This window comes from Mus musculus, chromosome 7 (assembly GCF_000001635.26).
Source record: "Mus musculus strain C57BL/6J chromosome 7, GRCm38.p6 C57BL/6J".
NCBI lineage: Eukaryota > Metazoa > Chordata > Mammalia > Rodentia > Muridae > Mus > Mus musculus.
In genome coordinates this window covers 25,796,513-25,868,284 of record NC_000073.6, presented here as the reverse complement: position 1 = coordinate 25,868,284, position 71,772 = coordinate 25,796,513, and the positions used below count along the sequence as shown (strand labels likewise).

Below are 71,772 nucleotides of genomic sequence, written 5' to 3'. Positions count from 1 at the left end.
CCCTTTTTTGTTTTATTAGTAGCTCTGGGATCAGCATCTGTCTTAGGGTGCCCCGATCCGTGCCACATCCTTACCTGTCATGGGAGTGAAGAACTCACTTTCACCATCCTGTCTTAGGTTGGTATGCACACATGAGGGTCTTACCTGTCATTGATTACTGATCCAGCATGTTGAGCCAACATTGGGGGGATGTTCCTGCCTCCAAGGCTGCCATAGCCTGCATTAAGGCTCGTTTATCAGCCCTGTGCTGCCTTTGCATAAGTGCCACCCATCAAAGCATTTCTCCACACACAACAGTCAGCAGGAGCACTCAAAAGGCCATCCCTCCCCAATTTTTTAAGAATCCCACAGTTCCCTGGATGATCTCCAGCCATTGCTTTGCAGTTGCAATCTCCACAAGGGTGTTGTTCATGGCAACAATCGATGCTCACAATTCCTTCATCTTTGTGTCGAGATCATGACTCCAATTTCCTAGCCACATCACACCAATTGCACACAACAGAATTGCAGCTCTGGAAAAATTCTAATACTGAACAGAGGTTACACACATTCCTGCCATATGAGTAATGCAGGAAGCAAATACTAACTGCTCCAAAATATTCATCTGTTCCCGCAACCAATCCACTCTTTGGTTAAACATAAGGATACTGGCTTTCAAATTTGTCTTCCAGTGGAGCCAAAGCCCCGATTTCCTCTTTTCAGTCCCCTTGAAGGGAAGCTAGCATGGTGACTAGGCAAAAGCAAAATTTGAGCAATTCTATCTTCAGGGGAAATGGCAGACACCCCTCTGGTGGTGGAAACCATGATCTTATTTTTGTGAACAACTTATTACTTTCAAAACACAGAAGTACCTAAAGAAAAACATTTTATTCAAATTTGGCTATATTCTGTTCTATACCCCCATACCACACTGCCTTCTGTTCCCTGCCTGTTCACTAAATGTCTTTTCCATATCTTTTCAATGCTTATAGACATAAATTTGTAACATATTTACAAAGAGCATACATATGCATACCTAAGAACTCTAAGTGTTTTTATCTTACGCAAAACAATGGTCCCTTTCATAGTGTTGTTTTCCTTCTAATACTATTGGCTAGTCCTCCCATCCACTATATAAGACCATCTTTTCTCTTTTTCTTTCATTTAAAGCATTCTCCTTTAATGGCTCAAGTTTCTACTACTGAGTTGTCAGGAGCTTTCCTGCAGGTTGCAATGTTTTATCTTTGTCCTCAAAAAGTACCTAACCTTAACTCTTACTGCCTTTATCAGAGTTTAAACTCGTGTTCAAGATTTTATAAAGGCAGCCTGGACCCCATAAGTTGAAACTGACTCCTTCAATCTTTGTACAACCTTCTACTCCAGGGGTTCATGATATTGTTGCCCCTGTTGGTCCTGAAATACTAGGAAGACCCCCGCAATGGCGGGCACATTTTCCAGACTTGCATGAAGACTATGCTTTCCCCTTTTGTCTCCCTCATCTTTATAGAGGGGAGGAGAAGGCAACGGAGGGGCTGACGGTTCGGGCGGCCTACCGTGCCTCAAACTCCAGCAGGACATCCGACTACAATGTCACTGTCGATATTAGTCCCATTGCTGTCACTAGTAGACCCTTCAGAGCTAGATTCCTTCTTCTCTTTCTTATCTTTGGTTTGTTGTCTAAGCTGTTTAGGTTTTCAGTGGCTAGTCTGAGAAGCAATCTCCTTAGCCTCCTCAAATGTCGCTGCTCCTTCCTCTATTTCAGCATTGTGCTTTCCACTAGCGTCCCTCAAGCATGCCCTGACCAAGTTCCAGATGGCTAACATTTTTACTTTCATTTATTTATTTCATTTCATTATTTTAATTTTCATTTCATCTCTATACCTGAGAACCTTAGTGCTTCGTCCCTTTTCCCGGGAACCTTACCTTCGTCTCTATACCTGAGATCCTTAATGCTTCATCCCTTTTTTCCTAGGAACCTTACAGGCCTGTGCTTTCTTTAAATACCGTTGCTTACCAAAATTTCCTTACCACTGCTTACCAAAATTTCCTTACCACTGTTTACTAAAGTTTCCTTACTGCTGTTTACTAAAGTTTCCTTAGGCCTGTACTTTCTTTACTTACTATTGCCAACTGACGTGACCGTACTGGCTACCACTTGTCCCGGTCAGAGACAGAGACCCACAGAGACAAGAACTACACACACATCAAGGCAGGGTCACGCAGCAACTTCTTTACTTCGGGCTTTTTCTCTTACAGCTCTCTTCGCCAGCAGCTTCTTCCCCTAGCTCCTCTTGCAGCAAGCACTATTCTCCTATACTTGTGGCAACTGACCTCATCTAGCTCCACCCTACCTCATCCAATCAAAATTCACACACGTTCCAGGCACGAGCTCAGGTCGGTCACCGATAGGCTGACAGGTCGGGATCATGAGGAACAGTCCAGCCTGGCAGGCAGCCCACGCATACAGCCTCACTATGCATGCTCAGGAAAGGCAGTAAACATGTGAGGTTCATGGGGCTTCGAGGCAGTAAACATGTGGGGTTCACGGGGCTTGGCAATGGGCCAGGGCGCCATCTAGGCCCATGTGACCACACCTGCCTCTCTCTCTCTCTCTCTCTCTCTCTCTCTCTCTCTCTCTCCCTCTCTCTCTCTCTCTCCCTCTCCCTCCTTCCCTCTCTCTTCCTCTCCCTCTCCCTCCCCCTCCCCCTCCCCCTCCCTCTCTCCCTCTCCCTCTCCCTCTCCCTCTCCCTCTCCCTCTCCCTCTCCCTCTCCCTCTCCCTCTCCCTCTCCCTCTCCCTCTCCCTCTTCCCTTTGGGGGCGTTGAAACAGAGTCTCACTATGTAGCTCTGGCTTACCTGGAACTCACTATATAAACCAAGCTAATCTTAAATCTATGGTGATCCTCCTGCCTCTGCCTCCAAAATGCTGGGATTTCTAGGATGAATCACAGCACACCTGACCCAGTCTTTGATATTTTTAACAACAGTCATACCTAAAATGGCCTTGCTGTGGCACCATGAGTCCTTGCTACCTAGACATTTGCCAAAGCACTGTACAAACCAACTCCCATTTCATGAAGAAACACTAAGGCATTTGTACAATGTCACCAGCAAGCAAGGGTCAGAAGTAAAGCTGTGTCACACAGGAATGGTAGACAGGACACCACCCTTACTCTGACACTCTCAGGAATTCTTGGGAACCATAGGAGGAGAAGGACCTGGCTCCTGTAAGGCCCCTGTGCAAGCTGTGATTTACAAAAACACAGCAGGAGTGTAGAGGAGGAAGCAGTCTTGGCGGCTTGCAGCCGGCCTCTACTCTGCTTTGTTTTTGTAGACTCCTCAGGCTGAAAGTGCCTAAGGGATTCGGAAACTCTGATAACGTCTACCTCCTCCAGTCAATCCGCAGCTGATAGGCCCCAGATTGCCACCCCCACCTACTCACCCCATCCCACCACATCCCACCCCATCCTCTCACTCAGTGCATCTCAGGATCTGCCCCTGTGTCCAACCCTGGCCCACAGGCTAATAACCCCCCCACCCCCCCTCACACAGTAACCCATAAAACAAAAAGATAAAAGGTGGGCAGAGTGCTCTTTTCTCAGGTCTTGGGATATCTTAGGGATGTGAGCCTGGCTACAGATGACATTCATGATCTAAGATGATGTCATTCACCCAGGTTAGTACAATAAAGCTGAAGTTCCAGCTAAGAGGAATTAATTTCCAAAATGATACTGTATTACTGAACACGAATCTTTGGATGATCATGTTTTAGTTGTTTGTTTGTTTGTTTGTTTGTTTGTTTGTTTGTTTTCCAGGATCTAATAAAGCAAATATTAAGTACCTACATTTTTAATCCAGCAAGAGGAAACTCTCAGAGTGTTTCTCACTTTTAAGCTACTTCATTTCTCCCTGAATATATGTGTAAAATTAAATACCATCCACCTCAAAAATGTCTGAAAAGCTCAGATTAAGGCAATCTCCTTGAGATAACTGCTGTCTGTAAGAGCAATAATAAAATATACAGACATTATCTTTCTAGGCCAGAACTAACTGAGGGTGATAGAGTCGGAATTTTGGTGGATTTTTGCTAGAAAAAAATATTATTTAATAAACTCTTCTGTAACATCTTTAAAAAAAAAAAGGTGGGCAGACTTGGGAGGAAGAAGGAATTCAGTGGTACGGAGAAAAAGCTAAGAAATAAAGAATATTATATTGTGTATGCATATACATACAGATGAAACTTTTTAAATAATGAAATAAATAACTTTTGCAACTTGATAGTGTTGTCTTGGAGTGTGAACTTTATACAAAACAGCATCATTTTGCAACGTCAAAGGGTTGGACTTGAGCCTAGCAAAATGGCTCACTGGGTGCTTGCTGCCAAGCCTGATGACCTACATTTGATTCCCAAGACCCGTTTAGTACAAGAAGAGAACTGATTCCCACTAATTATCCTCTCACCTCAACACATGCTCTACAATTAATAAATAAAATATAATTTTAAAGTTGTGTTTATTTTATGTGTATGAGTTTTTGCCTACATGTATATATGTGTACCACAAGAGAGTCTGGTGACCTGAGAGGACAGAAAGGGTTATCAGATCCCTAGAAACTGCAATTAAGGACAATTGTCAACCACCACATGGGTACTGAGAACCAAACCTGGAGCCTCTGGAGCAGTGATTCTCAACCTTCCTAATGCTGCAACCCTTTAACACAGTTCCTCGAGTTGTGGTGACCCTCCCCCCAACTGTAAAATTATTTCATTGCTACTGCATAACTGTAATTTTGCTACTGTTATGAATCATTATGAAAATATGTGTGCTTTTTGATGGTCTTAGGGGATCACTGTGAAAGGGACCTTCGGTTCAAACCTAGGACAAGCAGCTGAGGTGCCTATTTAACACCAAAGCAGACATGACCCCCATTTTCTCCCAGTATTCCTCAGTCCCTACCTGCTACAAGGTGTGGCTGGCATATCCCACCCTCTGCCCTGTGTGCCCCCCACCCCAGCCTTGACCTGGCTGAACAAGTCTCCGGACACTGGAGCCAGGCATCTGGCTCTGCTACATTTACATCTTCCTTCCAGAGAACTGAGAACTGCTTCTCACACTGAGATGCTGAAGTCAACTCAATCCAGCTGAAACAAGCAGAACCCAGCTGAAACAAAGGGATGGGTCCTTGGGGTTTCCCATATAAATTCAGTGCCATATAAAATCATTAAAGATTGAGCCTGAATCAGAGAACGTTGTCTTGGCTGGTTATTTCTCTCGCTGTCCTTCCCATCAATCCCCAGCTTTACCTTTCAGGAACCCTATAACCATGGCTGCAGGCGGCTACAGCCCTGAACTTTCCAGTCCAGCTTCTGGGCTTCCCTTTCTCCAGAGGCTCTTCCCTCTGGACATTTCGGCATCGCCGCCACCACCACCCAACCCCTACACTTCTCTCTTCCTGCTGAAAGGACAACATAAACTCCATTTGTCTACAGGACCAGGCCTGAGTTCAAAGAAAGGCCAGACGGCACCAGCTCCAAGAACAGACAGAAGATAAATCCCAGAAACTAGGAGTAGACCATAAAATCTAGAACAAGATCTTAAAGCCCCTTCCCAAGGAACAGCCTGGGGATAACCACAAAAATGGAAATATCTATCTCAGAACGGGCCATCTGTGCTGGGCAGCCCTATCTCATCCTATGGTTAAACATTCACGACAGAAGAATGCAGACTACTGACCTCCTATGACCCCCACCCCAGCACCCACCAATGAAATTTCAGATTACCTAATCCTTCTAGAAAGTTCAACCAGTTCCCTATGAGAAGGGCTGTGAGCCTTTGTCTGAGGTCACCATTTTGGAGAATGGCTGACCCCTGCATGTTGGATGTTTCTGGAGAATAAACACTCTTTGTCTTTACATACTATCTGAGTCTGGGGTCTTCCTTCAGTGGTTTTTCTGATCCTTACACTTTGAGTCCCAACCACCACCATCTGCATGACAATTTCCATGGCATCATTCCTTGGAACTGGTAACCCCACCCAGTAACTGCCCTCCAAAAAAGCTATTTTTTTTTTTACCTTTTTTTAATGTGCATTGTTGTTTTGCCTGCAAGTATGTCAGGGTGAGGGCATCAGATCTTAGAGTTACAGACAATTGTGAGCTGCCATATGGGTGCTCGTAGTTGAACCCAGGTCTTCTAGAGAGCATTCAGTGCTCTTAACCACTGAGCCATAGCTCCAACCCCATGAGCCATCTTTCCAGCACCCTCTTTTTTAGTTTTAATTGATCTTGGATTGGTTTATTGCATTGGTTAGACCCCAAAAGGGCCTCAACCTACAAGCTAGACCAACTGTTGATGAACTGTGGGACCTTGGACAAGCATCCTAAACTCTCTGCTCCTGTTTCCTTATTTATAACCTAGGACTGCACTCTGTGCACAAGGATGTCTGTTGTCTGTTTTTTTTTTTGTAGTGAGGGACTTTCCTTGCTTTCCTCGGTCCCTGGCATTAAAGGGCAGGAATGGGGGCTGGGCTAGAGAGATGGCTCAGTGGTTAAGAGAACCTGTTCCATGGACCTGGGTTGGGCTGCCAGCACCCACACAGAGCTCACAACCAGCTGTAACTCCAGTTCCAGGGGATCTACCACCCTCTTCTGACCTTTGCAGGAAACAGGCATGCATGTGGTCCACAAAGATTCAGGCAAATACACAGATTCATACATATAAGACAAAAATAAATGAATATTTAAAGAGCATGATGAGATTCAGGGACTGCTCAAGGAAGACCCAGGTGGGACTAAGAGCCTCAAGATGACCTCTTCTTGGTCCAGCTGCTTACCTTGAGAGTTAAGGAGGAACCCAAGAAGGGATGTGGACTAGTGACACACACCTCTGATCCTATCATTTAAAAGGCAGAGGCAAACAGATCCCTGTGAGTTCCAGACCATCTTGATCTGCATTTGGAATTCCAGGCTAGACAAGGCTCCATAATAAAACCCTATCTCAAAAAAAAAAAAAAAAAAAAAAAAAAATTAAGGAGAAGAAAAGAAGGAGCAAAAGCAAAGACCAGAGCCAGGCATGGTGGTACACATCTAGACCGGCTTGGTCTACATAAAAGTTTCAGAATACCCAGGGCTACATAGAAAGATCCTGTCTGAAAGAGAGAGAGAGAGAGAGAGAGAGAGAGAGAGAAGGGTGGGAGGGAGGGAGGGAGGGAGGGAGGGGGAGGGAGGGAGGGAGGGAGGGAGGGGGGAGGGAGGGAGGGAGGGAGGGAAGGAAGGAAGGAAGGAAGGAAGGAAGGAAGGAAGGAAGGAAGGAAGGAAGGAAGGAAGGAAGGAAGGAAGGAAGGAAGGAAGGAAGGACTATGTTGTATGGCTGGATAGAGATGAAAGAGGAAAAGCTTTGTTTTGTTTTGTTTTGTTTTGTTTTCACTTGACTTTTTTTTTTTTTTAACCAAAATGCTCATCAGGGAAATTATGGAAATTTAATCAAAAGAAGTTCCTAGAAAAATCTCTGAGGGCTAGAGAATTCCCCAGGGGCTGGGACATGGCTCAGTGGTAGAGCAGCTGCCTAGAATCTCCCAGTGAGAGGCTGGGGTGTGGCTCAGCGGTAGAGCCCCTGCCTATAATCTTCCAGTGAGGGGCTGTAGTGCAGCCCAGATTTAGACCACTTGCCTAGAATACATAAAGCCATAGGTTTCATCTCCATTACTGCACAAAAGACCACAAGACCACATGTTGTTGCTGTAACCAAGTAACTCTACTCACATCGTCCTGGTGGTGGCAGCAGAGGTGCTCTTTGCTACCCACCCCAATGTTCAGGGTTCCCGAATGAAAGACAGACAGACACACACACACACACACACACACACACACACACACACACACACACACACACACACACAGCTTTTTAATATGCCTTAAACAGCTCAATGTCTGGGTCACTTCCAAAACTTCACAGTTTCCCCTCCGATATCCCTGACTCATTAAAACCTATATTCCATCTTGGCTGCCCCGGACCTAGACCTGCAGCCCTCTCTGGCTGAGTTCTCCAGCACCTATAGGACAGCCATGCTCTCTGTCTCCTACCTCTCAGGTGTGGCCTCTACTCCTTTCCTGGCTTGGTATCCATCTCCCTTCCTGCTCCTTCCTCAGTTCCTTGCCCAAGAATCCCAAAGTCCCGCTTCTGTCTCCCTGGCAAGCCATTGGCTGCCGGCAACTCCATCCACCAATCAAAACCAAGTGGGGGCAGGGTCCCTCAGGGTCTTACATGCAGACTTGCAGTTTTGGGAGACCAAATCCACAACAACATGCCTTTGAATGCGCTGCCGAGGAGTTACCTATGGCCTTGAGGAATCAGGAATTTAAGTAAAGCAGCATCCTAGTCAGGTTTGGGCTTTGGAGAAAATCACTTCAGCTTGGAGAATGCATTCGAAAAGACAAGGCAGAGTATGGGTGGTACGGGAGTGGAATGAGGCTAGCAGAGCTCCTGAGTTCAAGCTAACTGTGGTAACAAGAGACCCCAAAGCTTCAAGGCTTAAAGAAACTGAAGCTTATTTCTTATTTAAATTTCATTTGGATGATCTGATGGGTCTCCCCTGGTTGTGACCACGGATATAAAATCACTTTGTCCCAGAAGTGATATATACCACTCCTTTTGCTGAGGATGAAATCACTCAGTCCATCAATATGCAAGAAAGAGGGTTTGAGAGGGCTGTGTAACTGGGCAGACATTGCCCCGTAACAGCTCTAAATTATAGAAGGCAGACTTCAAGGTTTTGTTCCTTAGCCTATTGACCATGCCAGGGTTCCTGGTCATAGATATTCAATATCCACTACTTACTAACTCAGCAAATACTTTCACTGTGCCTCTCGAATGCACAAAGTATGACCCTAGTACTTGGAACTTGGTCAAAACCTGATCAGAAAAAAAATCCCTGCCGTGGTGAGCTATGGACATCTGGGAAGAATATTGATAAACCCAGACGCTTGGTGTGGTGATGTACACCCGTCCTCCCAGGACCCTTGAGGTGGAAGCAGAAGGACCAGGAGTCGAAGGGCATCCTAGACTACATATCACATTAGAGGCCTGCATGAGATACATTGAGACGCTATCTCAAAAAATAATAATAATACATCCAAGGAAAAAGATAATTCAAAACCTGGTATTTTCCTTTCAGTTACAGAGAGCTGTGGGTTTATTATAGTGCTTTTATTTTTACCCACCCTTAAAAGGGGTGGATGTTGTGGTTTGGATGAGAATGGCCCTGTGATGGTTTGTATATGTTCAGAATTTGGTACCAGGGACGGGGTTGTTGCTGTGATTGGCCTGACCATGCTTTTGTTTAGAAGAATGTGGATCTGGGGATTTTGGATTTGGAAGGCAACGGAATACTTTAAATGGGGCTTGAAGGGTCATCCTAATAGGAATGTGGAAGACTTTGTCATTTGAACTGTTCAGACATGGTCCAAGAGGTTTCAGTGGAGAGGAATTTCAGTATGTGGCATAAAGACTGTTTTGTGGTATTTTGGTGAAGAATGTGGCTGCTTTTTGCATTTGTCTGAAGAGTCTACCTGAGGCTAAGGTGAAGAGATTTATATTAATTGCATTGACAAAGGAAGTCTCAAAAAAAGCCCAGCAGAGACTTTGTTCTCTAGTTAAGTCTCATGAAGAGCATTTTGAACAAGTATAGCAAGCTTAGAAAGTAGAAATATAAAATATATGGTTCAAGTATTAAAGAGGAATCGGGAAGTGAAATGGAGCTAAATCCTGTGTTCAATGATACTAAATTGAATTCAGGGAGTGGTGACCTTGGGGCAAGATCCCACGCAGCTAAATTAGGTTGTACATATTCATTCATGCATGTGGGTGTCGTCTCTCAGAAATTCAGAAAAAAAAATTTTTTGCATTTATTTGGCAAGGGAAGTCTGTACACCATAGGTGCATGTGCAGAGGTCCAAAGACAACTTCTAGGGGGTCAGTTCTCTCCCTGCACCATTTAAGTTCAGGGGATTGAACTTCTGTGCTCCAGCTTGGCAGCAAACACCTCTTCCACTGAGCCCTTTCACTGCCCTGCCACCGTGTTTGTGAGATAGGGTCTTTCATTGGTCTGAAGCTTCACTGTTAGGCTGGCAAGCAAGTCACAGAGATTGACTTGTCCTGCTCCCAGGTGCTGAAATTATAAGCGCGTGAGACCACACTGGGTACTCATGGATAGCCATGTCAATTCTGGATCCTTGGGCTTCCAAGGCAAGCATCTTACCGCCTTGCGTCCTAGTGCTACTGTGACACGAGGTCTCACTATGTACCCAGGCTGGCCTTGAACTTGTGATCCTTCTGCTTTAGCCTTCCAGCTGCCAGGTTTCCAAGCTTTAGGCTCCTTGAATTCTTCCATTTCAGTTCAGGGAAAAGAATGATATAGAAGGCCTGCGTTTATTCAAATTCCTCAAGCAAAAAGAAACTTAAACCTGGAGTGTGCAGCACAATCTAAAAAGGTGAGGGATTTGATCTGGCGTCATAGTGATTGCAGGCCTATAGAATCATAGGCTCCTTGAGGGAGGGGGTATGGGTCAGTGGTCAAGAGCACTGGCTGTTGTTCCTGAGGTCTCAGGTTCAATTCCCAACATCGTCATGGTGACTCACAATTATCTGTAACTCTGATGCCGTCTTCTGGTCTCTCAGGCAAGTACTCACATTCTAAATAAATAAATCTTAAAGGAAGTTAGTTTCCTGGGTTTAAACCTCAAAGGTGTAACTTTTGACAGGTTGCTTTCTTCTCCCTAAGCCTAAGCCCCTTATAATATGCAGACACTGTCACTGCATCCACCTCACTGTGTTACGTGAGACGTGGCAGTATTGTGGGCCTAATCCATAATAGCCTATCAAAAATATGAGTTTTATCTTCTTAATAGTTTAGTATTGATAAGTTGCTATTTGTAGTAAGTCGTGTTGCTGAAGTTTAGATCTGAGATGTCTGGCCAAAGACTTGTGTCTGTTAAAAGCTTGGTCCTCAAGGTGGTGCCATTGAGAAGTACTAGGGCCTTTGGAAGATAAGCCACAGAGGAAGGTCTTTATATCTTTGGGAATCCTTTCCCTTCACAAGTCAATAAACTCGGGTACTTTCTTTTATTTGCCTGTGTATGTGGTGCGCATGCCTCTGGGTTTTCACATGTGTGAATATACCTGTTGTAGGGGTCACATAGGGACTCTCACTGAACTTAGAGGTCACTGTTTCAACTGCTTCTGGCCAGCCTGCTCTCCCCAAGGCTCTTCTGTCTCTACCTCCCAGGAACTGGGGTTACAGGTAGGAAGCCACACCCACTGGCTTCTTTCTGTGAGTTCCAGGATGTGAACTCACACCGGCCCACTGAACAGTCCCCCCAGCCTTCAGGTGTTTTCTTACAATGATGGAAATGGAACTGACACACATGTATTGAATTATTGACTTACAACATCCCACTGAATCCTCATGATGGCGTGTTATTTACACAGAAACATCCTCGGTCAAATGTGGCGCTGAGAGGACTGTAAGTTCTAGCCAGCCTAGGCAGCATAGTCAAGAATTGCCCTCATGCCTGAACATGCATACATATTTTTTAAAAATAGAAGGCAGAAGAAGAGGAGTTACAGAACCAGCAACCATGTGATCACAGGCCTGTAGTCCCAGTATTCCAGAGGCTAAGGAAGAAGGGTCAGGACTTCGAGGCCAATTGGGATACAGCACAGTGGTAAAGGACTAGCCTGGCAAGTAAGACTGGGTTCCACACACGTTACTCTAAAAATAACAATTTAAAAATAAAATTAATGATAACAACAACAATTCCGTTTATAAAAAGGCCCCAAATGTAAAGTGGTGTCTTTGGGATTACTGTTGCTGTGGCGAAACATCATGACCAAAGCAACTTGGAAAGGAATGGGTTTATTTGGTTTACACTTTCATGTCTCTGTTCATCATCAAAGGAAGGCAGGACAGGAACACACATAGAGCAGGAACCTAAAGGCAGGAGCTGATGCAGAGGCCGTGGAGGAGTGCTACTTATTGGCTTGCTCCCCATGACTTGCTCAGCCAGCTTTCTTATAGAATTCAGGACCACCAGCCTAGGGGTGTCCCCATCCACAATGGGATGGACCCTCCCCCAGCAATCACTAATTTAGGAAATACCCCACATCTGGATCTTATGAGAGCTTTTTTTTTTTAAGATTTATGTATTTATTTATTTATTCATATGAGTACACTGTAGCTGTACTGATAGTTGTGAGCCATCATGTGGTTGCTGGGAGTTGCTCAGGACCTCTGCTGTAGTCTCCCCTCCCCCAGCCTGAAACCTGCTTGCTCAGGGGTGGAGCTTCCCCCTCAATCATTCTGCCACGCCCACTGCTGGAACCTGCCGCTTTGCTACTGGACCCCGAGATTATTTGGCGGAAATTGGGCCCCCCTTCCCCTGCTTCATAACTGCGTGTGGAACAGTAAAATTGAGCTTTGATCAGAATGCCTGTCTTAGCTGCATTTCTTTCTCTCGCCACCTAGCCCCTCTTCTCTTCCAGGTTTCCAAAATGCCTTTCCAGGCTAGAACCCAGGCTGTGATCTGCTGGCCGGATACAACACTCTGCTAGCTCCAGTCGACACCCCATCCCCAACCCCTGCCCTCTCCAGCTTAAAGATGTATTCATTATTATATCTAAGTACATTGTATCTGTCTTCAGACACACCTGAAGGGATCGTCAGATCTCATTACGGGTGGTTGCTGGGATTTGAACAGGACCTTCGGAAGAGCAGTCAGTGCTCCTAATCCCTGAACCATCTCTCCAGCCCCAAGAGCATTTTCTTAATTGAGGTCCCCTTCTTCCCGACAACTCTTGCCTGTGTCACGCTGACATAAAACTATCCAGCACAAGTGGTGTAGCCACTTAGCCAGAGTCCTACAAATTGTACTTGCTGGAATTGGGACACCACCTCAAAGCTTAAGGTCTATCTCAAAACTGGCTTCTTGTATTCTCCAAGCTTTCTGGGGTGGCTGCACCCTCTCGTGGCTGGTCAGGGAATGGCAGGACCAGGCTGGAGCAGCCACTCCATACACCAGAAGTACCTGTTCGATGGGAGGTGGAAGTGATGGTCTAAGGGCTCTGCCTCCATTACGTCCCAGCTGGGTGAGGTGGAATCCTCGTAGCTAGGCTTCAAACCACTGTTAGAGCGCTGGAGGAGAAGGAGGAAGAGAGGTCTTTGGCCCCGAGTGTCAAGCAGCAGAGGTAAGTACCAAACAAATACTGCTCCCCTGTCCATGTTATTGAGTGTACAGTGATTCTAGAGGCTTTTTTCTTCTTTGTCCCTTCTAGGACGTGGCAGCCATCCTACAAACCGAGGGCCGTAAGCTCTCGAGACCATCCGTGCCTGCCTGCTCCGGTTAGTTTGGGGAGAGAGAAAAAAAAAAAATGGCCAAAGCCAACCGCCCAGAAAATGTCATCACTGGTGAGCTTGGTAAAGAACTCAAACAGAAAACCCTTACAGCCCTGTTTATGAAATACGGGCAAGTAGTGGATTCCATTCTGAGAAAAGATCGTGACACCAACAAATCACGAAGGTGCCATCATGGCGCGGCCTTTGAAACCCTGCAGGTGTTACGGGTGCGGCTGCAGCCGGAAATGTACATGGGAAGCTCTCCATCTCGAGCAAGAGAAAGCCAGCAGAGTGGAACAGGCCACCAAAGCAGCATTCGCGGGTGATAGACTTGGACCGCCTCCTCCTCCTGCTCCCAGATGCACCGGCCCTCCCGGAGGTGGAAGAAGAGGAAGAGGTAGAAGTAGAGGAAATAGGCGGCTTCCCACACATGTGGCTGATAGCAGCTCCTCCGTAAAATATTAAGATGAGTTCTTCCAAGGGGGCAGTTTCCAGTAAAAAGAGCCACCACCGTGAGGTTGGGGTTGTCCTTCTAAGAGATCAGTGCCCTTTATATCACACTGGAAGAGGTAGTTATGGAAGCACGCCACCACTATATTTACCGAGAGTTTTGTTTGTTGCCATTGACAGTAGTCTACCGAAGACTTCTAGTCAGTGATCATCCAAGTTCTAGTGATACAAGAGATTATACACTACCACCAAAAGGTTAAATAAACTGTGGTTCTTCATCGTCTGGGCCTGTGTGGTGATGACTGCCCATCAAGAGGTTATAGTGATAAATATGGACACGTTTGAAGTAGTGACTATTTAGATCATCTCAGGTTGAGTTTACAACAGAAGTTCTATGAGACCAGTGTTCCACCTGCACAAAAGGCCCCACTCTCGAGTTCTAATGGAAGCAGTCACGGTGGTAATAATTGCATCTCGTGTGATAGATGGGAAGGCCAAACATCTTAAGTTGTCAAAATTGCCTTGGAATACAAGAACTCGGGCTTCCCCCTTGTTTGGAAAGGAGATGTGTGAAACCCCGGCTTAAAACATTTCTCCCTGAAAGGTAGAACCCCTAAAACATTTCCCCAAGCTTGTTTTCCCTGATCTTTAAAAATACAGCTAGAAAGAAGATCTTTGTTCTCTATAGCCAGCAAAAAGCCTTTTTGTTTCTATATTTTACAACCAGAGATGCCTGCCTTCCTGTGCCAAGGACACGGAGATAAAAATTCAGAAAGAGCTCACTCCCCACTCCTGCCTTGTAAATTTCACCAAAGACACCCAGAATAGAAGAACTCTCCTCCCAACTCCTCCCAACTCCTCCCAACTCTTCCCAACTCCTCCCAACTCTTCCCAACTCCTCCCAACTCCTCCCAATTCCTCCCAATTCCTCAGCTGGCTGTTAAAAGCCCCCTACTGTCACCGCTCAGGGTCGAACTCCCCTACCCTGCAAGGCATGAGGGGTTCGTCCTCAGCTAGCTGATAATAAAACCTCTTGCAGTTTGCATCAGGTGTGGTTTTCTCTTGGGACATTGGGGTGTTGGCCAGCTCATCCCGGGACTTGAGAGGAGGCCCAGCATCTGGAGTCTTACAGATGCCCTCCGTGTGATCCCTACAGCAGTGCAAACCACGGAGCACGGAGATGTGGTAACAATGGAGGAAGCCAATCTGATAGATGGGGAGGCAGAATCACATCCTAGAAATCCATAAAACTTTGGACTAGAATCACGAAATGTACAAGATATAAATGATTCATAACTACCTAAGGATTAATGGAAGAAGTTCTGTTGACTTTTTGAGTTTTCCAGTTAGGTTCTCCATAGCTTTTATGTTTTGGGGAGGGGGAGGGGAGTAAGCTGTTTAATTTTGATAGTAGAATTATTCTAGCAGGAAAATGTTAAGTGTGTTAAGTCCTGACTTGGACCAATATAAGTTTCCAAGTAAAATCATTCCTAAAAACTATTTCCAGTCTGACTTTTTTCCCAGTAGTCAATTCTACAATCTTATATGTGCTTCCCTCCATCTAGAAGCCCATTGGTCTCTAACAAGAATTGAATTGTTCTGCTGTTCAAACAAGCTAGCTCTTAGAGGATAGCTAGAATAGACCATGTTTAGGACTTAAGGGGTCAGAGAGCAAAATTCAGTTCTTGGGTTCCAATAAATAGGAAATTGCCATTTACCCCATAAACCCATATTCCCCACTCACTCCTCTTGTCATTTTCTTTAAATTCTGCAAAAAAAGAATCTCCCTTACCCCTCCCATCATAAGACCATTAAAAAATACAGAATGCAAGTAAGTATTTTGTCAAAGCAAGAAAAAAAAATAGTCCACTTGCACCACAATACACAATGCAAAATCTTGGACTGGAGTAATGCCCCAGTGGCTACTCTTCAGAGAAGCAGAGTTTGAATCCAGAACACACATAGCCATTCAAGCTGGTCTGTAATTCAGTGCCCTCTTCTGGCCTCTGAGGTAGTCAGGTACATTAAGTGCTACACAAACTTACATACAGGGAAAGTGTTAATACACATAAAGTTATTAAATAAAAAAGACAAGCTGATGTTTAAAAATAATGTAAAATCTTGTAACACATAGTAACTAGTTACCTATTCTGAATCGCCTGAGAAGGTGAGGCTCCATGGGACTCTGAGTTATTTGATACTGAGAAGCTGATGTTATAATAGGCCCTACCCCTTTACCAGGCCGCCCTCACTACATGCCCTCTTGTTTTGTTCTAGTTTGGTTTGGTTTGGCTTTTAGATAGGATCTTGCAGTGTAGGCCAAGCAGAGCTCATACTCATTGATGCCATGCATGCCTCAGCCTCTCAAATGCTGGGATTACAGATAGTGCCAACACACTGCATTTACTGATCCTGGGAATCAAAGTCAGGGTTTGTGCATGCCAGCCAAGCACTCTACCAAGCCCCTTTGCCTAATTTTGGTTTATGTCACTGGTGGAAATGGGTTTAGCTGGAACCCCAAGAAACAACGGTGACAGTGAGTGGCCCACAGACTGATGGATGGAAAGGCAGCAGAACCACAAAGCAGCTAGCAGCATTGACAGCTGCAGAAGAGTAGAAGCCATGGTACTCGTGACAGAACAAACAGCAGAGGGGTGGTGGACAGGCAGCAGAGACAGTGGCAAAGGAAACAGCAACAGCAAAGGCAGTGTTGTTCAGCTGAGCAGCTAAACAACTGAGGGGAGAGCAGGGCAGAAACAAGAAGCATGAGAAGGCGGCTCACTGGGTAAAGACACTTGCCACCAAGCCTGCTGACCTAAGTCTGTCCCCAGGACCTGGTACATGGGAAGGTAAGAACTGATTCCTGCAAGGTGTCTTCTGACCCCCACTTCTGTGTGTGGCATACGAAAACTCCCTAGCCCATTCCTCACCACACACACACACACACACACACACACACACACACACACACACACACAATAGTAAAGTGGAGGCAGAATGCTAAGGCTTAAAGGATAGAATGTTATAAATAATTGGACAAGAGAAATTGAAGGTCCTGGTTGCAAACTTCCAGGAAACTATCAAGACTCAAGGACCAAGGGTCTCAGACAACCTAGGCCTGAGCACTTCCTGAGCCTGAGTGAGAACCAGATACTAGAGGGCTGCTGCTAGCTGTTGTCCATCCAAGATGGATACAACTCAAATCAGAGTAAGAATTGGAAGGGTATCTCCCTTCTTATCCATGATTTACACTGTAGAACAAAGGGACCTGGCTAGCTGTTCAATGATGGTAACATCACTCTTGTTATCCCAGATTAACAGCCTGTCTTTTTTGTTTTCTTTCTTTTTTCTCTTTCTCTTTCTCTTTCTCTTTCTTTCTTTCTTTCTTTCTTCCTTCCTTCCTTCCTTCCTTCTTTCTTCCTTCCTTCCTTTCTTTCTTTCTTTCTTTCTTTCTTTCTTTCTTTCTTTCTCTCATAAACTTTTCCCCCCTGCATTTAAAATGAGGTAACAGAAGATCCTGATATACCCGAGTGTGTAGTATTTTTGTCCTGTATTCAATAAGTGCCCTTTCAAATGCAAATCAAAACAACCCTGAGATTCCACCTCACACCAGTCAGAATGGCTAAGACCAAAAATTCAGGTGACAGCAGATGCTGGCGAGGATGTGGAGAAAGAGGAACACTCCTCCATTGTTGGTGGGATTGCAAGCTTGTACAACCACTCTGGAAATCAGTCTGGCGGGTCCTCAAAAATTGAACATAGTATTACCAGAGGATCCTGCAATACATTTCCTGGCCATATATCCAGAAGATGTTCCAACTGGTAAGAAGGACACATGCTCCACTATGTTCATAGCAGCCTTATTTATAATAGCCAGAAGCTGGAAAGAACCCAGATGCCCCTCAACAGAGGAATGGATACAGAAAATGTGGTACATTTACACAATGGAGTACTACTCAGCTATTAAAAAGAATGAATTTATGAAATTCCTAGGCAAATGGATGGACCTGGAGGGCATCATCCTGAGTGAGGTAACCCAATCACAAAAGAACTCACATGATATGTACTCACTGATAAGTGGATATTAGCCCAGATACTTAGAATACCCAAGATATAAGATACAATTTGGGAAACTCATGAAACTTAAGAAGAACGAAGACCAAAGTGTGGACACTTTGCCCCTTCTTAGAATTGGGAACAAAACACCCATGGAAGGAGTTACAGAGACAAAGTTTGGAGCTGAGACAAAAGGATGGACCATCTAGAGACTGCTATATCCGGGGATCCATCCCATAATCAGCCTCCAAACGCTGACACCATTGCATACACTAGCAAGATTTTGCTGAAAGGACCCTGATATAGCAGTCTCTTGTGAGACTATGCCGAGGCCTAGCAAACACAGAAGTGGATGCTCACAGTTAGCTATTGGATGGATCACAGGGCCCCCAATGGAGGAGCTAGAGAAAATACCCAAGGAGTTAAAGGGATCTGCAACCCTATAGGTGGAACAACATTATGAACTAAACAGTACCCCCTGAAGCTTGTGTCTTTAGCTGCATATGTAGGAGAAGATGGCCTAGTCGGCCATCAGTGGAAAGAGAGGCCCATTGTTTGCACAAACTTTATATGCCTCAGTACAGGGGAACGCCAGGGCCAAGAAGTGGGAGTGGGTGGGTAGGGGAGTGTGGGGGAGGGTATGAGGGACTTTTGGGATAGCACTGGAAATGTAAACGAAGAAAATACCTAAAAAAATTTTTTTAAAAAAGAAGTTGTACAGCAAGAAGGAATACCCATACATTTCAGACTCCAGTCTTCTATAAATTCCATCATTGCCTGTGCCTATTGTTTAATAATAAAATAAAATGAAATACAGAGCCTGATGCTTGACTATTCAGGGCAGAAGCTATGAAACAGTAACTGCATTTGCTAAAATATCCTGAGGCTTCAAGAGCTTCAAAACTGGCTTTCAGCATTCCCACTGATGTCTGCTTAGGATAAATTAGCAAGAAGCTTACATAATAAAAACGTGCCACAAAATTGTAAATTTTGAATTTAATCTCAGGAGACTGGGAGGAATTATCAATATGGAGACTGCCCATGGACCTTAGAAATGCTACTATATTAGTCACGTCTTCTCCCTTAGGTAAGCTGTTTAAAGGAAGAACTTTTTATTTCAGTTCAGTTTCAGCCTTTAGGTTGCCATGAATCGGGGCATAAATGGAGAGCAGGCATGGCAGGGCAAAGCTACTCATCTCATGATGGTCAGAAAACAGAGAAAGAAGAGGACACCAAAAAGACACAGCTTTCAAAACACACCCTGACCTAAGTCTCCAATAGGTCCCACCTGTTGCCTACCATCACGTCCTAATAATGACATTAGAACTGAGACCATCAATGGATTAATCTACTAAGTAGGTCACAACCTTCATGATCCCATCCCTTTCCCAAAACTCAGTTCTGAGCATTGCATCGACACAAAGCTGTCCATACATGATTATGGGGAGGAAACATTATACCCAAACCATACTGATCATGTAGGACAGATTTTCACTGTGTATCCTAAAGTTTTTTAAAATTTAATAAAAGTCGATATCAAACATTAAAAAAAAAAAAAGTGCCCTTTCCTACTCTGCTGTTCAGAGTCAATTCTTTTTTTTTCCCCTTCCCCCCTCCCCTTTTTTTTAAAATTTCATTTTTGGCTTTTCTTGACATTTTGGCTTTTCTGTGTGGACCTGGCTATCCTGGAACTCACTCCGTAGACCAGGCTAGCCTCGAACTCACAGAAATCCACCTACCCCTGTCTCCCGAGTACTCGGATTAAAGGCATGTGCCACCAGCGCCTGGTCAGTTTCTTGAATCAATCAGCCAGTTTCACCACACTGTACTGTATCGGAGCTTCGCATTGATTTAAGCAGCTGCATCGACTGCCTGAGCCTCCGTCTATCTTGAAAGGGAGAATCTAAAGCACATTCTCCTCGGGACTTCTTTTAAAAGATCTGTTTTCTTTTTAATTATTTGTATGCACGGGGAACTGTGCAAATGAGTGTGGGTGCCCATAGAGCCAGGAAGGCATGGAGCCTGGAGGGGTTGTTACAGGCAGTTGTGAGTACCCTTGTGTGGGTGCTCGGCACTAAACTCAGTCCTCTGCAAAAGCAGTATGCATTCTTAACACCCGAACCACCTCTCCACCCCTCCTCGGGACTTTTGAGAATTGAGTGAGAGGTGTAGTTCTCTCCCCTTAGTCGTCCTCTCACAGACGCGAATTTTACTCTCTCCCAGTCATCTACGAACTAACAGCGCCACCTGGTGGTGTGGAGGCTCTTATCTTTGGCGGGGTTACAGGGAACTAGACTTAAAAAGGAGTATACAGAGAAGGTTTCTCACTGGAAGAGAGAGACCTGAGGAATATTTAGTCTTGTCTGTGGGTGTCATGGATTTTCAAAAAACGTGGTTCTGTCTGAGCACCGTTATATCTGTGGAACGCTATATGTAAAAGGACAGGGAAGGTCTGGGGTTACTGGAATCTAGCCTGAAGTCAGAAAGTATTCAGTCTCTCTGGGCAGTATCAAGGATTGGTCTAGCCCCTACTTGGGTACCTGTGTAGTTGGGATGATGTTTAGGAATGTAAATGGATGAAAATATTCAACTTGCTGCTTTACAGACAAGAGCCTAAATTAATCTAGTTTTTTTTTTTTTCGTTTGTGTGTTTGGTTGGTTTGGTTTGGGGTTTTTTGTTCATTTTGTTTTTTATTTTTTGTGGTTTGTGGGGGTTGTTTTCTTTTTCTGTTTTGTTTTGGTTTTTTTTGTTGTTGTTGTTGTTTTTGCTTTTCAAGACAGGGTCTCTCTGTAGAGCCTTGGCTGTCCTGAAACTTGCTAGGTAGATTAGGGTGGCCTCAAACTCATAGAGATCTGCCTGCCTCTGCCTCCCTAGCCCTGGTATTAAAGGCATGTGCCACCACCACCACCACCCAGCTTTTGAATCTACCTTTAAAAAAAAATAAAAGTCCTCAGTAAATATATAGCAATAACATAATGTTATTCTGAATACTATATATAAATGTAAAATGAGCATAGATATAGATAGTTACAAATACAAGCAAATTATATAGATGATATCTGTAACATACGAATAATCTAGGTATATATGAGAGATAAGAGATTGTAAAGACATAAATGGCATATCGATTATTCAGATAGACAGATAGCAGGCTGGCAGAATGGGCCAAGTGCTCACCTAGCATCCACTAACTGAGTTTAATTCCCAGCTCCGCACAACTGAGCATTAACTGAGCGTGGTGGCACACACCTGTAACGGCAACACTTGGGAAGTGAAGGCAAGAGGACCAGGAGGTCACGGTTATCCTTGGAGTGTGTGTGTCTGTGCTTGTAGGTGTGTGTATGTGAGTATGTGTGAGAGTGTGTCTGTGTGTGTGAGTGTGCCTAGGTGTGTGTGTCTGAGTGGGTGAGTGGGTGAGTGGGTGCGAGTGTGCCTCTGTGTGTGTGTGTGTGTGTGTGTGTGTGTGTGTGTGTGTGTGTGTGTGTGTAAAATACACATGATAGGGATGTGAAATAGATATAGATCTTACTGGCATGGTGAAGTATGCATGTGATTCCAACATTTGGAATTTTTGCAGTTTCAAAACCTCACCTCAAGAAAAAGAAAATTTAGGTCAAGCATGACACCACATGGCTTTTAATCTCAGCACTCAGTAAACAGAGACAGGAGGATTGCCACAAATGGGAGCCAGTCTGGTGTAAGTTAAAGGCCAGCCAGAATAACAAGGAGATCCGTCCTTTAAAAAAAGAAAAAAAAAATAGATGCAGATAACACAGAGAAGACAAATGCCACCCCATATGATGTAGATATCTTAGAGAACCAAAGTCTTTCTGGATGTGGTGGTTCTATTGTATCAGCACGGGGGAGCTAAAGCAAGAGGATGGTCACTCCCTAGACTACATAGTGCAACTTGCAAAAAGGACTAAACCTGCAGATTAGGGAACCTGGTGTACAGTTTACCCAGTTTATATAGAAAAGACTCCCAGTTTATATAGAAAAGACTAAAGAAACCTGGCACAGATAGATCAGAGGATAAACTAAAGTACCTAACTTGGACCCTGGCAACCCGAGACTGATCAGAGAGTAAAGGTACCTAACGCCATCCCTGGCAGCCTAAGTTCAATCACTGGGTCACACATGGTGGAAGAAGAGGAGCAATTTCTGCAAGTTATCCTCTACCTTCCATATGTGTGTGATATACAATGCAAGCGTGTGTAATATACAATGCACGCGTGTGTGCACACATACACACGAATGTATGCACACATATGTAAGTAATTTAGCTTTATTTATTATAATAGAAATGGTGATTGAACACAGGGTTTCAAGCTTGTTGGGCACAAACCCTAACAGTGAGTACTGGCTCCAGCCTTTTATTTTAAGGCAAATAGCCCAGGTAGCCTTGAACCTGAGGTCCTCCTGCCTCGGCCTCCCAAGTAGCTAGGATTCTAAGCCTCTGCCACCAGACTTGGCTTCCTTTCATTTATGAACACTCAAAGCAACATTTACATCCTGTGCTGGTTAGGTTTCTGTCACTGCGCTAAGCATGATAACCAAAACAACATGCTGCAAGGGTTTATTTCAGCTTACACGGTACAGCCTGTCACTGAGGGAAGCCAGAGCAGGAACTCGAGGCAGGAACCTGGAGGCAGGTCCTGAAGAACCAGGGAACATTGCTTACTGGCCTACTTTCCAAGGCTTCTCAGCTTGCTTTTTATACATTTGCCTAAGGGTGACCACACCCAGGTGAAAGTTAATCAAGAAAATGACCCCACAGACTTACATATAGTCCAGTTAAGGTCCCTCTTCCCAAATGACTTTTGTGTCAAGCCAACAAGAACGAACCACCACGGGCTGTGTAATGCCTACACTTGGGAGGTGGAGGCTGGAGGATCAGGAATTCAAGGTCAGCCCCTGCTTCATAGCAAGGTGGAGGCTGGCTTGCTACAGGAGATGGTGGCACTCAAGAGGCAGAGGAGGGTGGACATAACTTAGAACCCATTGTCATTTACATAGTTTCAGTACAGCCGGGACAACATAAGTGATACCCCCATCTCAAAAAAAATAAAGTAGGCTCCTTAACACCTAATAAAAAGATTTATGGAGTTCTTTTGAGTGTCGTTGACAGGCTTGGCCACAGAGCTTTACCACTGTTAGAATCTAAGAATAAAACATTAACAAGTGCTTCAAATGTTAAACAAATGAAAACCATGGAAGTTGTTAACTTAAGGAAAAATACGCCTTGGGAGAAATGAAATGTAATCACTGGTAACCATGGCCCAGGTGAGGACTCTCTTAAATAAATGTAACAGTGTAAACACTCGATATTAGTTAGAAACAGAGATAAGCCACGCTGAGGGAGGGTGGAAGGAGGAGTGCCAAGGGACTGTCCTCCAGGCCTGCCAGGATTTGGTTCCTGGAGGAATGCTATGGAAGGCTGAGACTCTAAGCCTCCTGTCCTGGTAACTGAGACTGGCCCCTGTGCCCATTGCCTTTTTCATTGCTGGGACATAAACAGCCAGCAAAAGCAACGTGAGGAAGAAAGTCCTCTTGCTCGAACGCACTTCAGGGTACAATTCATCCACAGTTCAGGGTACAGGTCGTCGTCATGATGGAGAAGCAGTGGTGCCAGAAGTATAAGGTGGCTGGTCACTCTGTGTCCCCAGGTAGGAAGCACGAAGGGAGGTGGATGCTGGTGTTTGGCTCATTTCCTTGTTTCAGTTCAATCCAGGACCTCAGGCCATGAGGAAATGCTTCTTGCATTCAGTCATGACTCCCCACTTTTCTAGAAACGCCCTCACACACATGTAAGAACTTGTTTCCTACGTAATACTAAGTCCAGTGAAGCTGATAACATTAACCCTAAGAACGACCCTCCCCGCTGCCTGGAATCTGCAGCCCAGTTCCTGTCAGTGGCAAAGGAGTGTTTGCAGACGTAAGATGAGGAGGTCCTCCTAGAGCAGTGGTTCTCAACATTCCAAACACTAAGACCCTTTACTCCAGCTCCTCATGCTGTGGTGACCCCAACCATAAAATTACTTTCAATGCCACTTCATAATTTTGCTACTGTTACGGATTGTGATGTGAATATCTGTTTTCTCGTGGCCTTAGGCGATGCCTGTGAAAGGGTCATTTGACAATACACACACGCACGCACAAACACACACACACACACACACACACACACACACACGTACGTACGTACGCACACGTGTATTCACACGCTCCAAGGGGCCTCTATCCACAGGTTGAGAACTGCTGCCATAGACTTTTCCTGGTAGTCAAATCTGACCACAAGGTTCTAATACCAGGGAGGCCAAAGCCAGAAACTGATGTGATTTTTATCCAGGAGCCAACAGCAGGAAATCAGCATCCTTCAGATGTCTGTAGAGGCAAAGAGAAGAGCAGCCCCTCGAGCCCGCAGGAGGAATCAGCCCTGCTGACACCCCACTCGGCCTTCTGTGATACAGATCATACTAGCCTCCAGATCCGTAAGAGAACAAACTGGTGTTGACATAGGCTTCAGAAGTTGGAGCCATTTGTTACAGTGGCCAGAGGGGAAAAAATAAACTGGCATAGGGAGTCCCTCCAAAGAGGAAGGAGGCAGGGTGCTGTATGAATGTCCCTAGGGTGGGGAAGGTCATAAAAGAAACATCTGCCTATGACAGCAATGACAGCTTAATAGACTGTTCATGAAAGTCTGGCTCTCCAGGCCTGGTGAGATAGCTCAGTCATTAAGAGCACTTGGCTCTGATATTCCAGAGGACCTGATTCAATTACCAGGGCCCATATGGCAGTTCACAGTAAATCCCCAGGGATCAGACGCCCTCTTCTGGTATCCTTGGAACCAGGCACTCGTGTATACAGACTTACATGCAAGCAAAACATCCATACACTCAATTTTTTTTATTTTTTATTAATTTATTTATATTACATCTCAATGGATGCTTCCCCTCCCTCCTCCCAGTACCTCCCATCCTCCTGTCCTCCCTTTCTCCTCAGAAAAGGGGGAGGCATCCCATGGATATCAGCCTACCTTGGCATATCAAGTTGCAGTAGGATGAGATACACCTTCGGTTGTGGCTAGGCAAGGCAGCCCAGTTAGGGGGAAGGGATCCAAAGGCAGGCCACGGAGTCAGATAAAGCCCCAGCTCCTGCTGTTAGGATTCCCACAGGAAAACTGACCTGCATACCTGTTACACATGTGCAGAGGACCTAAGTCCATCCCAGATATGCTCTCTCTTTCTGTAGGCCCTTATGGGCCCAGGTTAGTTGACTCTGTAGGTTTTCTTGTGGCTTCTTCAATCCTTCCTTCTCCTCTTTCATAGGCTTCCCCAAGTTCTGCCTGGCTGTGGGTCTCTACAGTGGTTTCCATTGGTTGTTGGGTAAAGCCTCCAGGATTGACTGCCAAGGTCCAGCCTAGGCTTGGAGAAGGGTTCTGAGGAAGGGCGCCTGGGAAGCAGAGAAACAAACCACTTGAAGTCAAATGGTGGGTCAGAGCTGGCAGCCTGTGTTCTATTCGAGAGCTTTCCAGGCTGCTGTTCTGCTTTCTTGCTCTCTGATCTGCTTTCTTTGGAGATCTCCAGAAGGCTCTCTCTGTCTGTGTGTCTGTCTGTCTGTCTGTCTGTCTCTCTCTCTCTCTCTCTCTCTCTCTCTCTCTCTCTCTCTCTCTCTCTCTCTGTGTGTGTGTGTGTGTGTGTATTCTCAAGACAGTTCTCCAAGCAGGGTCTCTCTTGCTAGTCTAAAAAATTCTCTGGATAACTCATCTGTTGCAGATCATAATTCCAGTCTTTTATTTTTCCACATCAATCCAGTCATTAACTTCAGGTTCCCTTTTGATTATACTATGAATCAGCATCCCAAGACCCCAGCCCCTTAACTCTTAGGAGACAACAAGCACACATTTTCTTTTAACATTGTAAAAAAATTCAGGCCGACCTTGAACTCAGGAATCTGTCTACCTTTATAAGGGGAAAAAAAAAACCACTTAGCTGGGTGGGATCTCCTTCGGCCACCACTGGCTAAATCTCTTTATCTGCTTCCTTAGAGTCTTTCTGAAAAGTTAGCTTACTGTGCAGCTGTCTCTGTCCCTTTAGATTAGTGAAGCCCCTTAGACCATTCATATTGCATCCTTATATTTTTGCATAATTGAGAAATTATGGTTTTTTTATAGTTACTGTTTGCTTTACCCAGAGCCCAGAGCTGGGTACCAGGCTCACTACAGGGATTCACTAGGTAACTGTTAAATGGGTATCATTCATTTCTTTCTTCGTTTATTTATTTATTTATTTATTTATTTATTTATTTATTTATTTATTTTTATTAGACTTTTTCTATATATACATTTTAAATGTTATCCCAAAAGTTCCCTATACCCTCCCTCTTCCCTGCTCCCCTACCCACCCACTCCTACTTCTTGGCCCTGGCATTCCCCTGTACTGGGGCATATAAAGTTTGCAATACCAAGGGGCCTCTCTTCCCTGTGATGGCCGACTAGTCCATCTTCTGATACATATGCAGCTAGAGATACGAGTTCTGGGGGTACTGATTAGTTAATATTGTTGTTCCACCTATAGGGTTGCAGACCCCTTCAGCTCCTTGGGTGCTTTCTCTAGCTCCTCCATTGGGGGCCCTGTATCCATCCAATAGATGACTGTGAGCATCCACTTCTGTATTTGCCAGGCACTGGCATAGCCTCACAAGAGTAAGCTATAACAGGGTTCCTTCAGCAAGACCTTTCTAGCATATGCAATAGTGTCTGGGTTTGGTGGCTGATTATGGGATGGATCCCCGGGTGGGGTAGTCTCTGGATAGTCCATCCTTTCATCTTAGCTCCAAACTTTGTCTCTGTAACTCCTTTCATGGTTATTTTGTTCCCTATTCTAAGGAGGAATAAAGTATCCACCCATTAGTCTTCCCTCTTCTTGGTTTTCTTGTGTTTTGCAAATTGTATCTTGGTGTTCTGTGTTTCTGGGCTAATATTGACTTATCAGTGAGTGCATATCATGTGTTCTTTTGTGATTGGGTTACCTCACTAAGGATGATATCCTCCAGATACATCCATTTGTCCAAGAGAGAAATTACGTATTTTTAAACCCATGTTTTTAGAGTTCTTTTCCAGAGCCTTAAGGGCTGTTCTGAGGATCCCAGTGTTTACCATTTGGCTGAGACATTAGCCACACCTTTGCCTCCTAGACTCCTACTGTCTCTGATTAGCATGGAGTCATTAACATTAACAGGAAGGACATTCCTTCGAAGAGAAACAAAATATGTACATTGTTATACAAACAAACCCTACACCTACAGCGGCCCACAGCAGCCATGACATACTTGGAGGCCCACACCGTTGGCCCTGTTCCAGGGGCAGAAACCACGTCATTCTGTCCCCACCAAAGCCATGCCAGACCAGCAGATAACAGTTATGCTAGGCTCCTATCTGCAAGTATAGCAAATATCATTAATAGTGCCAGGGTGGCTCTCTCTCATGGCATGGGTCTCAAGCTGGGCCAATTAATGGTTGGTCATTCCCTCAGTTTCTGCTCCATCTTTATCCCTGCACATCTTGTAGGCAGGACAAATTGTGGGTCTAAAGGTTTTATAGCGAGGTTGGTGTCCCAGTCCCTCCACTGAAAATCTTTTCTGATTATAGGAGATGGATGGTTCAGGCTCTGTATCCCTCATTGCTAGGAGTCTTAGCTAGGGTCACCCTTATAGATACCTGGGAGTTTTCATTGTCTTAGCTTTCTAGCTTATCCCAGAGATTGTTCCCCACCCCCCACCCTCAAATTTCAATTTGCTCTCCCATATACACAAAGTTTTTTGGTTTTCTTAAAAGTTTATATATATATATATAAAAAAAACAGCTTGCCAAGTAATTAAATTTCATTTGGAATCAGTTACAGAATAGAGAATAATTCTTAGGCAGCTGCTCCAAAACCTGTGTGGTGGTTTGAATAGGAATGGTCCCATAAACCGCATAGATTTGAATGCTTAGTCATTAGAGATTGCACTACTTGACAGGGATCAGGAGGTGTGGCCTTGCTGGAGGGAGAGTGTCACTGGGGTGGGCTTTGAGGTTTCAAATGTTCAAGCCAGGCCCGGTGTCTCTTTCTTCCTGCTGTCTGCAGATCCAGATGTGGAACTCTCAGCTATCTCTTCAGCACCATGGCTGCCTGCAGGCTGCCATGCTTTCCACCATGACGATAATGGACTAAAGCGCTGAGCTGTAAGCCAGTCACAATTAAATGTTTTCCTTTATAAGGTTGTCATGTCATGGTCTCTCCTCACAGCAATAGAGTACCGACTAAGACAAAGATCTGCCATTCTTTGACTATGTTTGCATTTGTTGCTTTTTGTTTGAGACACATGTTTGACATATAGCCCAGGCTGACTTCAAAGCCAAAGTCCTCAGAATCCTAGTTTGCCTTATATTGCTGCAATGAAATACAAACCAAAGGAAAAAAAATGTTTTATTTGGCTTACAGGTTAGTGAAGTGGAAGTTCCTGGTTGTGTCATGTGATTCAGAGTCACATGGTGTCTTGCTGAGACAAGATCCATGGGAGGACATGTGGTATTTGGAGAGAGTATAATTGGACTCAATGACCAGTGACAGGATGCTGGCATAGCTAGCTGTGCAACTCTTTGCTGGTATCATGTCTTCGCTGATCTTCACTTCGTTGAGAGAGGCATGACAGAGAACTCCCGGCATTCTGGCTGGTTCTGGTCACTCCCACTGACTCGTGCCAAATTGGTGGAGGCCTGGCTATTTCTGCTGGATCATGCCACCACTGCTAATTCATGTTTGGTATCCTGACACTACTGAACTGGACTGCTGGTATCTTGATACTGGAGATTGGACTCGCACCCAAAGAACTACTCCTAAACAGGTTCACATCCTCTTGTGCTATTTATCATCTTTTCTCCCCTTCCTTTGTTCAATGCTGGGCTAGAAGGGGTGGGGAGTGTCAAAGTGTTTAAGAACTGTTATTAAAGTAGGTTTAGAAAAATCTAAGAAAAATCTAACTGTACAGGTTACAGTCTATTATCAAAGGAAATCAGGGTAGGAACTGAAGCCGAAACCACATTGGAATGCTGCTTACTGCCTATCTTGCTTTCCTCTACATCTAGGACCACCCAACCTTACCTACAGGCCAATATGATGGAGGAGTTTTCTCAATTGAGGTTACCTCTTCCCAAGTGACTCTAGTTTGTATCAAGTTGACAAACACTAACCAGCACAGACCACTAGGAATGTAGCCTAGTTGATAGACTCCTGAGCTGCCACTCAGGAAGCCCTGGGTTCTGTCCCTAGCTCAGCATAAACCAGGCATGGTGAGGCATCTCTATAACCACTTGGTTAGTGGAGGCAGGAAATCAATAATTCTCAACTATGTTGCAGGTTCAAGGCTTCCTTGGGCCACATGTGATCGTACCCTCCTCAAAACAGAGATCCTCTTGCCTCTGTCCCTTGAGTGATAGGACATGGCTCTGACTTCCTATGTTGGTGATGTGAGCAGGGGAAAGGTAATGAGAAAGCAGAGAAGAAAAGTGATGAGCAATCACTTCTCTTGGCAAGATCAGTTTATAGTGACCATGCCTCTCTCCCCAGGGGGGGGGGTGTTAACAGTTTCATTGTTCGCTACCCCACTGCAGTCACTATCCCACTGCAGTCACTATCCCACTGCAGTCACTATCCCACTGTGTATCCCACTGCAGTTGTTACCCCACTGCAGTTACTGTCCCGCTGTGTATCCTACTACAGTCATTACCCCACTACAGTCACTATCCCACTGTACTTGTTATCTCAATAGTGTGGAGTTGTTTTCTCTATCTTCTTGCCTGGGCTATACACGTGAGGTCTCCATCAATCTCCTGCAAAATAAGGATGGTTGTGTCAAATCCAAAGGTTCAATTCTCCCACAAGGCCCAATTCCTGAATGTTCCCTTCCTCCTGTCTTTTTACCCCTTTGATGCTTTTTCCCCTAGTGACAACGAGTTGGGGAGTCTCTACAGCTAAAACTCCCAGCCCTCTCATCTCAACACCTGTTACCTCCTCCTTGGTCACCACATGAGCTTGAACCCCTTTTCTGCATCTGGATGTAGGGCTCGGTAAGGTCAAAAGTTAGGAATGGGCTGTCAAGATAAATCAGTAGGTCTGAGTTCCTGCTGCCAAGCCTGGAAATCCGGGTTCATTCCCAGGACTCAGGCTTGGCTGCCTCCTACACGGTGCCCTCTGACCCACACTTGCCCGCCATGGTGCCCGCGTACACACACAGAGGTACTTACTTTTAAAAAATTAGGATAGGTTCCAGGGCCTGGGTGAGCAGCCTTACCCAGGAGCATGGCTGAGTTTGCTCTTTTTATTGTTGCTGTTGTTTAACTTAGTTTTTATTTCCCCTCCCCCTGTTTGTTTTGAGACGGGATCTAACATTCTAGCCCAGGCTTGCCGCCATCTCACGTTGCCTAGTTTCAGCCACCCAGTTCCTGTGATTACAGGCAGGAGCCACCATGCTAGGCCAGATTGCTGCTGTTTACCCTTTTGGATTATCTCCCAGTGTTGTGAGATTGCCCAGCTCAGTAAAGCCTTGGTAGACGATCTATGTGCTTCCCCCAAGGTAACCTCAGCTGAGTCTCTGTCTTCTAGAAAAATCTTCAGTGGAGGTGAGGGAGTGAGGGAGGGGGTTGGCAGATTATGACTGTCCTCCTAACTACCTGGGAGGCTGAGGCAGGAAGAGGTAAAGTTCAGGGCCAGCGTAGGCTACGAAGCTGAAGGTCATCCTGCTCAACTTAGTGAGGCACTCTCTCCAGAAAGGAACTTGTAACCAGCGAGAGGGCTCAGCAAGGGAAGGTGACTGCTGCCAAGCTTGACGACCTGAGGTTGACCTCCAGCTGGTGGAGGGAGAGGGCTGATTCTCCTAGGCAGTCTCCTGACTTACACACATGCAACATGGAATATGCACACCAACCCATCCACAGACAGACATACAGACAGACAGACAAAAAGTAATGATCATAATTTAAAATGTAAAATAATATTAACTAAGTAAAAAGTTAAAAAGAAAGAAGAAAGGCTAGAAGTTGAGCTCAGAGGAAGGGGGCTTCACCAAGCCTTCAGTTCCAGGACTCAGGAGGCAGAGGCAGGCAGATCTCTATGAATTCAAGGCCAGCCTGGTCTACAGAGTGAGTTCCGGACAGCCAAGGCTCCACAGAGAAACCTTGTCTCAAAACAAACAAGATTCCACTGCAGCTCTGAGAGTCTCCAGTCTCCAAGCAGAGTGGTGTGTGTCTGTATTTGTATGGACCTGGACTCAAGCCCTAGCTTGAGAGTTATTCATTGAAAAACCTCCATTTCCTAACCTTTAAGTGGGAACTACATAAGGCAATGTTTCTCATGGGCTCAGCACAGTGCCTGGTGACACAAGCCATAGCTGCTGAATCATAATGGTTATGAATCATTTAGTAGGTCTGTGCTGACAATGGACATTAGAATTAAGCATCTGATAGGGGACACACACACATGCACACACACACACACACACACACACACACACACACATGGATGTGCAGTAATTACTATAAAGATGTAAATGTATTATTATAGACCATAACAGACCAGAGAGTGAAAATCAGAAACCATGACCCTTCAAGGTCATGACTAGACATTAGTCTGGCATACATTTACCAGAGATCTTTGAGGATTTTCCTGGGGATAGACAGATACAGAAAGGAAACTAAAGGAATAGATACCCAGAATCTCATTTGCAAATAGACAATTCCAAGTGAGGTGTTATGGTGCCCCTGCTATTCTAGAGGCTGGAGCAGAGGACCATAAATTCAGGGTTACTCCTCCCTCCCTCTCAATAATTATAATGATGATAACAGTAATAATGCACAGCAAAATAAACGGAGAATTTTCTGAAAAGAACTAATTAAGAATGGCTTGCTCATTCTCTGCAGGGTGTGTGTGTGTGTGTGTGTGTGTGTGTGTGTGTGTGTGTGTGTGATTGAACCTAGAGCTCTTAACATGCTTATCCCCATCTGTTCATGATTTACTTTGGCAGGGGAAAGATGGGGATACATCTAAGTGGAAGGATTCTAGCCTTACCTCCCTGCTATCCTCAATTTATGCTGTCTTTGCAGAATACTGGTAAACAAATAAAGAAATGGTTAGAACATCAATATTCCCCACAGCTTGGCTAGAAAGATGGTCAAGGGGTTGAGGGTCTTGCTGCCAAGCCTGATGACCTGAGTTCGATTCCCCAGACCCACATGGTAGAAGTAAAGACCTGACTCTTACAAGTTGTCCTCTAGCCTTCACAAATAGCTACATATGGGTACACAAAATAAATAATGGGATGTCTGAAGTAACAAGTGTCTTCAGCATACTAAATTGATGGCTGGTGGCTGATGCCTCTAGGCAGCTTTGAGATGAGGCTTGCAGCCAATTCTCTGGCCAGTAGTGTGGACAGAGAGGTGAAGGTCAAGTTGATCATGGTGGCCCATGATGTATTCAAGCAGGCTTCAATGAACACGGCTCCATCAAAATGATAAAAGGCATGGCCGAGGACACTGTTCTGTTGGTAGAGAGCTTGCCTAACACGCACAAGGTCCTGGCTCCATTCTCAGCAGCCACATAAACCAAACATAGCAGCGCATGCCTGTAATGTCAACAGGAAACAGGAGGATATGTTCAAGCTTATCCTTGGCTCTATAGTGGTTTCCGGAGCACCCTGGGCCGCATGAGAAAACAGAAAGTAAAATAACGTGATCAAAGAGCTTTTAGACAGCTGGATACATGCTAAATATGTGGTAGGTAAATCATTCCTGTGGTCCCACCACACCGTCTAGGTCACTGATGCCTGTGTGCTCCCATCACTTAGTACACTACAGCTCAGAGTGAAGAGCCTCCTCCCACACTTTAACACATCTCTTCCATCTGGCCTTTATAATAAATCAGGAAGCATAAATACTGCTTCCCTAAGTTCCACTCTGGCAAATTAGTTAGGCCCCAGGAGGGAGGTCATGAGAACCCGACTCATAACCAATAGATCAGAAGCACAGAGTTGACAATCAGAGGCTGTAGCAATCTTCTCCTAGGACAGGAATGGGGGTTAGCCTTATGGGAGAGAGGTTCAACTTGTGCGATCTGGCATGTCCCCAAGTGGATGTTGGGACTGCATGAAATTGGAGGAGACCAAGCTGCTGCCTGATGCAGAATGGCTCTGAGTGTGGAAAAAATAGTCTGTGTTAGACTCCCCCAAAGTGGCCTGTGTTCTGAGACCACAGAATAAGAGGGCCCACAATATGGCTCAGCTAGTACAGGCACTTGTAGCCAAGCACAACAACCTGAGTTCAATACTCAGGACCCACACAGTGCTAGGAGAGATCTGGATCCTGAAAGTTGTCCTCTGACCAGCACACACTCCCACTCACATACAGTACATAAAAATATAACTTTAAAAAAAAAAGAATACAAGATATGTTGCTGGATGAGCCTTATCTCAAAAATAATAGATAACTAATTTAAAAGACAGGAAAAACATATTTTAGGTTTTTCCTGTGTCTCACGTGATTTTCTTGCAAATCTTTGCTTTTCAATTTTTTTCTTAGAAAACAGAAATGTTGTTGCAAGCCTTTAACCAGCAGAAGAAGGTAGAAGTGGGCAGATCTCTGTGAATTTGAGCCCAGCCTGGTCTATACATACACCAGGCTACCCAGGGCTACATAACAAAACCTTCTCTAGAAATAAGTTCACAAAAGAATTTTGGATGGTTATAGAACATAGTGGATTCAAGACAAGCCTAAGCTATAGAGGAACCTTATCTAAAGACCATCCCTCACCCCCCACCCCCCCCAAAAAAAAAACAAATGAGAGGGGACATCACTATATTACTTTGTCTTTCTGTTATATGAATGCTATTTCTCCATGCTTGCAGCAGCAGAAGTAAAAGGATTTAAGAAAAAAAGTTTTTGGTATGTTTGTGTATATTTGTGCGTGTGTGTGTGTGTGTGTGTGTGTGTGTCTGTGTGTCTGTGTGTGTGTGTCTGTGTGTCTCTGTGTGTGTGTGTTTGTGTGTGTGTCTGTGTATGTGTCTGTGTGTGTCTGTGTGTGTGTCTGTGTATGTGTCTGTGTGTGTGTATGTGTGTGTGTATGTGTGTGTCTGTGTGTGTGTGTCTGTGTGTGTGTGTCTGTGTGTCTGTCTGTGTGTGTGTGTGTGTGTGTGTGTGTATGTGTGTCTGTGTCTGTGTGTATGTGTGTGTGTGTAGATACCCTCAGAGACCAGAAGAGGACATCAGATTTCCCGGAACTGGATCACAGGTTGTTGTGAGCCACCCAGCATGGATGCTGAGACCTGAGCCCAGTTCCTCTAAAAGAGACAATGAGTGTGTTTTGTTTTGTTTTGTTTTGTTTTGTTTTGTTTTGTTTTGTTTTGTTTTGTTTGAGACAGTGTCTCTCTGTGTAGCCCTGGCTGTCCTGGAACTCACTCTGTAGACCTTGAACTCAGAGAGATCCACCTGCCTCTGCCTCTCCAGTGCTGAGACTAAAACACCTGGCATATAAGTGCTCTTAACCATCGAACAGTCTCTCCAGCCCAGGGATGAGAACTGTTCAAACTTGAGACTCAAGGAACAGCTCCATGATTAAGAGAACATACTGCTCTTCCACAGAATCCAAGTTCAGTTTCCAGTACCAAGTCAGGTGGCTCACAGCTTCTGTAACTCCAGCACCAGGGAACCCAATGCCCTTCGCTTCCTTGGGCTCCTACAGTCATGTGTGCATTCCCCCATGTGCGCACGCACGCACGCACACGCACGCATAATTTAAAATAATAAAAGTAGGTTATTCTCTTAAAAAATGTTAGAGGCTGGAGAGATGGTTCAGTGGTTAATACATGTTCTTGCAGAGGACCTGGGTTTGATTCCCAGCACCCACAAAGTGACTCACAATCATGTACAACTCCAGTTCCAGGTGGTATAAAGACCTCTTCTGACCTTGGAGGGCACCAGGAACATATATGCATGCAAAACACTTATACACATAAGTAAATCTTTTAAAAAAAATTTTTTTTAACTTAAGTGGTGGTGGTGTAGCTCAATTGGTAGAGTGCCTGCCTAGCAGTCATAAAGCCCTGGACTCAATCCACGGCACCAAACACCAGGTGTTGCATGTTCATAGCCCCAGCACTCAGAATGGGGAAGCAAGAGATTCAGAAGTTCAGGGTCCCCCTCAGTTAGTCATAATGTGAGTTTGAAACCAATCTGGGCTTCATGAGACCCTGTCAGACAAAAGAAACAGAGAAGCATAAAGACATGAGCACTGGGAAGAGGAGCCAGGGATCTCCAGGTTCACTGACAAGACATCCTGGGTTAATTGCTGAGCCCTGGGTCAGTGAAAGACCCTGCCTTTAAAATAATTAATAATAATAATGATGATGATGATGAATATATATAGTACATGTTTGTGTGCATATATGTGTGTATATGTATGTATTTATATATTTGTGTGTATGTATATATATGTATATATATATGTGTGTGTGTGTATATATATATATATATATATATATGTATATATATATAAAACTAAAAAAGAGGTGTCAACTGAGAAACAGCACCTAAAATTGACCACTGACCTCTCCATGCACCTACCTGCACACACACACATACACACACACACACACACACACACACACACACACACACGCACACACACGCACATGCATGCGCACACTCCAAAAGTGAAGTCTAATTATTAAATGTCTTCCCTAACATTTCTGGCAAACTCTGTAATGAAGAAATATAATGATACCATTATACAAACTCTCATGGGATGAGGAGGTCAAAATACTCTGTTTTTCTTTGATACATTTCAAATTGGTTGCCTAGAGAAACTTAGACAATGATCTGTTTCTCCTGGCCTCTGCTAGACTATGAAGGATTGAGTCAGGACTGTTGGTTTCCAAGTCCCCAGAACCCCCAGAGTGTGGCCTGAGCATGGAAATGGCTCCCAAGCCTGAGGTGGGGCTTTGTAGGTCTTTGATACCAGGCACCTCTGGAGGCATCTGCTACATCCTTGACTTCTGGATCTTCTCCAGACATTCATTATTCTGGAAGCCCAGGCATGCTGATTTTTTTTAAAGAGAGAAGCAGATGGGATTTACTTTCTCTTTGGAGATGTGGGTGTTAGGAAAACAATGACTCCCAGAAAGGAACTCTCAGGAGCCTGTAACCTTCTCCCTACTCTGTGAGGGTGATGTTTCCTTCTGGAAGGGCAGTACGCACAAGCCCAGGCTGGTTCAGGCAAAGAAAGTTAAACATTTATAACTGCAAGAGCTGCCTGACTGAAAGTGCGGTGTGGCTGAGACAGCCAGTAGCCTGGGAGGGAGTATGCCGAGAAAAGAAATCCTTTTCACGCGGTCTTTTGAAATTAGTAACAAACCTGTTTACACAAGTTAGTACAGTTAGAGGAATGGAATGTCCGTGAAAAGTTAAAATGGAGAAAATAATGATAGCCACTCTTGGGTGGTGGTAAGACTTGGGGTTCACCCCAGGCACAAAACAAGCACCCTGAACTTTAGTTGCCACACATTGACTAACCGAACCAGAATTTGCCAAAATGCAATACAGGCATTAATCCTAGGACTCCTGTAATTCTCAGGGAGAGGTATTGATGCATTGCCTAGACTTGCTGGGTGAGATCACTGGGAAAAGACTCCTGCCCATGGCCACCCACAAGGCCAGCGTGGGGTTTGAACACAGCACGAGAGCAAGAAGGGAAGAAGGGGAAAGATTGTGGTGTCCATCTCTGACTCCCTTCCACCCGCTCTTCCTTCTCAGAGTTTTTTGGTCCCTCTAGGTCTTCCACCTCGCCTGGTTTAGCCCTCTAACCACAATGCAATCGGAAAGCAGTAGCTCAATAGCTGGAGCATGCTCTGGTAGACACCGTGTGCATGCAATGGAGTGAGCCTGCAAGAAGCAAGTCAGCTCATGAGGAAGAGTGTGGCATAGCTGGGCAGAGGGTCCCAGAAGGAGGCAAATAAAGAGAAAGTCAGAGTAGGACCCTATCCTAGAAAGCCAGACACTGGGAAAATAATCTACTGTCCTCCAGTCCCAAGTTCCTCGATACAAGACAGAAAGGATAGTACCCAATTTAAAGAATCTAATGGGGAAGAGCCAGAAAGATAATTCCCAGCACCTACATGGTGTAACTTCGGTTCCAGGGCATATGATGCCCTCTTCTGTCCTCTGTGGATACGTCCCATGTGATGCACAGACATACATGCAGGCAAAACGCTCATGCACATAAAAATAAATCTAAAAAAAAAACTTTAAAAAGGAATGAATGGAAAATAGTTGCAGATATGAGCTGTATTTACAGAGGAGGAAAACTGGGAGTCGAACAGCCTAGTCAAAGCCACACAAAAAGACGGTGGCTGTGGCAGAGCAAACTGAATTCAGGGAACTCCCTTTGTCAAAAATTTCCTTTAAAGAAACAAACAAACAAACAAACAAAGTCCCACCCCCATTCCCCATCATCCCCAAAACCTTGTCGATCCTTCCTGGTGCCCCCTCTGAGCATCACCACTGTTGTTTTGTTGTTTTGTTTGTGGTTTTGTGAGGGTTTGCCATTGGTTGAGTTTGTTATGGGATATTATTTGGGGGTTTAAGAGACAGAATCTCACTTTGTAGCTCACATTGGTCTGAAACGTGCAATCCTCCTTTGCCAGCTTCCCAAGGACAGGGGATCGCTGATGTGAGCCACCAAGGCCCAGAAACCAGATGCTGAGACTTGTCAGGCCTGGGTGCCTGGGTGAGACAGATGGGACTGGTCTCTCCTCCCTGGTCTAGGCAGAGAAACCAGAGCTCTACAAATAACCCAGCCCATTTGGCTAGGAGGAGAGGGGCTTCAGGAGAGGCCCGGAAGCCAGGTCAGGAGGGACTGGACCCACTGGGCTCAGAGGGCAGATCAAGGAGAGGGCAGCACAGAAGGAAACAGACTTCCTTTGACTCGGGCATCTGAAATTCAATTCTCAACCCAGAAAAAAAGATGCAGAACTGATTTTAAAAGGAAAGGCCTGGAAACCATCAGAGCTCAGCTATGTCTCTGGGGGCAACAGAGGGAGACATATGTCAAAGTCATTTTGTGAAACACCTCCCAGAAGTCAAAACAAGTGAGGCAGAACCACCCTCGTGGATAAAGACAAATGCAAAAACTAAGTAAGCCTCCAGTTGCAAAAGATTTAGGTGTGGGAGCTGGGGAGACACCTCACACTGTAAAACCCTTGCCTTGCAAGATTAAGGTCAGGGGTCAAAACCACAGAACCCACACAGAGCTGTGAAGTGCACCCCTAATCTGGCACTAGGACAAGACAGGGGGAGACAGAAAGGACATCTGGAAACAGACAAGACAATAATGACAGAGACCCAGGCTTCAATGCTGTGAAAGACAAGGAGCAATATCAGAGCTTGATCCTACACACATTTCACCATGACAGGCATATCACACGCACGCACGCACACGTAGCACACAAGAATAGGTTCCAAATGTGTGCCAAGCTATTGAGCCTGCAAAGGAAGATTTCTGTAAATGTTGTAGCCCAGGCTGTCCTGTGTAGGCATAATGTTTTTGTGAACTCTGTAAAGGTTATCTTTGTGTTATTCAAATGTTGACTTCTCTGCCCTCATATCTTGTTTCAAGGCAGACATGACATTGTAATGTTTAGGTCAAGAATCTCCTGTCTCAAGTTTGTGTAAACATTCTTACAACTTTTTTAAAAAGTATGAAATTTAAATAAGAAAATAAAGAGACTTAAGAGAGACAAATATATTTTTTCCATATTAAAAGACAGGAAACACTATAAAAGAGGGCATTTTGACCCCCCATTTGTTTTGACTGTCAGCATACAGATAATATGTTCAGTAATAACTATAATTCTATATATCCTTTTTAAGAAAGATCAACCTAGGGGGCTGGCGAGATGGCTCAGCAGGTAAAAGCACTGATTGCTCTTCTAGAGGTCCTGAGTTCAAATCCCAGCAACCACATGGTGGCTCACAACCACCCGTAATGAGATCTGACGCCCTCTTCTGGTGTATCTGAAGTCAGCTACAGTGTACTTCTGTATAATAATAAATAAATCTTTGGGCTTGAGTGAATGGGGCTGACCAGAGCAAGCAGAGATCCTAAAAACTCAATTCCCAACAACCACATGAAGGCTCACAACCATTTGTATAGCTACAGTGTACTCACATACATAAAATAAAAAAATAAGTCTTAAAAAAAAAAAAAAGAAAGAAAGAAAGAAAGAGGCCGGGCGTGATGGCGCACGCCTTTAGTCCCAGCACTTGGGAGGCAGAGGCAGGCGGATTTCTGAGTTCGAGGCCAGCCTGGTCTACAGAGTGAGTTCCAGGACAGCCAGGGCTACACAGAGAAACCTTATCTCGAAAAAACCAAAAAAAAAAAAAAAAAAGAAAGAAAGAAAGAAAGAAAGAAAAGAAAAGAAAGCGTTCAGACTTGGGCTTGGGTTCCGGCGACATGGCTGAACGCACCAAGAAGGTCGGCATCGTCGGCAAGTACGGGACCCGCTATGGTGCCTCCCTCCGGAAAATGGTGAAGAAAATTGAAATCAGCCAGCACGCCAAGTACACTTGCTCCTTCTGTGGCAAGACCAAGATGAAGAGACGAGCCGTCGGCATCTGGCACTGTGGTTCCTGCATAAAAACAGTGGCCGGCGGGGCCTGGACCTACAACACCACCTCTGCAATCACAGTGAAGTCTGCCGTCAGAAGACTGAAGGAACTGAAAGATCAGCAGAAGCCCTGCTGTCTGAGACTTGCCTAGCCTGCAATAAACGGGTTATTTACGTAAAAAAAAATAGAAAGAAAGAGAGAAAGAGAGAGAGAGGGAGAGAGAGAGAGAGAGAGAGAGAGAGACCAACATAAAACAGGCTTAGAGAAAAGAGACTGAGAATTACATACTAGATCAGAGACCATGAAGCAAGGTCAGAGGATTTTTTAGTCCTTTCTTTGCTTCCCAGATACCTAGACCATCACCCCAGGATTTTTCTCTTCTTTTTTTAAAAATTTACTTTATTTACTTTGTGTGTGTGTGTGTGTGTGTGTGTGTGTGTGTGTGTGTGTGTGTGTGTACCATGTGCTATAAGGGTAGAAGAGGATATTGACTCCATTGGAACTGAAATTAAAAGGTCCAGGGTGGGGAGGCGGGGGCTTTGATCAAGATGCTAAATAAATCAATAGGAATAAAAGACCATTGTGAGCAGCCATGTAAGTACTGGAACTCGAACTTGGTTCCTCTGCAAGAGCAGCAAGTGCTCTTCACCAGTGAGCCACCTCCCCAGCCTCCCTGGCTCTTTTCTTTCCTTTTCCCTTGCAGTATTTATAAGAAATACAACCCAAGGATTTTTGTCGGTGGTTAGGCAAGCGCTCTATCACTGACAGACACTTTCAGCCTCACATATAAAGATCTTAATTAAAAGCCAGACACATCGGCTTACACCTTTAATGGCAGCATTTGGGAGTCAGAGGCAGGCACAAGATCTCTGTGAGGTTGAGGTCAGTCTGGTCTACGTAGAAAATGTAAGGCCAGCCAGGGCTCTACAGTGAGAGACCCTGTCTCAATCAATCAATCAATGCATATATATATATATATGTATATATATATGAGAAACCTTTATAGATAATTCTAGAACTACACACAATTTCATTCAACCAGAACAGTTTATGCATGCCAGTGAGCTAATTATGAGTTCTTGCTGTCATCCTGGGAATGAGCTCAGGTTCTTGAACGTGCTGGGCAACACACCCAAGCATATAAAATCAATAAAATGAATAAGAACTACATGATACTCCATCATCTGCCTGTGTCCCTTGATGGGCATTTTGGGCTGTTAAAAACAGAAACCAAAAAAAGCAGGAAAAAATGTGCCTGCAGCACCTGACACTGGTTATCTAGGGTTGGCTTGCTTCCTGGAAGGTCACATGACTGCTCAAGTTTCAGTTTGGCAACACAGAACTTAGCATGAGTGACTCCGTTTTGATTTGCAGTCTAGTCTATCCGGATGCAGTACAGGAAACTAGTTCAGAGTAATATCCGCTGTAGTTTTTATTTAATACCTGTTCTTGTCTCTATATTTAAAACATTCTTTTTACTGTGTGTGTGTGTGTGTGTGTGTGTGTGTATTTGTGTGTGTGTGTGTGTGTGTGTGTGTGTGTATGCACACGCGTGTGTGTTTATGTCTGTGCAGAGGACAGCATCACATGTGTTCCTCGATCACCCTCCTGACTTTTTGAGACAGGGTCTCCCATTAACCCTGGAGCCCTAAGTTTCAGCTACACTGACTGGCCATGAAACTCCGTGATCTACTTGCCTGTGCTCCCAGACTCCCCGAGCAGCAGCTGGGGGGTTACAAAAGCACCACCATGCCACGCTGTCCCATGCTGGCTGGTCCCCAGACTTTCGCTTCAAGCACTTTACCCACTGAGTCATCTCTCATCTGTAATTATATGTAAGGTAACATTTTAAAAAATATTACTTCATGTTATTTACTTTTTTTTTTTTAAGCTTTTGAGACAGGGTCTCCCTATGTAGCGTAGGCTAGTAACCTAGGCTAGTCTGTAACAGGTAGGGAGTGAGGGATGCTGGAAGAACCTGGAAACCAGATCTGATTTGATATATTAAATAGGTACCTCAGCTGCTTGTGTGGGGTTTGAATTGTTTGTTTGTTTGTTTGTTTGTTTGTTTGTTTATGTGAGTACACTGCCGCTCTCTTTAGAGACACCAGAAGAGGGCATAGAATCCCATTACATATGATTGGGAGCTACCATGTGGTTACTGGAAATTGAGCTCAGGACCTCTGGAAGAGCAGTTAGTGCTCTTAACCGCTGAGCCATCTCTCCAGCACCCCCTGGTTTGCAATTTAATTTGGTATAAACCCCACCAGGTGAGACTAAGACCACTACCACAACTTTGAGCTCAAATTTGAACGAGCTTTATTAAATACTGACCAGAATGATGGATACCAGCCAGCTCCATACCTGAGATTTCCAGAATGTGCTAGCAAATTAGGTTAGTCAAAGGCTTTTAAAGACAAAACCCACAAGACTATGTACTTCCTTAGTCCGATGAGGGGAAATCATACATCTTGCCGTACTTCCTTCCTGTGTACCTACCTCCTCCCTACCTGTGGCCAAACACACCCTGTGCAGTTGGGGCAACCGAACTTGTTTACATAAGTGGAAACACGTGGCTTGTTATTGTACAGGAATAGCGGCCTCCAGCACTCCAGGAGGTTTTTAGAGGCATTTTTGTTTTATACATCTCTTAATCACAGTGATTTAAACTTAAAACATAACTTTAGCCATCACCGTGGGAGGAGGGATGGATGAAGGTGTGTATGGGACTCAGAGCAATACACCCTACAGTATGACATTTTTGGCATACTGGCTGGGGACAATCAGGGATTGTCAGATGCAGGTAGAGATTAACCCGAAGGCCCACTTATCTTTGTAGAGATGGATCTAGTTTTAGCACTTTGATACCTATACCTTTAATTTGAGCATTCCAGAGGCTGAGACAGGAAGAGTTCATGGTCAGTCTCTGTCACATAGTAAGTTCCAAGCCAGCCTGGGCTACATAAGGACACCTGTTCTCAAGAAGCAAGGAAAGAAGAGAGGGTGGGGAGAGGCTGGCTACAATTGTTGGAACAGGCCTGGAAATCAAGCTACTCTGGAGGCTGAGGCAGGAGGAGTTCAAGCCAACCTGACAAATTTAGTGATTCTGTCTCAAAGTAAAAGGAGGGCTATGGGCACAGCAGTGGAAGTATACTCCCCTCGTGTGTGCAAAGCCTTGGGTTCAATCCCCATCATGGGTGCATACAGAGACAAATTTAACAGGAGAAAACCCACTCTTACTATATGTATGTGCATATACACAAAATAAGAGACCCCACCACCACCCACCCCACCCACCCCCACCCAAGAAAGGCTGGATGGAGGTTATTTTACCACCCAGGCGTCACAGAAAGATATAGAAGCTTTGGAGAGGGACAGAGGAAGAAGTGGGAGGAGGGGCAGAGGGGGAGAGAGTGAGGGAGGGGAGAGAAACAGGGACTCTAGACTAGAACTGACTCACAGAGAAACGCGGACTTTGTCTGGGTCCGCCCACTCTCTTAACTTGAAACCTTTGCTCCCCGGATCCTTTCTTCCCTCACTGCCTACTAATCTCACCCCATCCCCCATCGGCCAAAAAACCGGATACCAGTTTCTTTCTTCGCTTCGGGATGATACAAAAAATTTCATCTGATGCTTCTCTGCTTACATACAAATGGGTGCTTTGTCTACCAGTATGCACACCAGAAGGGCACTGGATCCCATGGGTCTACAATTATACACTGTTACCAGCCTCCATGTTGGTGCTGAGAATTGAACTTAAGACCTCTGGAAGAGTATCCAGTGTTCTTAACCACTGGCCCACCTCTCCAGCCCCATCAGCCCCTTCTTAGGGTCTTTTATTTTGTGTGTGTAGCTCAAACGCACATATACAGTTCAGGCTGGCCTTGAACTCACAATCCTCTGTGTTTCTCCCAGCCCCTGCCTCAAGCTCTGTCTTATTTTAAATTTCATTTTTATTTATTGGGAGAGGGGGAGACACAGGGAGCCATAGCATCCCTGTGGAGGTCAGAGGACAATTTCTAAGAGTTAGTTCTCTTCTTCTACCATGTGGGTCTCAGGGTTCAGCCTCAGGTCCCTGCACTTGGCAGCAAATACCTTTATGCTCTGTTCTGTTGTGGTTTGGATGAGATTCTCCCCCCCACCCCCGCCCCCTATAAGTCTCGGGTATTTGAATTCTTGGAGTCCAGGTGGTAGCACTGTTGGGCCAGTCTTAGGAAGTGTGTCTTGCTGGAGAGAGTGTGTCGCTGGGAGTCTCGGAGGTATCAAGAGCTGTGTGTATTTCTACTCTGCTCTCTCTGCTTTGCGTATTCCATCTCAGATGTGAGCACTCAGCTGCTGCTCCAGCCTCCCAGCCTGCCACTCCGGCCCATCGCCCCATCGCCCCATCACCCCATCGCCCCATCGCCCCATCGTGATGGTGACCGACTCTTACTTCCGTAATACAAGCCCAAAATAAACCCTTCCTTCTACGTTACGGTGGTCATAGTACTTTACCACAGACATAGAAGTGACTAGCATGCCCACTGAGTCATCTCACTGGCCCTTCTCTGACTCTTTGAGACAAGGCCTCAGATGGCCCAGGCTGGCCCTGAACTCATAATGCTCCTGCCTCCACCTCCCACGTGCTGGGATTCCAGATGTGTGCTATCAGGCCCAGCGCATCTATTAGGAGGCCCTCAAAGTGCTTTTTCTATCTAGCAAGCAAAACCATCCCCCTCTCTGGCTTCCTGAAGCCAATAATTAAATTAATTGATATGTCAGGAAACCCTGGTTCATAGGTCAATAACATGACCTGGAGTTCTTTAGCAAATCCCAAAGAATTCTTTTTTTTTAAAGATTATTTATTTTTATTTTATATGAGTACACACCGGAAGAATGTCATTACAGATGGCTGTGAGCCATCATGTGGTTGCTGGGAATTGAACTCAGGACCTCTAGAAGGGTAGTTAATGCTTTTAACCGCTGAGCCAGCTCTCCAGCCTCCAAAGGATTCTTGAATGGATCAGGAAATCCTACAATTAAAGTTTCCAGGTCATTTAAAACAATTTTTTTATTTGTATTATTTGTTTATGTATATGTGTATGATGTATTGTGTGTATGTGTCTGTTTGTGCAGGAAATCTCACAATCAAAGTTTCCAGGTCATTTTTTTAAAAAATTTTTAATGTGTGTGTATGTGTATATATGTGTGAATGTATGTGAATGTGTATGTATGTATAGGGCTATATGTGTGTAGGTGTGTAGTGTATTGTCTGTATGTGTGTGTGTTTGTGTGTGTATGTGTATATGTGTGCATGTGTGTGCATATGTGTATATATGTATATGCATATGGGTGTGTATGTGTGTATGGGGTATGTGGGGAGTGTGTGTGTGTGTGTGTGTGTGTGTGTGTGTGTGTGTTGGGGGAGACTTTGAGGAGCAGGTTTGCTACACTCACCCTGAGTCACAAGGATCAAACCCAGGTGCCCAGGCTTGTATGGCAAGGGCTCTTTCACCTGCTGAGCCAGCCAGTCAGTTTCCACTCAGTCTGTGGCCCAGGCAGCATAGATAGAGGCCATAACAATGTCTTCTTTTGATACAGAATATTGTTCTAGGGCATGATGGCACGTATCTTTAATCCCAGCACTTGGAGACAGATAGATACAGAATATCTCAGGAGTTTGAGATCTACATACTGAGCTCCATAGAGAGATCCTATCTTTAAAAAAAAAAAATAAATAAATAAATAAAATAAAAAATAAATCTTAGAAGGAGGGGTGGATAGGAGGAGGTGGGCGCAGAGCCCAATAGAAGAGAAGCCTGACAGAGAAGGCTGGGTGGGAATGGAGACATGGCTGTTAGCTTCCTCAGATACACATACACATATGCACATACATGTACACACATACACATTCATATACATCCACACATACATCTTTAGATCTGATATAAGCTCTAAAATGTTTACCTTTTTATCATTTCTAATTATGTGCCAGTGTGTGTGTGGGTGTGTGTGTCTGCATGTAGACATGTACATATGAGGCAGGTGCCCTTGGAGACCAGAGGGGTAGAATCCCTGGGAGCTAGAGTTAAAAAGGGTGGGAGCCACCGGATGTGGGTATTGGGAATTGAACCCAGGTCCCCTGACAGAGCAGCAAGTGCTCTTAACTGCTGAGCCATCTCTCCAAGTACTAAAGTCTTCTTACCAATTTCCTGTCCTTCAACATCTTTCAGTTTTCATAATGTTGGAATATCAAGGTATCTTAGAGAGTGAGGGAGCCCTTCTCTTCTTTGGGAGCTAGAATCCCGGAAACTCAACAGCCAGCCACCAAGGCTTCTTTGAACCAGACTTTGTGGTTCTCACCGCTCAGATTCAGAGAATGAAATTCATGGACCAAAGAGAATGTGGTTTAGAAGTTTGTTATACTTGGGAGGCAGAGATAGGCGGATTTCTGAGTTCGAGGCCAGCCTGGTCTACAAAGTGAGTTCCAGGACAGCCAGGGATATACAGAGAAACCCTGTCTCGAAAAAAAGAAAAAGAAAGAAAGAAAGAAAGAAAGAAAGAAAGAAAGAAAGAAAGAAAGAAAGAAAGAAAGAAAGAAAGAAAGAAAAGAAGAGAAAAAAGAAGAAGAAGAAGAAGTGTGTTATAGATTCGTAGGTGGAAGCTTAAGAGGGAGGGAAGGAGGAAGGGAGGGAAGGAGGGAAGGAAAAAACTAGAACTGAGCTCCTATATAGCAAGCATGGTCCCAGAGTACCATCTAACTGTTTCTCTAGTCCTTTTTAAAGGACTTATGCAGGCAGGCACGGTAGCACATACCTTTGATCTTGAAATTCGTGAGGCAGAGGTAGGAGGATCTCTGAGCACAAGATCTGCCTGATCTTTACATAGTGAATTCTAGGATAGCAAGGACTACGTAGAGAGACTCTGTCTCAATAAATAGATAGATAGATCATACATACATACATACATACATACATACATACATACATACATACGTGATAGATAGATAGATAGATAGATAGATAGATAGATAGATAGATAGATAGAATAAAGAACTTATGTCAGAAACTGACATGTAGCGTGGGGAGAGGGACGAGTTGGTCAATCCAGTTACCCCAAGCCTTCAGCCATGGGTGATCATTTGGGGAATAACAAAGAGGGACTAGGGTTCTTATCTGTTGTTCCTGTCATCAAGGGCAGGCCTTGGGGGTCCCAGGCCTGTCTGATCAGTTTCTACTGCCTGTCCTCACCATTTCCCACTTCTGAAGAAGCAACCCTAAAATCTTTAGGAGCCATATCAGGGACCAGAGCATCAAACGCTTTTAGCCTAGACAGAACCAAGGGCAATTTTGGCTTATGGCTGAGTATTTGAATGGTGGGAGACACCTGCCCTGTCTGACCAGCTTCCATCTCCTAAACTCATTCATTAATTTCTTATACATTGGCAATTTTATCACTTCTCTTCTTAGCTGCTTCTAAATTCCAATTGAAGTCAATTCCCAACTCTCCATCTCTCCTTTTACTCTGGCTTAGCCACAAGGATATCAAATATCCCCCACTGAGGAAAACACAAAGCCCCATTATCTTTAGTTCAGTCTCTACATTTTCCCAAATATTTGCAAGTTATCCTATCTGTCAAACAGAGCCATCTGGTAGACAAGACCACGGTTTTTCTTGAATGCTTTCTCTTTCCCTACAATTCTTGTTTTGTTCAGTTTGGGCTTTTCACACAGGGTCTCAAGTAGCCCCCCAGACTGGCCCTACACACCCTATTCAGGAGCATTCTTGAACTCTGTCCGGTCTTCTTGCCTCCCAAATGCTGTATGTGTTCCATCTTAACGGCCCTTGCTCCTGAAAATTCCAACAGTCTGTGTTAACTGAAGGCTTAGGCTTAAGACTTAAGGACTCATGGAAGTTGTTCCCTCAGGTTTCACCCGGGGTCAGTTCCTTCCATTGGGTCTGATGTTCATGCTACATATTTATGGAAATGTGAAGGGACTCCCGGTATTGAGTAGTCATCCTTTGTGAGTGCCTTTCTAAGTGTATTAGTCAGGGTTCTCTAGAGTCACAGAACTTATGGACAGTCTCTAGATAGTAAAGGAATTTATTGATGACTTAGAGTCGGCAGCCCAATTCCCAACAATTGTTCAATCGCAGCTGTGAATGGAAGTCCAAGGATCTAGCAGTTACTCAGTCTCACACAGCAAGCAGGCGAAGGAGCAAGAGCTAGACTCCCTTCTTCCAATGTCCTTATATTGTCTCCAGCAGAAGGTGTAGCCCAGATTAAAGGTGTGTTCCTTAAACTCGGAGATCTAATCTTCTGGAATCCATAGCCACTATGGCTCAAGATCTCCTTACCAAGATCCAGATAAGAATCTCCAAGCCTCAAGATAAGGGTCACTGGTGAGCCTTCCAATTCCAGATTGTAGTTCATTCCAAATATTGTCAAGTTGACAACCAGGAATAGCCACTACAGTAAGTGAGCCAAAAAAGGAACTTTCTGACCCAGGAAGTCAGGTTTTGGTTCAGGTGTTTTTTGTTTGTATGTTTTGGGTTTTTTTACATTTATTTGTATTGGGAGATAGGACATACACATGCCACACCATTTGTGTGGAGGTCAGAGATTAAATGGCAGGAGTCAGTTTACTCTTGTGCATCCCCAGGATTGAACTCAGGTGGTCAGACTTTACCTGCTGAGCCATTTTGCCAGCCCAAAGCCTCAGTAGGAGGCGACTACATGTCAGAGTTCCTTCTGATACCCCCACCTGCTGGGTTAGAAGAAACTCTTATCTCAGGCATCTTTACAACCAGCACTCAGAATTTCCAAACTAAACAGGGCAAAGTTTCAATGAAGATGAACAAGAAACAGGAAAGTAAAGTTAGAAAAGTAGAGTGCTCAGCACTTGGGAGGCAGAGGCAGGCGGATTTCTGAGTTTGAGGCCAGCCTGGTCTACAGAGTGAGTTCCAGGACAGCCAGGGCTACACAGAGAGACCCTGTCTTGAAAAACCAAAAAGAAAAAAGAAAAGAAAAGAAAAGAAAAGAAAAGAAAAGAAAAGAAAAGTCGAGTGCTAGCAACAGATGTCCCAAAAGAATGTATTGAAACAATAATAGGATGTCCAACACAACAACCAGTTTAGAATAAACCAACAAGCCACCAACCACAACAAAAGGCGGGTGGGGGTACGGGCTCCTGGAAGGACTCACCATTATCTACTCTGAGATACAACACGGATGGAGACGGCTGGTGCTGGCACCTGGTTCCAATCCTGATGACTCCTCAGATGATCATCTCTGAGGTCCCACATCACAGTTGTTGGTCCAAAGGGAATGAAAGCCACTTTTCCTGGGCCAACTGAGAGTACCTGTGTCTGGGAGCAGGGATTTGGGCTGTCCCTAATGTCCTGTTCCACTGCGAAGGAGGTGACTTGAACTTTTTATAGTCACAAAACAAAAGAAGCCATAAATCACTACATTTACCAAACATATGGGGGATGGGGGCCCAACAAAGGCAGAGTGTCGGGGTCGGTGGGCACCAGTGGTCTAGCAAGTTCTGCAGTGCATTCCAAAAGCTGCACCTAGGAGTCGCAAAGATGTAAACTCAGACAGAACTAGCAGATGACTGCTAAAGGGAACTAGAGATAGCCCCATGTAATTCCGACTCATGCTATGCAACATTCAGATGTCTCTTCACAGCCTGAAGTTGTAGTTCAGCCATCAGCAACCCAGATATGGTTTCTTCGGTGAACATGGGTTCATAGTGCTTCCCTAGAACAGAAAGAAAACACGGTGATTTTTTTTTCTGAAATGTGAAGTCATGTCCCACAAGAGCCACCCCCACGTCCCTAGAGCACTAGGATGCCCTACCTTCAACTCAATCCTTGATATAGCAGATCAAGATGGTACCTTGATAGGTGCCAGGCAGGGCAATGCTAGGGATGCTGCAACGAGCCAAACCGGAAGTATCCTCTGATGCTGCCTTATCCCTCTCAGGCCTTTGTGATTCCCGATTCCCTGACCTCACCTGCATTTGCATGTGGATATGAAGAGCCCAGAACTCCTCTAGTTTGCTCACAGCCGAATCTTCAGAAAAAAAAAGAAACAAGTCTTGTTTCTAGTGAGTGCTCTCTAACAGAGAGGGCCTGGGGTTGTTAACTCAGAGGCAGAGCTTGCAATAGCTCTAAGACCAGGGATCTGGGGGCTGGAGAGATGGCTCAGCGGTTAAGAGCACTCACTGACTGCTCTTCCAGAGGTCCTGAGTTCAATTCCCAGCAACATGGTGCCTCACAACCATCTGTAATGAGAACTAATGCCCTCCTCTGGTGTGTCTGAAGACAGCTACAGTGTACAGTGTATAGTGTACTCATATACATAAAATAAATAAATAAATAAATCGGAAAATATTTTTTTAAAAAAGACCAGGGATTTGATCCCTAACACTGTAAAAACTTAGTACCTGTTAAATACCCCATTTCAGATTGTATTCAGATATGTAGCTGCTAAGTCCTAGCAGAGGCCTTACTGCAGGCTCAGCAAAGAGTTCTGAATTCAAGGAGTCTGGTGGCCATTGATAAGTATACGAGACACCTCTAAGTCAGTGATTCTCAATACGTGGGTCCCAACCCCCTTAGGGTCACATATCAGATACTTACATTACGATTCATAAAGTAGCGAAGTTACACTTATGAGGTAGCAACAAAATAACTTTATGGTGGTGGGGTGGGGTGTCACCACAACAAGAGGAACTGTATTAATGGATTGTAGCATTAGAAAGGTTAAGAACCACTGCTCTAAGTGAATCAAAGAATGGAACTGGGCTGTCAAGATGGCTCAGCAGTTTGCACTGACTGCTCTTACAGAGGTCCTGAGTTCAATTCCCAGCAACCACATGGTGGCCCACGGCCATCTGTAATGGCATCTAGTGTCCTCTTCTGCTTAATAAAAAAAATTTTTTGAGAGTGAGAGAGACAAGAGAGAGAGGTGTGGCCTCAGGATAAGGACTTCGTGCTCCTGTGAACAGTCTCTCAACTGAGACTCTGTAAGCAACCCTAATGAAACTCATCTGGTCATCAAAATTCATTAACTAACTAATTAAGTAGGAAGAGCGAAGGCCTCAGAGATATGAAACTGATTGAATGTTGTGAAAATGAATGTGAAAAATATGTTGTGAGTGCATGAAAATGCCAGAATGAAAAAATATATGTGTGTGTGTGGGTGGGGTGTATAATTAACATATCCTAATAAAAAATAAATTAGGGCTAGGAGACGGCCCAGTGGATAAGCACGACCATATGAGGACTGAAATGTATAGCTCCAGATTCCTCGTAAGGAAGACAGGGAGCCTTGGGGCAAACCCTTCAGCTAGAGGAGGGATTCCAGATAGAACCTGCCTAGATAAATATGGAGGAATGCAGGAGGTCAACTCTACCTGCCTGCCAACGTACAAGCAGGAGTACCCGCATACACATCTGAACCCACGCACAGAATATACACGAATATAACACGAATGTACAGATACACGCTAAAAAAAAAAAAAAGAAAAAACACTTTTTGTTTTTAATTTAAAGAACAAGTCCTTTAATCCCACTAGTGAGCAGTGGAGACAGGAGGATTAAGAAACTCAAGGTCATACTTAAACTACCCAGAGAGTTTCAGGCCAGCTCTAGCTACCTGCGACCTCGTTTCAAAACAAAACAAAAGAATGAGTCAACCTATACACACTGACCTAAGTCAATGTCACGGAGCCTTGTAATCTAGGGACAACAGAATGTCAAGTCCCTCCTAGTTGGCAGAGGTAGGATGCGGGAGGAAAGTGCCTCCAAGACACCTCACATGCACGCACGCACGCACACCAAGATAAGCAGAGGGAGGCAGGAGCTGGGGAAGCCAGGCGGGGTCACAGGCGCGCGAGGTGTGGCTGCTGCAGCCAGTCAAGGTCTCCCGCTCCCAGGTTCCTCTTGTTTGCTTACTATGCCCCACCTAGGGCCCAAGGTACTGCCTCCGCCCTCTGAACCCAGGGAAAACCTTGGTAACCTGGGAGATACATTCGCGCGATGGTGTGAGACTTCTGGCGACAGCGGGCCAGAGACAGAGAAATAAGGGTGCGGGGAGCGACGCCTTGCAGGAGGCTGCCCCGCCCCACTCCTCTTGATTTCGTTGAGGAGGGAGCCGCCCCGTTCCCTCCCCTAACTAGTCCGGCGGCAAGGAGCTTCTAGGAGGTACAGACCCAGCCGACCTGCAGAGATGGAGGCAGCCAGCACCTGGGCGCTGCTGCTGGCCCTGCTGCTGCTGCTGCTGCTGCTGTCTCTGACGCTATTCAGGACCCCGGCCCGAGGCTACCTACCCCCGGGGCCCACGCCGCTGCCGTTGCTGGGGAACCTCCTGCAGCTGCGTCCCGGGGCTCTGTACTCGGGGCTTTTGCGGGTGAGGGGACGCAAGGACATCCTAACCAGGGGATGTGCGCGGGGGCGGGGAGCCTTCTAAGTGCCAGAGCAGATGAGTCTTGGACTATCTTATAAAGGAGGCAGAAGCAGGAGTTCTGAGGGCAAAGAGACCATGAATGTCTTGAGCTGGGGACGCGAACAAGTTGACCTGGGCTGAGCAAGGGTATCCAGGTTGGAGTGGGCAGAGCTCAGCCAGTCTTGGAAGTGGGATCCAGGGCTAAGAAAGAAAGGGAATGCCCTGAAAAGGGCACTAGAGCTGGAGGGACACAGCTCACAGAGGACTAGGAGGAAATGAGAACAGGACCCAGAGGAGTAGGGGTCCCAGGTCGCAGGGACCCACAGCATGCTGGAAGTTAGTGAGCTGAGACCAAAGCTGCAAAGCAGACATTCTCTAAATAAGAGGGTAGTGGGCGAGCTTGCCGTCCCCAGCACCCTTCCCCGTCCCCCCCCCCTCGTTGAAAGGGAAGCATCTGGAAGCTGGAGGGGGCTGAGCAGAGAGCATCCTGGGCTGAAGGAATCTGCCTCAGAGACTCCCAGAGTGGGAGGATGGGTGTAGCTCTGCTAGGAGGGAGCTAGGAGTTCCTGCCACGGGTGGGAGGATGGGGAGGCAGTCCCAACTTGCTGGGGGTAGTGGGGAGAATTAAGTTCTCCATTCAAAAATACTCTAAGGGACTTTTAAGGACAGAAAAGAGGAGTGGGTGTCTAAGGGAGAAACGGGACACATGCTCCGTGTTACTTGCTGCGGGACTTAAGTGTTCAGCAGAGGTTGAAATGAGTAGCCAGATATTGGGAAGAGGGGGATTATGAGAAACCAAAGCTGGTTGTGGATGGTCCCAAGATCAGAGGTTAGAGCCTAGAAGGAAGTGAGAGGGCAGGCAAAGGGATGTGGTTAAGAAGCGCCCACTCAGCAGAGCGGTGGTGGTGCACACCTTTAATCCCAGCACTCTGGAGGCAGAAGATCTATGTGAGTTCGAGGCCAGTCTGGTCTACAGAGAGAGTTCCAGGGCAGCCAGAGTTTCACAGAGAAACCTTGTCTCGAGAAAAAAAAAAGGGGTGTGGGTGGGCTGGAGCTCCCACCCCACACTCCGATGCAAAAAGAGAGCAGCTTCCCAAAGGGATGCTTTGGATTGGTGTGGGGAGCAGACCAGCTCCTGATACAGGGGGCAAAAACCAGGGCACATGGTTTGGAACCAATACAGACTGCCTGAAAGAGGCAGCTCCCTGGAACTCTCTTCTCCCTCTCTGCCCCCAGCTAAGTAAGAAGTATGGGCCTGTGTTCACGGTATACCTGGGCCCCTGGCGCCGCGTGGTGGTCCTGGTTGGACATGATGCTGTAAGAGAAGCCTTGGGAGGTCAGGCTGAGGAATTCAGCGGGCGTGGAACATTGGCAACGCTGGACAAGACCTTTGATGGTCACGGTGAGTCATGAGTCATGAAGGCAAACGGGGGCTGCTGGATCCTGCCCCCACTGCAGGTCTGGAGCTTTTTGTACAGGTGACTGAGTGCCTATCTTTCTAGGAAATGGAATGACAACAGTGCCTGTCACTTAAGGTTGTACTGAGGATTAAAGTAGAAACTGGGCTTGTGTCAAGTGGGTGCTTACTAACGGCCAGCCACAGTCTTCGTAATTACTACTCCCTGGTCTAGGAATTGATAGACAAACACAGCAGAGAAGCTTGACATACCGGGCTCATCCCCAGCATCTGGTAGGCTCAGACTGGAGGAACTCAACATTCATGACATAGTGAGTTCAAGGTCAGTTTACGCTACATAGAACAAGACAGTGTGACCCTGTCTTGAAAATGTCCAGGACTAGGACATGCGTAGAATCCACCAGTGACGGTTGCAGGCCTTGTTCAGTGGAGTGCTTACCTAGAATCCCCCAGTGAGGGGCTGGGGGTGTGGCTTAGTGGTAGAGGCCCTGCCTAGAATCCCTCAATGAGGGGCTGGGGGCGTTGCCCAGTGGTAGAGCCCCTGCCTAGAATCCCCCAGTGAGGGGCAGGGGCTGTGGCTTAGTGGTAGAACCCCTGCCTAGAATCCCCCAGTGAGGGGCTGGGGGAGTGGCTCAGTGGTAGAACTCCTGCCTAGAATTCCCTTCCTGCTCCACCCACCCCACCCACCCTCGCCTTGACCACTGACTAGGGGTGTGGCTCAACAGATTATTTTCATAGAATTTACCAGTGAAGGGCCCAGTTTATAGAATGCCATGGATTCCATGCCCAAGCCAAAAGAGAGAGAAGAGGGCTGGGGAGCCCAAAACACAGAAATCACTCTTTATGTTAAGATGGGAAGCATGCTTAGCTTGTGTGGAGCCCTGGCTTCAATCTCAGTACCACCGAAAAGTCTGGCAGCACATTGGTGACTAAGATAGCGCTGCCTACTTCCCCTAGAGAACCCTGACAGACCTGTCATCAGACAGTAACTGCTCAGAGGGATTGCCCAGGATGGGTGGGGCAAGCTAGCATGGGGGTTGGGGGGAAATCTAGGATTCTAGGAATTCACAGGCAGTGCCAGACACAGCCTATGCTCTGAAAGATATACCCAAGGAGCCGCCAGGAAAAAAAGAGGATGTCTAAGCTGCGGTTCTTGGGCTAGAAGGGAAGTTGTATCCAGGCAGAAGGACTAGCATGTGCACATGTATGGAAGAGGGAAAAGAATGAATCTCTTCAGCCCACGGGCTCCCTGTGCCTGGCCCTGTCCTAGGTACTGAGGACACAGAGATTTTCAAGACAGATATCTTCTCAGAGTGAGGAGGTAGAATTCTAAAAGGAGAGCCACAGTCCTGAGAGTAGGGGCACAGCGTCAGGGGAGAGGTGCTGAACTGAGATGGGCAGGGAGATAGGCTTCTCAGAGGAGGTGACATCTGGGCTGCCACATAACGGGTAAATGGAGTCCATCGAGGCTGAGGAAGCAGCTGAGAGTGGTGGCTCAGTCCTTTGATCCAAGAACTTGACGGGCTGAGTCAGGAGAATTGCTAGGAGTTCGGGCCATTCTGGGCTACACAGAAAGACCCTCTCAAAAAAAAATCATAACTAATTAAAAACAGAAGGATGAGGGCAGGGGAGATGGCTCAGCAGTTAAGAACGTTTGCTGTTCTTGCAGAGAACCTGAGCCTTGTTCCCAGCACCCGCATTGGGCCGCTCACAATAGCTTGTACTCCAGCTTCAAGGGATCTGACATCCTCTTCTGGCCTCTCCAGGCACTTGTATACGTGTGAACATACACAAACATGCACAGAAGTAAAAACAAATAAAGTAAATCTTTTAAAATAAATTTTAAAATGGGCAGCATCTAGGGATGTACTTAAGTGGTGGAGTCCTCACAGAATTCCCCAGTGAGGGGCTGGGGGCGAGGCCCAGTGGTAGAGCCCCTGCCTAGAACCCCCAGTGAGGGGCTGGGGCGAGGCCCAGTGGTAGAGCCCCTGCCTAGAACCCCCAGTGAGGGGCTGGGGGCGAGGCCCAGTGGTAGAGCCCCTGCCTAGAACCCCTGCCCAGGGAGGGGCTGGGGCGAAGCCCAGTGGTAGAGCACCTGCCTAGAATCCCCCAGGGAGGGGCTGGGGGCGTGGCTCAGTGGTAGAGCACCTGCCTAGAATCCCCTAGTGAGGGACTGGGGGTGTGGCTCAGTGGTAGAGCCCCTGCCTAGAATCCCCCAGTGAGGGGCATGACTCATTGGTAGAGAGCTTAACATAGGCAAAGCCCTGGGTTCATGTTCATCAACCCCTAAAAGAATGGAGGGGTGCAAGCATGAGGAAACAGCAAGGGTCCAGGTGGGGATGGGAGATCATGAAGCCTTTGAGGAAATAAGAGAAGTTGTAGTAGATGATTAATAAAGCCAGAAGTCAGCATGGCTCTGGTCACCTAGCAGGCCTGTGAGTCACACCAGAGCAGCTGGGCTCTGGCTTTCTGAGATCCATGCATTTCCACAGGGAAAGGCTATGAAGTGAGTTAAAGCCCAGAGAAGGGACTAGCTGAACCGTGACAAGGACTAAGGATGAAGAGAAATGGTATTTGTCAGAGAAAGGAGCCTGAGAGGGCTAGGGGTAGATGAGGGCTGAGGAAGGGAGAGGAAAGATATACAAGCTAATTTCAGACATGAGGGGAGCCAAGGACAGCTTCCAACTGCCACTACAAGCCAGCCTTCACCCCGTAGTGCTGAGCTCAGAAAGGGAGTCTGTGCAAAGGCTTGTGTCTTAGATAAAAGAGAAGACGGTGTGATTTTAACCTTGCTTTCTGTTCATATTCTCACCTTGGCTCATCAGGGCCTGTGTTGCTCCCCACAGGGATTAAAAAGGTGGTGGAGGGTTAGCCACACATTCAGGAGACTATCTCTTCTGGCTTAAGCTCAAAGGATAAGGAGCTAATTCAATTATGTACTCATAGAGCATCTACTGAGTGCTTATTACACACACACACACACACACACACACACACATGCTCACACTCACATATGCACACATCATCTGCCAGGCCAGGCCAGATCCAGGACAGGGCCCTGGGGCATCTCACTGAGGGGAAGGGACCAGTCCCTTCTTGAATCTAGCCTTCTATGCAGGAGTTTTCTTTGCCAATGGGGAGCGGTGGAAACAGCTGAGGAAATTCACCCTGCTCGCTCTACGGGACCTGGGCATGGGCAAGCGAGAAGGCGAGGAGCTGATCCAGGCGGAGGTGCAGAGTCTGGTGGAGGCTTTCCAGAAGACAGAAGGTCAGCAGGGTGGAGACAAGTGCTTCCAGCCAAGAGGAAGAGGAACCATCCCCTTTGTTCCAGGGTGGTGGTGAATCTGCCCGGGGGGTGGGGGGGGGGGAGGTGCACAAGGGTGGAGGGCACTGCTCTCCTCCTCACTGACTCTGTCCTTCATCCCTGGAGGTGCCACAACAGCTGTCTCTGTCCCTGAGGTATTGGTACCCTTGAGCAGGCTCTCTTTCTCCCTCTCTCCCTTCCTCCCTCTTTACCCCCTACCTACTTTGTCTTGTTTTGTCTGAGACACAATTTTACTGGTTAGGCCAGTCTGGCCTGGAACTGGTAATTAATCCTTCTGCCTCAGTCTCCAAGTGCTAGGATTGCAGGTGTGAGCTACCATGCCTGGCTCCTTTTGCTCCACTTGTTGGCTCTCTCTCTCTCTCTCTCTCTCTCTCTCTCTCTCTCTCTCTCTCTCTCTCTCTCTGTGTGTGTGTGTGTGTGTGTGTGTGTGTGTGAAATACTGTTTATCTGATATCATATATAAACCACAGTAAGTGCCTTTCAACAGTAAAAAAAAAAAAAAAAAAAAAAAAAAAACCAGCATCCTTGACATAGGGAATTCTAATTAAATTAGCATCATCACTGCCTATAACAGGTCAGTGAACACAAACTGAAACACAGGTGGTCTTCTTACCTCTGAGACAGTGATAGAATGTTCCCCGTGTTTAAACATGGTCATAAGCCTAGGTATATAGATTCAAGTATATATTCCGTAGGGTTTGAAGTGACACCCCCATCTTTGTGGAACATAGAACATCACTAATTAAGTCCAATCTTGAGAAAGGGAGAGAGAGAGCAGTGTTAACATGCATGCAGCTAGAACTGTTACTTTTTAAAGATCACTTTCGCTTTACTGTCCAACAAAAACATGGCTTGCTACTCATGTTCTGAATTAAATCACAGTACACATTAAAAGCCATGAGACCTTTGTTTTGTATAAATAAAGCAGTAGCCTTGTTTTGTTCTGTAAGTCAGGGTTTCTCTGTGTCGCCCTGGCTGTCCTGGAACTCACTCTTTAGGCCAGGCTGTCCTTGAACTCAGAGATCCACCTGCCTCTGTCTCCCAAGTGCTGGCACTAAAGGCGTGCGGCACCACCGCCCAGCTTCACTCATAGCCCTTAAGATAAGCTGTTCAGTCTGCCCTATCTCCTTTCTTAATCCAGTGAATGTCATTTTTGTCTCAGATATGTATTCTTTGAATTCTCCAAACACTCCATCAGGCTGCATCTCCCAGGTGATCCTTTGTTTTCATGTGTAAGAGAATCCAGCAGCCTGGCCTGTCTTCTGCCCAAACAGACCCTAGAGAGTTGGTCCAGTCTTATGTTTGCCTCTCTTTTCCACAGTGTGGCACTAGGCACACCTGTGAACAAAAAATCTTCTGGCCTTTTTTAACATCATCCATTTTTAGTTTCAACACCACAGATGCTACAACCCAAAGACAGATGTCCTGTTCTCTCTCTTTGTTGTTGTTGTTGTTGTTATTGTTGTGTGTTTTGTTTTGTTTTTGCTTTTTAAGACATGGTCTCACTCTGTAACCCCAGCTGTCCTTGAACTCCCAGCAATCCTTCTGCCTCAGCTACTTAAGGGCCTGGAATGCAGGTGTGAGCTGCCATACCTAGCTCTAATTCTCCTTCTGCCTCTTTTTATCTAATTCAGTTCTCTCTCTCTCTCTCTCTCTCTCTCTCTCTCTCTCTCTCTCTCTCTCCCTCCCTCCCTCTCTCTCTCTCTCTTTCTTTTTTTTTTTAAGATTTATTTATTATTATATATAAGTACACTGTAGCTGTCTTTAGACACACCAGAAGAGGGAGTCAGACACACCAGAAGAGGGCATCAGATCTTGTTACAGATGGTTATGAGCCACCATGTGGTTGCTGGGATTTGAACTCTGGACCTTCGGAAGAGCAGTCGGGTGCTCTTACCCACTGAGCCATCTCACCAGCCCCCTCTCTCTCTTTCTATGCCTCCCAGGACGTCCATTCAACCCTTCCATGCTGCTGGCCCAGGCCACCTCTAATGTCGTCTGTTCCCTTGTCTTTGGCATCCGTTTGCCCTATGACGATAAAGAGTTCCAGGCTGTGATCCAGGCAGCAAGTGGTACCTTGTTAGGGATCAGCTCTCCATGGGGCCAGGTAAGTGATGGGAGCCTTCTCAAGCCTCGAAACTTCCTGTCAAACACCCTGGGAATGAGCTGTCTTCCTGTGCCCACAGGCCTACGAGATGTTCTCCTGGCTACTGCAGCCCCTGCCAGGCCCCCACACACAGCTCCAGCACCACTTGGGCACCCTGGCTGCCTTCACTATCCAGCAGGTACAGAAACACCAGGGACGCTTCCAAACCTCAGGTCCTGCACGTGATGTCGTTGACGCCTTCCTGCTAAAGATGGCACAGGTGTGGAAACTTGGGAGAGGAAAGTGTCCCTCTTGAGTACAACTGACTGACTACTGGCCTAGGTGATAGCCCACATACTTAGCATATGCTGAGCCCTCATCCCTGGGATGAACTCAGGATTGGACCCTGGGGAGGAGACCATCCCTTCTTGATTCTAGTCTGTTCTTTACGGACTGCGAGCTCCTGAGGATATCTATTGCTCTCCTCCCTTTTTACTCTTCGTGAAATATGGTCTTATTCTGTTGCCTAGGCTGGCCTGGAACTCACCCTGAAACCTAGGCTAGCCTGGAACTTGCAGATATCCCCCTGTTTCTGCCTCCTAAGGGCTAACCCCCCAGGCCTGGCTTCAGGTCTCTTTCTCTACCTCCATGTCTCTGTGTACAAGTTGGTAGAGCTGTCTAGCAAGCAAGAAGCCCTGGGCCCCACCCCTAGTACCACATGAACCGGGTATAGTAGTTCACACTTATCATCCCAGCGCCGAGGAGGCAGAGGCAGGAAACCATCTTCATCTATATAGCAAGTTTGAGGCCAGCCTGAGCTACATGAGACCCCAAATGGGAGTAATGACCAATGGCTTGTCTCGGTGGGTAAAGGGACTTGGCACCAAGTCTGACTGTCTGTGTTTGATCCCCGGGATCCACACAGTGGACAGGGAGAACCAGCTGCCACAAGTTGTCCTCTGACCTCCACATGCATGCCATGGCACACACATGCCCACACATGAAATTTTAAAAGATCTTTTTTAAAAATCTTGAATCTCACCTGCCATGCCTTTAGTCCCAGCACTCAGGAGGCAGAGGCAGGTGAATGTCTGTGACTTCAAGGCCAGTCTGGTCTACAGAGCAAGTTCTAGGACCACCAGGGATACACAGAGAAACCTTGTCTGGAAAATAATAATAATAATAATAATAATAAACAACTTAAATCTAAATCCCACTTAAATAACAGATCCTCATTTCTCAAGTTGTCTCAAACATTTATTTCAATCCTCAGGAGAAACAAGACCCAGGTACAGAATTCACCGAGAAGAACTTGCTGATGACGGTCACATACCTGCTGTTTGCTGGGACCATGACCATCGGTGCCACCATCCGCTATGCCCTCCTGCTCCTGCTGAGATACCCTCAAGTCCAGCGTAAGAAACTGTTCCTGCCAGGCAGGCCCCAGGAACCTGAGCGACGGTTCCAGAGGACAGAATGTGGAGGGAGATGAAAAGGTCATGATCTAAAATTCCCCGAGAGGTCAGGGCTTCCAGAACTTCTGATCACAGTGCAAGACGTAGTGAGAGGCGAGACAAGATCCGTCTGTGCCACCTTGTCACCTTGTCCCCAGGCATGGGAGCCATAGAAGGATGTTGAGCAGGGAAGATATATGATTTATTTATGCATTTATTTTTATTTGAGATGGGATCATACTGTATAGCCCAAGCTAGCCTGCTACTCACTGTTTAGCCCAGGCTGGCCTCTAACTCAGCGTCCTGGCTTGGCTTCCCAAGTGCAGAGTGTATTAAATTACCACACCCAGTTTGCATCTGCATTTTAGAAAACCTTTGCGCTTCCAGGACAGAATGAACTGTAGGAGACTGGGACTCAGTGATGGAGTCCCTGCCTAGAGTCTCAGGGGCAATGACGGGAGCTTGAGAGCCCTTGCTTGGGATCCACTGGTGAGAGGAAGGGACGTGGCTCAATGGTAGAGTATGACGGCCTAGCAAGCATGAGGCTCTGGGTAACATTCCCAGTTAGCACCCCCGCAACACACACGTACACACACACGCACACGCACACATGCACGCACACAGTGGATTGTAAATGATGAAGGCACTCAGGAAGGTGGACAGAAACCTGAAGACCTAAGACAGGGCTAGGCCAGGCTACGGAGACAGTGGGATAGAAGCAGAACAGGCAGGTTGTGGAGAACTAGGAAGGAAGGAAGGAAGGAAGGAAGGAAGGAAGGAAGGAAGGAAGGAAGGAAGGAAGGAAGGAAGGACTTGTCCAGGGGCAGACTTGAGCTTCTAGCTGGGAAACTGCAGACAGTGTCGTTACCCTGAGCTACAGACAGGAAGGATGCTTTCTAGGGGAGGCTGAACATGGACTGTAGGTCTTGCCTGTAATCCTAGCACTCAGGAGGCCTAAAGCAGAATGATTGACACAAGTTCAAGGCCAGCCTTTTCTACATAGTGAAGGAAGACCTTGGTTACATACCAAGGGCCTGTCATAAGACAAAAGACAAAAATGCGGGGACTGTATTAAAGTCATCTTGAGCCAGGCCCACAAAAGGAGAAGAATCCAAACTTCACAAGACACTGGATCAAGCCTGGATTTTAAAAATTATAACCCGGCTAGAGAGATGGCTCAGAGGGTAAGAGAGCTTGCTGCACAAGCATGGGGACCTGAGTTCAAATCTCCACCATCCATGTAAAAAGCTCAGTACGTCTCTAGAGCACTAAGGGAGGAGGGGCTGAGATGGGAAAATCACTGCTGGCTGCCAGCCTAGCTCCAAGCCCAGTGATGAATGCTGGGGATAAGGTGGCTAGTAATGAAGCAGGACACGGGACACGGGCATCGTCCTCTGGTGTGCGTGCATACACCCAAGCACACTGTGTGCACACAACCCCCCCACACACACACCCACACACACACAAGAAGAGTCACCATCCAGGTGTGGTAGGGCACACCTGCAGTGCCAGCACATAGTAGGCTGTGAGTTTGAGGCCCAGCCTTGGTTACACATTGAGATACACTCTAGCCTGGGTTATAGGCAAAACAGAAAACAATGAAAGAGAGGTGACAGTCACAGTCAGAACTGAGGCTAGCCCAGAATGAACCACACCCCTCCCCCAGCACTTGGGAGGCAGAGGAAGATGGATCTCTGTGAGTTCAAGGCCAGGCTGGTCTATGTAGTGATTTCCAGGACAGCCAGTCTCAACACCATTTTTTGCTAGGAAAGTTAAGACAAAATAGATACAATATCCAACACAGGCTGACGAGACCCCAGGCCTACACTGCTCCTCATCGGCTGCCAGTCCCACCCCCAAACCACTGTTGTACAAGATGAGGCTTCTGGGAGAAAGATCCCAGGGTTCATCCTACCCTTGACCTGCAACCTTCCTCTTGTATTCAGAGCGCGTCCGGGAGGAGCTCATACAGGAGCTGGGTCCTGGCAGGGCTCCAAGTCTCAGCGATCGAGTTCGCCTCCCTTACACGGATGCCGTTTTACACGAGGCACAGCGGCTCCTGGCACTGGTACCCATGGGCATGCCCCACACCATCACGAGGACCACTTGCTTCCGAGGGTACACTCTGCCCAAGGTAGGTGTATGGCACAGCCAGAGCAGTTATCTCTGCCCTGGGACTTGCGTTTTGATATCCCTGTCTCTGGAGGATCCTCACCCCCAACCACCATCCACCTCTTTCTCTCCCGCCTCCACTGAAAAACAGTTCAGAATAGAACCACCGGGGGGCGATATATTCCCAATCCTGCGATAACAGCAGCAGCGGCTCTTTCTGGAATCAAATCCTTATGTTAGCCCCGTTGTTTTCTTAGCTGGAACTTGAACAAATTGCTTCATACACTGAGCCTCAATATGCTCCTCTTTGAAATCAGGAATAATAATAATAATGGTCATTTGGACTTGTAAGATGATGCTTGTAAAACATCTACCCAGCTCTTGATGGTGGATGGATGCCCTATATACATACAGAAGACAGTCACGATGTCACAACCCCTCACATTGTGTCAGCTATTGTTCTGGATGCCTTCTGTTAGTATTATTTTCTTTCATCTGCAAAGCAATCCTATGTAATCATCACACCCATTTTACAGAAGGAAAAACTAAGATGTGAGTACCCAGCCAGAGAGTGGGAAGACAAGATTTGAACCCAGAACCTAAGCTCTAATCACTTCAACCTGCCTTTCTGTTCCTTAATAACAGTCCCATGATGCTCTTCTGGGAGCTCCTTCACCTTCACAGCTCACACGCCATGGGCCAGACTCCCTAGCAAGTCATGTTTTGCCCCTCTGCTCTGGTTTCTCCGCCTGCCTTTCCCCTCTACACCAAAGCCCCAAGAATACACAAGCTCTATCTGGCCTGAGAGATAGCCTTGCAGCCCTCCCTGCCTGTCCGTTCTTGGACATCCCTCCCACACACACTCTTGTCTTTTGCCTCCCTGGGACATTCCCCAGAGAGATGGCTTCGTACAGCTACAACTTAATCTTGGAATCACAACAGACTCCCAGAATCTCAAAACAGTATAAAAATAACACACTTTGCCAGCCTCCCCCGGGGATTTCTTTGGCTGCTGCTTAAGTTCCCTGGGCCTTAGTTTCTCTATCTTTTTTATATCACCCCTCACCCACATAAGGTGCTAGGGGCTGAACCCAGGGCCTCTTACACATTAAGCAAATGTTCTATCGCGGACTTACATCCCTAGACACACACCTTTGTGGGGTTTGTGTATTTGTTTGGTTGGTTTGGTTGTTTTTCTTTTGAAATAAGATCTTGTTAAGTAGCATGGGCTGGCCTTGAACTTGCAATCTTGCCTCCTTCCTGAGCTTTATTCCAGAGATTCCAGGTGTGAGGACAGGAGTGAGGCCACTGTGTGAACCTGTTTTATACAAGGCAGTGTGTGTGAATACTGAGAGAAAACGCTTGGCTATCCCAGCATGGTGGCAGATGCCTGCTAGGCCATCACTGGGAGACTGAGACAGGAGAATTGCTGCAAGTTCAAGGCTAGCCTGGGCTACATAATGAGACCCGGTCTATTAGAAAGAAAGTAGGAGCAAATGGGAGGAGAGGGGGGGGGCACAGACGTGTTTACTTAAAAAGCATAGTGCATAGCTGAGGACCCAAGTTTTCTTCTCAGCATCCATGTTGGGTGGCTCACAGACGCCTGTAACTCCAGCTCTAGGGGGACCTGATGCTCTTGAATCCATGAATATCACACACACACACACACACACACACACACACTGACATACGTGTACATAATTCAAAATACTAAAATTAAAAAATCTAAATACAAATAAATCTTTAAAAAAAACAAATCTTAATTTTTAATCAGGTTATCTTAAAAGTATGGGTGTAGAACACCCAACTGTGTGAGCTTTTCCCTGTCTCCTCAGGGCACTGAGGTCTTCCCTCTGATTGGCTCCATACTGCATGACCCTGCGGTTTTCCAGAACCCAGGAGAGTTCCATCCAGGCCGCTTCCTGGACGAAGATGGTCGGTTGAGAAAACACGAAGCCTTCCTGCCCTACTCCTTAGGTATCTACCGGGTTTTAGGGATAATTGGAAGGTGCTAATTGGCCAGTGGTGTGAGCTCCAGTTGAGGAGCACGTTCCTGCACCCCAGGGTCTCTGTCGGCTCCCCATATCTGTGGAGCCAGATGTGACCGCAGCTGACTCAGTCCTTCCCTGCCAGGTAAGCGAGTCTGCCTGGGAGAAGGCCTGGCTCGGGCGGAGTTGTGGCTTTTCTTCACTTCCATCTTGCAAGCCTTCTCCCTGGAGACCCCGTGCCCGCCGGGTGACCTGAGCCTGAAGCCAGCCATCAGTGGACTTTTCAACATCCCCCCGGACTTCCAGCTGCGGGTCTGGCCCACTGGCGACCAGTCCAGATGAAGGAAGGAGTTTGGAAGGTGGGAGCCCTCTGGGCTGAAAGAGCCTTACTCAGGGTGTGTGTGAAGCAGGTGTCTCAGAAGCAACATCACACTACACACCACGTATCAAGGCAGCTGTGGAGACCAGGGACCACACCACTACACAACCGCACAGCAACTGATGCATAGGCTTCTTTTTGGAGAGGGCTGTCTGAAACGGGGATCTTGTTATGTGGTGACACAAGCCGAACTCAAACTTGTGATCCTCCCGCCTCGGTGTCCTGCTCGCTGGAATTACAGGTATGCGCCACCATGAGCTGCATAGGCTTTCAGCCTACATCATGTAATATAGGCCATCTGGAATTGCAAGCATATAGCTAGATACCCCGCTGTCCACCACACGACTCTGTATGCTCACAACTCTAATCCAGCGACTGCCTACACAAACACACAAACAACCCAACCGTATTCAGGACTCTTAACTCTGTCTAACACGCTCAGCACCGCTGTTGCTGGGTCCCCGCCATAGAAAACAGCAAGCCCCAGCTGGGGTCATGTCACAGCCAGAACGATGTTCTGTCTACTCCCATGGATGACCTCACCACCATCCAGGCTCATGAGTGGCTCTATCAACGGCCACCAGCCAGTAATCCACACAGCCAAACCGTATGTGACAAGATCTTGGCCCTTCCAAACTTCTTCCCACTGAGGCACACCGTGACGACATACTATTCCCCAGTCACGTCCACACCCATGCCCCTCCAGCACGCTCCTTCCAACAAATGTTCCCAAATATAAAGGTTTCCTGGTCTGTGATTGTGCACACAGACCTTCTACAAATGAGGACCAGCGACCCAAAGAAAAAGGGTTTCCCAGTCATGTTATCAGGGGCCTGCTCTCAAACGCATTCTGATCTCTGAGCTGCCTGCAAGTCCTCATGAGAGTGCTGGAAATGTATCCTCCTCCTGGAAGGACTAACTGGCCTCACAGGGATGATGCAGGGGAGTGCTGTTAGCTGTTTCCAGCCCTCCTTATCAGGACAGAAGCCATAGCTGACCTCTTTGTGACTTGAAGGTTCCCGTTTTGCAATAAAAGTTTGTTTCTGGCCCGAACGGACCCCCTCTGCCTGTGTGAGTAAGGGGGTGGGGACGAGGGAGCCCGCCCCTCCCCTGAGGCTGGGAGGGAGCCGAAAAACATGGTTACCGCCCACCTCGCCCACGCCCACCTCGCTGCTTACATCAGTGCCAGATGTGAAGCTGAGGGGGAGGGAAGGGAAAGGACAGGGCTGGGGCTGTCTGCTGTCCTGCTTCAGGATCACTGGAAAGTCTTCGGCCAACAACAGATCTGGTCTCTGGAAGGGCTCCAAATCTGAAAGCACATACTGACACACAGGCACTAAGGACACAGGCCAGGGCATCCTACGCTTGGTTCCACTACCGTGCTTTCCCTCCCTTTCCCTCCTGGTTGTTTTTCCCCTCACTCATTTTGTTGTTTTGTTTTGTTTTTCCAGACAGGGTTTCTCTGTGTAAATCTGGCTGTCCTGGAACTCACTTTGTAGACCAGTCTGGCCTTAAACTCAGAAATCTGCCTGCCTCTGCCTCCCAAGTGCTGGGATTAAGTCGTGTGCCACCACTGCCCGGCCTTTTTTTTTTTTTTTTTTAAACAACCATCAATTCTATCGACTCTGCCTGGAGATGTAGCTTACCATGTATAGAGCCCAGAGTTCCATCTTCATTACTGACAGAAATAAAAAATAAAGTGACCACTAACTTTCTGCTAGGTCTGTTTCACTTATCACCCTTTGTTAAGGTTATTTTAAGAAAAATATTAGAAAATAATTGAACATGTGTGCCTTTTAATTTCTTCCAAGATGGGGCCTTAGACAAGCAGTGGTGGCGCATGCCTCTAACCCCAGCACTTGGGAGGCAGAAGCAGGTGGATGATCTGTGTGAGTTCGAGGCCAGCCTGGTCTACAGACCCAGTTCTAGGACAGCCAGGGCTACACAGAGAAACCATGTCATTTGAAAAATCTTTTAAAATGAGGACGAGGAGGAAGAAGAGGAGGAGGGGGGGTCTTACGTAGCCCAGGCTGACTTCTCTATAAAGTCAAGGCTAGCCTTGAACTTCTGATCCCCCTGCCTCTACATCCCAAGTGCTAGGATCACAGGTGTGCTCCGCTATGCCTGTTTTGTTTTCTTTTTTGAGACAGGGTTTCTCTGTGTAGCCCTGACCATCCTGGAAGTTGCTCTGTAGACCAGGCTGGCCTTGAACTCAGAGATCCACTTGTCTCTGCCTCCTGGGTGCTGGGATTAAAGGTGTGCACTTTTGGCTCACTGGTGCTGGTGATGGAATCCGAAGCCTCATCATCTGCTAGGTGAGCACTGCCGACTGAGCGACCTATAGATCTGTACCCACCCCAGAGCTATATCATCCTTTTAAAAGCTTTCTGAAGGGCTGGAGAGACAGCTCAGCGGTTAAAAGCCCTGGCTGTTCTTCCAGAGGTCTCAAGTCCAATCCCAAGCACCCGTATGGCAACTTAAAACTGTCTTATTACTCCAACTCCAGGAGATCTGATGTCCTCTGAGGATGCCACGCATGTATGTGGTGCACAGATATACATGCAAACAAAACACCTATACCCACAAAAGTATACATTTATATATATAATGTATCAAAAAAAAAAAAAAGCTTTCTAGTCTGGAAGATGGTTCAGTACATAAAGTTCCTGCCACACAGCATGAGGACCTGAGTTGGGGTCCCCAGGACCCCACATAAAGCGAGAGGCAATACTATGTGTCTATAGTCTCGGGGCTTCTAAAGTGAGATGGAATCCAAAGATAGGAAGGAGTCTCACAGGTCAGCTAACCTCACACATTCAGAGGTGAACTAGAGATGCATCTCAAACTAGGTAGAAGGTGAGGACCCATGCCCAACATTGTCTTCTGACCCAGCCACGGCACATAGATCCATACAATGAGAACACGTGCATGTGCACACACAAAGGGGTTTTTGTTGTTGTTGTTGTTGTTGTTGTTTTTTAATCCTTGAGATCACCTTATTGGCTTAAATTCTATAGAAGGGTATAAGAATGGAATCCTACAGGCATTTCCTATCTGATTGCACCTTGCCTGAGGGAGGATTTACTATTTTAGACAGTTAATAAGTTTCAAAGAAATAAATGTATAGGCTGGTGTATAGTTCAGTGGTAGAGCCCCTGCCTAGAATCCCCCAGTGAGGGGCTGGGGGCGTGGCTCAGTGATAGATTACTTCCTTAGCATACAGGAAGCCTTGAATCTCATGACCAATACTGCAAAGCATAAGAAATGGAAAATTCTGGAATTCTGAATAATTAAATAAGTATAAATTATTGGGTTTCATATTGTTTTTGCTGTTGCTGCTGCTATTATTGTTTGAGACAGGTTATCTCAATTATATAACCCTGAATGTCCTGGAATTCACTAAGTGACCAGACTAGCTTCAAACTCCCAGCACTCCACTTGCCTCTGCCTCCCAAGTGCTGGGATTAAAGGCATGTGCCGCCACCACCTGGCTACCCTTTGAGCCATCTTGATGGCCCTTAAAACAAAACAAAACAAACAAACAAACAAAAACAGTGGACTAAAGAGATGGCTCAGTGGTTAAGAGCACTGACTACTCTTCCATAGGTCCTGAGTTCAATTCCCAGCAACCACATGGTGGCTCATAATCATCGGTAATGGGATCTGATGCCCTCTTCTAGTGTGTCTGAAGACTGTAACAGTGTCCTCATATACGTAAAATAAATAAATAAATCTTTTTTTTAAGGTGGCAATGACTTGTGCTTGCTTTGCACTCAAGATTCACATTCAAGGAAATCTGGAATCTTCAAAGTAATGTATAGAAAGAGTAATGGAACTAAATATGGTAGTGCATGCCTCTAATTTCAGCACCCAAGAGGCTTAGGCAGGCTGATTAGCAAGAGTTTGGAGCTAGCATGGAGTACACAGTGAGTCTGAGGTGGCCTAAGCTGTATCTAAAGGCTATTTCAAAGATAAGTAGGTAAATAGTAACCCTGGACCTTGCACTCTGTCAACATAAGAGTTGACATTACGATTATCTCAGTAGAAAAAGAAGACACACTCTTTCATGGCCACAGACAAGAATTATTGGACACCAAGTTGAAATGTATGCAATTAGTGACTGTGGTCAGGGAGCATGGCTTGGAGACATAGTGTCTGGGTAGAGTGTTTGCCTCACAAACCAATACCAATACAGCTCAATTGGTGTAGCGCTTGCCTTGCTAACATGAGGTCCTGAAATCACAGCCCAGCACACACACTCACACAGACACTCACTCACTCATACACATACTCACACACACACACACATACACACACACACACACACACACACACACACACACACACTCACATACACATACTCACACATACATTCTCTTCTTTTATCATGTGGGTTTCAGATATCAAAACCTATCAGTTTGGGAACTGGAGAGATGGCTCAGTGGTTAGGAGCACTGACTGCTCTTCCAGAGGTCCTGAGTTCCATTCCCAACAACCACATGGTGGCTCACAACCATCTGTAATTGGGTCTGATGCTCTCTCCTGGTGTGTGTCTGAAGGCAGAGAGTGTACTCACATATATAAAATAAACAAATCTTAAAGAACAAAACAAAACAAAAACCTTTCAACTCTTTAGTCAAAGTATATATCTTAATAGCATTAAATAGATTCATATCTGCTTTTATTACTACTATGTGTGTCTGTGTATGTGTCTGTGTGTGTGTGTGTGTGTGTGTGTGTGTGTGCGCATGTGTGCAGTACCTGCAGCAGCCAGAAGAGGGCATCAGATCCCTTGGCGCTGGTGTTACTGGGGCTTGTGAGTCTTCCACTTGGGTTCATGGCACTGAACTTCAGTGTTCTGCAAGAGCAGCAAGCTCTGTTAACCCCTGAGCTATCTCTCCAGCCCCTCATTTTTGTTTGTTCTGAGACAGGTCTCATTCTACAGCCCAGGCTAACCTGGAACTCACTATGTAGTGAGTTGACTACAAAGTCCTACATCAACCTCCTGAATGTCGGAATGACAAGCATGAGCCACCACGCCCAACTAACGTTTACTTTTGAAAAGTCAAAAACTGTATGACTCACTTTGACACACCTCACGACAAACAGATCAGTGTTTACATTTCCCTGGTGGCCTCATAAAATAATTTTGTTTTCATTCTTGCGTTTATTTAATTATTTATCTATTTATTTATTTTGTGTTGGAAGGACGTGTGGGTATGGTGTGCCATGGTACCAGCGTGGAAGTCAGGGGACAACTTGCAGAAGTGTGTTCTCTCTGTCCACAGTGTGGGTTGCAAGCATCAAACTCAAGTTGTAGATCCGGAGGCAAGCACCTTTGCCCAGTGAGCCACGTCACCGGCCTTACAAGTGAATATTATACTATATTTATTTTTGTGTTTGTTTGCTTGGTGTCCCTGTGTGTGTGGTAAAGATTTATAAATGTTTATGTGACTGTGTCTACATGTATGTGTGCCGTGTGTGCCTGGTGCTTGTGGGGTCCAAAAGAGGGCACTAGATCCCCTGAAGTTAGAGATAAAAGTGGTGGTTGCTGGGGAGTCAATCCCAGTCTTTGGCAAGAGCAGCAAGTGCTCTTAACCACCGAGGGATCTCTCCGGCTCAGCATGAACATCTCGGCTCATTCAGGGGTTGAATGACCCTTTCACGGGGGTCACATATCAGATACCCTGCGTATCAAATATTTACACTATGATGAGTAACAGTAGCAAAATAGCAGTTATGGAGTATCAATGAAATAATTCTATGGTTGGGGGTCACCACAACATGGGGGACTGTATTAAAGGGTCACTGCATTAGAAAGGGTGAGGAACACTGGTCCACCTCCACTCTGTTTTCAGACAAAGCCTCATGTAGCTCAGGCTGGCCTCAAACTTATCATGGGACCGGAGCTGGCCTTGAGCTGCTGATCTTCCTGCTTCCACATCCCAAGTGCTGAGATGATAGGCAAGTGTCACCAGGCTTCACGTAGACTTGTTGAAATTAAAACTCTGTGGCTGGAGAGACAGCTCAAGAGTTAAGTGCTCTAGCTACTCTTCCAGAGGACCCAGGTTCAACTCCCAGCAACTAACTCACAATCTTCTATAAGTCTAGATCCCGCTTCTGGTTTCCGTGGGCACTCCACACACATGGTGCACAGACATGTGTGCACGCAAAACACCCATACACATAAAGACAGAAGTTTACTTAATTTATTATTTTTTAAAAAAAATAGAATCTTCATTTTACTTGATATGAGTTTTCGGTTTTTGAAATCTGTAACTGTTGTCCATTCTTTTGCTTATTTTATCTCACCTCACTTAGTTTATTCTTAATTTTTATTACATTTATTTATTTTCCTGTGTGGGGGTAGGTGTTGGTATTCTCTTTCCACCTGGGGATTGAACTCTGTCAGGCATAGAGTGGCCTTTACACCCTGACCCATCTCCCTGACCCTAGGTTTTCCATTTTATATTTGGCAGAGGATTGCGGTGAGCCCCAAGTTGGCCTCAAACCCCAAATCTTCCTACCTCAGCCACCTGAGTGTTGGAATTGTGGGCATGTGCTCCCACATGCCACGTATCATTTATATTTTAAATAATCTGGGTCATTTGTCCTGTGTAAGTGTTTATATTCTGTTTTTTGGCAGATGGCTTTTTCTTGATGTTACTCAATGTCCTTCTCTTCCCAGAATCGCCTATAAACTGGAAGCTGGATTAGATGCAGGCTCATTCTAGCAAAGAACTCCTCAATGTAAATGCCTGTGGCAGACCCCTAGACCTTAGCACAACCAACTCCACAATGGAAATACCACCTCGGCCATAAAACTCAACACATAGAAAGCACCACCTGTCCAAAGGAGAACATAGACCTAATCCATCAAAGCCACGGCACTGGGAAAGTCTCTAAATCTACTAACCTTGCCTTCCAGCTTCTGTAGCTCTGCTTCTGACTAACTGTTCGTGTTAACTCAAGTACATCAATCCAGGATACAAGGTTTGTGCTTAAAAGCTCAC

At 46.0% G+C, this 71,772-nt stretch overlaps 1 protein-coding gene, 1 long non-coding RNA gene and 1 pseudogene across 2 annotated transcripts; 2 read left to right on the top strand and 1 right to left on the bottom strand.

Moving 5' to 3' along the window:
* Positions 1 to 28,326: 28,326 nt before the first annotated feature.
* On the bottom strand, positions 28,327 to 30,235 carry Gm46015. Its single transcript, XR_001778333.2, has 2 exons — positions 30,158 to 30,235; positions 28,327 to 29,743 (listed from the first exon to the last, which is right to left on the bottom strand). It is a non-coding gene; the product is annotated as a predicted gene, 46015 (long non-coding RNA).
* Gm4613 (predicted gene 4613) lies at positions 39,380 to 39,740 on the top strand (annotated as a pseudogene).
* On the top strand, positions 51,760 to 65,816 carry Cyp2s1 (cytochrome P450, family 2, subfamily s, polypeptide 1). Its single transcript, NM_028775.4, has 9 exons — positions 51,760 to 51,962; positions 53,235 to 53,400; positions 56,534 to 56,683; positions 58,687 to 58,847; positions 58,927 to 59,106; positions 60,100 to 60,241; positions 62,227 to 62,414; positions 64,228 to 64,369; positions 64,526 to 65,816. Exons 1-9 carry the CDS (start codon positions 51,783 to 51,785, stop codon positions 64,720 to 64,722), a joined length of 1,506 nt encoding a protein of 501 aa, NP_083051.1. The 5' UTR covers positions 51,760 to 51,782; the 3' UTR covers positions 64,723 to 65,816.
* Positions 65,817 to 71,772: the final 5,956 nt, after the last annotated feature.

What these genes read in the sequence shown, in the direction of transcription:
- Cyp2s1 (NM_028775.4), top strand. Translation starts at nt 51,783, where the DNA reads ATGGAGGCAGCCAGCACCTGGGCGCTGCTGCTGGCCCTGCTGCTGCTG. An exon ending in TCCTGCTAAAGATGGCACAG is followed by an intron (nt 59,107 to 60,099) that starts GTGTGGAAACTT and finishes TTCAATCCTCAG; the next exon opens with GAGAAACAAGACCCAGGTAC. An exon ending in CTTCCTGCCCTACTCCTTAG is followed by an intron (nt 64,370 to 64,525) that starts GTATCTACCGGG and finishes CTTCCCTGCCAG; the next exon opens with GTAAGCGAGTCTGCCTGGGA.